Source organism: Lepeophtheirus salmonis, chromosome 2 (genome assembly GCF_016086655.4).
Source record: "Lepeophtheirus salmonis chromosome 2, UVic_Lsal_1.4, whole genome shotgun sequence".
NCBI lineage: Eukaryota > Metazoa > Arthropoda > Copepoda > Siphonostomatoida > Caligidae > Lepeophtheirus > Lepeophtheirus salmonis.
This window is the reverse complement of record NC_052132.2, coordinates 8438953-8505116: the sequence shown is the minus strand read 5'-3', so window position 1 is coordinate 8505116 and position 66164 is coordinate 8438953. Positions and strand designations below refer to the sequence as shown.

At 32.6% G+C, this 66164-nt stretch overlaps 4 protein-coding genes across 5 annotated transcripts; 1 reads left to right on the top strand and 3 right to left on the bottom strand.

Moving 5' to 3' along the window:
* Positions 1-7060: 7060 nt before the first annotated feature.
* Positions 7061-20812, bottom strand: LOC121132509 (uncharacterized). Of its 2 annotated transcripts, none has more exons than XM_040727927.2 (5): positions 20596-20812; positions 15833-16406; positions 14388-14700; positions 7504-7941; positions 7061-7446 (listed from the first exon to the last, which is right to left on the bottom strand). In XM_040727927.2, the coding sequence occupies exons 2-5, from the start codon at positions 16365-16367 to the stop codon at positions 7227-7229; spliced, it is 1506 nt and encodes a 501-aa protein (XP_040583861.1). In that variant the 5' UTR covers positions 16368-16406; positions 20596-20812; the 3' UTR covers positions 7061-7226. The 2 variants fall into 2 exon arrangements, with proteins under 2 accessions (XP_040583861.1, XP_040583862.1); XM_040727928.2 differs by having other exon boundaries at positions 14388-14691; positions 20596-20805.
* Positions 20813-30946: 10134 nt separating this feature from the next.
* On the top strand, positions 30947-36254 carry Bre1 (E3 ubiquitin-protein ligase Bre1). The gene is made up of 6 exons (XM_040727929.2): positions 30947-32170; positions 32234-32575; positions 32662-32961; positions 33023-33265; positions 33327-34646; positions 36101-36254. The coding sequence occupies exons 1-5, from the start codon at positions 31121-31123 to the stop codon at positions 34617-34619; spliced, it is 3228 nt and encodes a 1075-aa protein (XP_040583863.1). The 5' UTR covers positions 30947-31120; the 3' UTR covers positions 34620-34646; positions 36101-36254.
* A 2834-nt stretch (positions 36255-39088) lies between these two features.
* Nedd4 (E3 ubiquitin-protein ligase Nedd4) lies at positions 39089-42512 on the bottom strand. The gene has a single exon (XM_040727930.2). The coding sequence runs from the start codon at positions 42121-42123 to the stop codon at positions 39667-39669; it is 2457 nt and encodes an 818-aa protein (XP_040583864.1). The 5' UTR covers positions 42124-42512; the 3' UTR covers positions 39089-39666.
* A 10120-nt stretch (positions 42513-52632) lies between these two features.
* Positions 52633-56719, bottom strand: LOC121132513 (uncharacterized). Its single transcript, XM_040727931.2, has 3 exons — positions 56250-56719; positions 55578-56186; positions 52633-55518 (listed from the first exon to the last, which is right to left on the bottom strand). Exons 1-3 carry the CDS (start codon positions 56386-56388, stop codon positions 52979-52981), a joined length of 3288 nt encoding a protein of 1095 aa, XP_040583865.1. The 5' UTR covers positions 56389-56719; the 3' UTR covers positions 52633-52978.
* Positions 56720-66164: the final 9445 nt, after the last annotated feature.

The following is a 66164-nucleotide window of genomic DNA, read 5'->3' as shown; positions in this document are numbered from 1 at the left end:
AGAAGATCAACGCGAGTAGATCCGATGAATTAGCAGCCTCCTTTTGTAGTTCGTTAAACATCTGAAATTCAGGTCAACCACTGATGATAAAGTATTATGAACTATTAAAAACAAACGACTGAACATCGTTTTTTTAATGAGAACTTGATTAATTGTAAATAATATATAAAAACTAGCTAACACGTCCGACCCTAACATGGAGCGAGGACTATACAACAGATTGATCATTGAGTATATCCGTAGACAAAACAACTATTCCCTTTCCTCAAAAGTTCCCCAAAATTTGAAGTTATTTTCCGACATACTTATCAATGTGAGTAGGAATTATGGTTTTATTTGAACGTGCGGAGTAGAGAATAAATAGGACTTTTGAAATGATTAGTTCGATTTTGCTGAATATTTCATAGGAAGGGGATTACATCACCAATCAGTCATTCTTGGAGATCTAGAAAGTGTTAGATCGCTCAAAAAATCATGAGCGCGCTCCAGCTCTCGCTCAATGAAAAATAAGCGGCGCTCATTTTTTCCCTCGCATTTGAACTTGATAACTCTTTATGTAGCAAATACATATTTTTCTGAATTGGTCACGCAACCTATTCAAAGTGTGCGCTCTTTTCTTTACTTACATTCAGTACAAAGAAGTGAAGTGAAGAAAATATTATTCAGTTTATTTGGTCCTCAATTAATTATAATTATAACTCACTAATCAGAATTGGAGACTCGGACACGGGTTGTAGTTAACTCTTATTAAATTAGGACTTCGAACTCCAGGAGGACTCGATTTGGACTAGAAATAAGAAATTTCAAATTTAACTCGGACTCAATATGAAAGAATCGTAACTCAACTAGAATTCGTCGTCAGATCGACAAGGTTCAGATTTTAACAAGACTCCAGGCTTGAAACTCACTAACTCACGTACCCCAAAAACTCACGACTTCACTTAGAGTCGTATTATACTGGACTTTACTTTTGAGACTTCACTCGAGCTTATCTCTCAATAATTCAAATTCTACTAGTGATCGTAAAAATTTCTTGTTAAGAGGTTTGTTTACGATATACTCCTAACATTTAATTTCTATTTGATATGTATCGAAATAATTCTACAAAAGAATTATTCTTATCAGATACAATTGTTAATATAGAACGGAATTCCGTTTGCTCTTGAATTCGAATTATATATATATTTGAAGATAAGTCATTTGACTGACTGAAAGAGAAAAATAATACCTTTGTTTCATCATCGTTCATAATTGGATACAAAATTTTACAGTGAAGACACAAGATAAATAAATTATATTAGAAGGTGAAACTAATTCACGTCTATTATTTATATTTTATCAAATTTCTTTTAGATGGTTGAGCGTTATCAACTTGTGCAAATAAAAAAATGGTAGTAGTTTATAACATTCATGATATTTTATGACTATATATATATATATATCCTCATATGTAAAAGACGAATCCTTTACATTTTAACATCTCTATCAGTGTCGTTAATATCAATATTGGACAGCACTTGATTCACTATTTGTACAAATGCATAAGCATCTTTTTAAATGCAATACTACATTATCAAAGATTAGAAGATGGTCAAATGACAGTATAAAAAAAAAAAAATATCACAAAATAAACTAAGGATATACCAATAACAGACGATACCTCCTAAACTCAAAAAATGATAATATAGACTTATCCTATACCGGTAGTTGCATAAATACGCGGAATAATTTTTAAACGCTTATATCTTGAGGTTCCGTGACCGAAAATAAAAAATTCCAGCACAAGTAACTCAGTAAATCTTTTGGCTTTGTTTTTGTTTTTTTTTACTCGCATCAGACAAAGTCGTTTACGATGAATGACGAGGCCAAACGTCATATGGTTGCCACTCTCCTCCACGCCGGTAGGTCTGTCAAGGAGATAATCAAGGACACTGGACTATCCAGGACTACTGTGTTCAAGGTCCAGAAGCTTTTCAAAGAGGTAAAAGACCAGCCCATACCTCTGGAATGACTCAGGATTGGCTCGCTGTTGCGTCTTGACAAGGGAGAGACACAAGCTTATTTATAAGGTGGAGAGATCCAGGATGACCAAGAGACCGTGGAGGAATAATGTAACACTAGATCATGTGTCTTCTAACTATACTCTAATATATTTACAAAAGACGATACTATTTATGTAAAACACAGTACTTATAATACATAGACGAAGAAGATAAAAACATGTAAGGAGATATTAAATACATCACTCGCTGTCAACATGCCATTTTGGAACAAAAACATTTGACCTCAATCATCCCCTTGACTACAGTGTGTGGTGGGAAATTGAGAAGAAGGCCTGTGCTACCCGCCACCCGAATTTTGACTCATTGAAGGCCAGCGTCAATGAGCAATGGGCAGCCATGGAAGACCATTACATCATCAATGTGTGCAAGGCCTTCCGCGGGTGCTTGGAGAGTGTTATAGCAGCTGATGGCGGTTATATTCAGTAATTATATTAAATTTTATACCCGAATAAATTCTCTATTATATAATTCTCAAAAAAAAACGTCATACGAATTTTATTACACATTTAATTATTTGGCACAAATAGTTCGCGAATTTATGCAACTACCGGTATATATTCTATTATAATGTTATACTAATGAATTTATTAGGTGTAACTCTGGATAGATACAATAAATATTATTATGGAATAATCATTTTTATAGTAATTTAATTAATGAGTTTCGATGTAACTGATACTACAAGTATCATACCTGGCGCCTAATTTCTTGAAATTGCTCTTTATTTATTTATTAATCATTATTTGTCTACGAAAAAACTTATCCATAAAAACCATCCTCAGTAAGTTTGTAAACTTAATTATAATATTAATCTAATATTGTTTGCTTGATTTTAAGCGAATAGTATCAGCATATTTTAAAAATATTAACTAAGAATTTTACGACAATAAATTAATATTCAATTAATTCGAATAAAATTGTAGTTTATGAACAGTGAATGGATCATGACGATAATTAATTTTAAGAATAGAATAGGCATACATTTACCATTTAGTAATTTATTTATAAATTACTTAATACAAATGTCCTCTCAGACGTTTCCCTACAATATCTTTAATAGTTCCTACTGCAATACTACTACGACTTTGCTTGTTTCAAAGTGATTGACATTTCCCAAACGTTTTGTAAAATAATCCTTTAAACATAGGATCCTTGAAAGTTGCATCTATATCTTTCTGTGCAATCAACTTCATACAGTGAGCAGCACATCTGAAATGATTTGGTAGGCGAAATTCTAAATCTTTTATAAAGCCAGGTGTTAATTTAAAAATTGAAAATCTTCATCCAGAAAATCATATTCTTCTTCTTTTTCATCATATTGGATTCCATAATTTTCAAGCCACTTAATGAAATTTCTTGCATTGTCGGTAATGATTCCTCCATCACACTTATTTTTCAAGCCATAGTCAAAAATAATGGTTTTCAAGGATTCTGCAATTTTATCGTGAGAGTAGTTTTCAAGGATTCTGCAATTTTATCGTGAGAGTAGCTACCTTTTATTCTAGAGCATACTAATACTGCGTTTTGTAAAATAATCCTTTAAACATAGGATCCTTGAAAAGTTGCATCTACCTTTTATTCTGAGCCACAAGCTTGAAAAGAAAAATCCGGTTTTATCAAATGGCAAGTTACACCAATATAGCCACGCTTTACAACTGACAAACAGAACCATTTAATATTTGTCAAAGTTTGTTTCATTTTTTCCTTCATGTTAATAAATTGATGATCAATATTTTTCATTAGTGCTTCATAAGAAAGGACCTTTCAGCCTGTACAAATTTCTTGAATAAGTCTCTTGAAATGTGACTACTTACATTTAATGATAAATTCTGTTATTAACGAATTTAAATAGTTTTGAGAAATGTGAGCTCCAGAACTTGAAACTTTAGTTTAAAAAAAAATTGGATTTAGGCTTGAGATTGTGAATATACTTTCAACTTTTTCTTCCCTTTATCAGATTGAATGATTTTTCCTCATTTTTCAAGGACCATTTTTGTACCATGACGATACTCTAAATGACGTCGTAAATTGAATTTCGATCTTTCAGTCGCAATTACCTCTTTCCCACATTTTCCAAATTCACAACGAAACTTAAAACTTTTTTTTCAACACGTAAAAAAGAAAAAAATGGTTCCAAGTTCCAATCACATTTCAAATATTATTTTTCTGCATCCATTTTCGATAGACTTTATCACGATTTTTTCCAAAAGCAAATTATGGGTAGCTATCTGACCAAAGTCAGTTTTCTTTTAGTTTTCCTGTAATTATTTATAATTAATACCAAAATTTAACTATATAGATGAGTGTACTTTAAGAAGTGCAACAAAATAATTATTCTTTTTCGCTAAGGGTGTGTTATTAATGTTAAAATCGATTAGACCCTCGTTTAATTTTGTTCTAGATTGATCTGTTCCATTAATGAAGTACTTTGTAACAGGGAATAATAATTATCCATAATATATATTATTGCGTTTTTTCCTATACGGCTTTAGTCTAATTTGAATATTATATTTTTTTTTTAAGTGATGGAGAATGCATTCATTACATACTCATATTAATGTATAGAGTGTGTAGTTGATTTTCTTCTCTTCCCAATGGCTAAGGATGTATTAGGATTTTCATGGAAAAAACGTCTAAAAACCATGAGGGATAAGACTTATATGAATTATAATTTAATCTAATATCAGTTTTGTAAAATATTTTCTAACCTTAAAACGATAATAAATCAATTGAATCATTATCTATTATTCAGAAGAACGTATGTATAAATCAAAAAGGAACATCAGTGCTTGATCAGATTTAACGGCAACTCTGCCAAATACTTGAATTACTATTAAAAACAATTATTAAATTGATAAAATTAACATAACCACAAGCAAATCAGATAATATTAAGTACTAATGGGCAGTGGTTTCCCAACTGTGTATCTTGAGGCAAGTTCAAGTGTACCCTACGATTTATGACAACCATACAATAATTTGCAAAAGCTTATAATAATCAATGTGATTGGTTTAATTAAAATAGGTATGTCAAGAAAGGTTTATCCGACTTTTGGTGTGCATTCGACACAAAAAGTTTGGGAACCACTGTCTTAGGGGCCATGTAATTACGAGGTATCCTTTCAATTTCCTCCAGTTATGCCTGATAACTAGTTTGAGATTAAACATAGGGTTCTCAAGTTTTTTAACTAAGGCTTGCGTTAGATTTTGAGATCGTATGTCAATTTACGACATAAAAATATTAGAAAATCGTATTTCAGTTGGGAAAATTCGTTTTACAAAAAAGAAAGGTTTATCTTCCAAAATAATTTCCTCAACGAAGGAGATGGCGGGGTCTCTGTTATCTCATAAGATGCAGAAAACTGAAAAAGCTATACAAATTTATATTAATGAACGAAATTACAACGATATTTACGCTCTTTTAAAATAGCGAGCGCGCTCCTACTTTCGCTCGTTATTCAAATCAATGAGTGCACTCCCACTCCCTCTCAATATTTTTTTGCGGTGCACAAAAGAGCGCCGCTTACTAATACTTTGGAGATCTATGCTTGAAACGAAGCCTGCAAGAGCCTCATAGTCATGCATACCACGTGGCTTACTTTCAGACATTCGTAAAATAAATGAAAAGAGGTTCCTCCTCCAAGGCACAAAAGGAGTAATTTGTCATCTCCTTCACGTTCAAGGATTTATTGGTGAATAATGAATAAATCCCCATAATGTACCCGAAACATATCTCCTTTTGAAAAGGGGTTTCCAAAGAGTTTGATTGAGCCCTCGACAACATTTTCATTACCAAAAGATCCAAGACTTTGACGCCTCCTCTTGACTGAGTTTGTTGTAATTTCGTTTATAAGGCTTCTGTTCATTAAAAAAAATCTCCAAAGCAATATAGAAGGCAGTTGGAGGTCAAAAGATGTAATGATTTTTATTTATTTTTTTTCATCCCGATGTAAATGCTCTTAAAAATAAAGACTTGTTGTTGATATGAGTTTGCAAAGTTCTATAAACTCCATCTCCAACATTTTTTAAAGAACTGTAAATGTTTAAAATCTTTTCCGTTCCCTCTTTATCATCCAATCCGGCACAGTGCGTTTTGAAAATATGACATAACTTGGGGCTAAATTTGGAAGAAGTCATCCTAAAGTTAGCTCGAAATACAGCTCTTCGAACTGCTGGTTGTAGGCTTAGGTTAAAAGTTGTTTGTGTTCGTTTGTCAATGGGGATCTTTAACTTATTCAGTACTTTAGCCACTAGGTATGCAATGTATTTGTTAGGGTCATCGCCCTTTAGTCCCGCCATGAGGTGATAATCGTTCACAATATTGTCTTCTTCTCTACAAAAGGCATTTATTCTACTCTCACACTTTTCTTTCCTCTTCTACTTCGTAGCAGGACTTCCACCTTTACGAATACAGGAAGATCTTCATCCTCAAATCTTCTCCCCATAAATAAGTCCCCTCCAATATATCCAATATCCACGTCCTTCAATTCAGAAGAGGAGAGTAAATTTTCCGAACCAAATAAAAGCAACTTAAAATCAGGTGTATCTATAAAATCCATGGAATATCTTCTTTTAAAATTCTGACAAGCATTTTTCCGAAAATTTATAAAATAATATGATCCAGTGAGTTCAGACCAAAGCTGTTTCTAAAGGTTAAATGATTTTTTTGGGAAACATAATTCTTCTAATATACTGGAACCCTTTTCCGACTCTTCAAATTACCTTCCCGTCACTCGTCAAGTAATAAATAAGTCTGATTGTACCTGATCTGATGAAACGTTAAGCTGTTGATTTTCAGTTACTCTTTTTTTTAACATACCCATTCTACACTGGATTTACACCTTTGGCTATAGGAGATGAAAAAGCACTCTTCAGACTGCCGACAAAACTCGCATGCTAAAAAATGCTTCGGATTTACAACTTACCTGTATATTCTTTTAAATTATAACTTTTGTTCAAATAACAAACTCAAGAGTAAAATATTAAATGCATAATATATTAGCATATTCATATAATTTATTTATTGTTCTAGTATAAGGGTCTTATTGATATTTATTATAAAAGTTGTTATTTTTGAGTAAACATACATATATATCATATAAATTATAATACACACTTATATTTATAGCAATGTATGTAATTTGAGAGGCGTGTTGCCACGACCTCATTCGAATTTGGTCGAGGAAGAATTTTTGGAAGAAGAGGAATAGTTTGTTAAAGTAGACGGAGATATGGATGAGGAGGATGGAGCTACTTTAGGATAAGAACGGAAGTAATAGTAGTGAGCTGAATTTTCATCCAAATCGTCAATATAAAACTTTTTGGAGCACCGGCTGTTGAAACTCTTTTCTGTTGAGCCCACATACCAAACATTCTTAGCGAATCTTATGAAATAAAGATATTTGCATCAAATACATGAGCATGTCTTATTATAGTCTTACCTTGCATGCTTGGAGCGTAGTCGTCTTATCTTATTCGGAGTTTGAGGAAGAACAACGTTGGAGTCAAGTCTGAGCGAAGAGGGATCCATTTTTGTTGTGAGGACTCCTAAAGGTTGAGACCAATCTGGTTCAGGACTGCAACTCCGAGTCCTTCTACTACAAGGACGCCGAACCCTTGACTCACGTCGACGATATGATGAGACGGATTTACCTTCCTCGTTTGAGGAAATATCATCAAGAGAACGACTTCGACGGGGTGTGACACTCTGACTTGGATGGTCCACACTAAGTTGGCGACGGAGAAGAGATATCCTTTGCTGCTGTTGAAGCTGAGCCTCCTGTTGTCGTTGAAAGCTATCTCTACTTTGGCGTCGGCGGGCCTCATCGGAAGCTGAGGTTCTTCGACTACTTTGAGGACGTTGTTGTATTTTGGTTGCGCTATGAATTAAATGGAGCAAATATATAAAAGTGTTATAAAAAAAGGTTAGTAATTAAGTCTGCGGTTAGGCATTTCATGATTTATTTTTGTTTCGTACAACCAAGCAAACATTATATATAAAAGTTACAACTTAAGAAGACGACAATAAAGAAATAATTACTCTCTGCTTTCTATTTAAAGGAATAGACTTATCAAAAACATTACAAAAAAAACCGCACAAGCAACATTCATATACGAGTACTCTAACTACAAAATGAAAACCTCACGATAATTAATAGAGACGCTCAAGGGCAAACATCGGGTAAACGCTAAATAATAGTGTTGAGACTTGGTCCAAGATCGAATTTTATTTTTGATTATGTCATATGTAATTTTTATAAATTGATTTTGATCGATTTCGCGGTCCACGCCGTATACCAAAATTGAATCAATTTCGAAGTGTATACTAATTTCTGGCCCAATTAATAGACCGATTGTTTAAGGTCTGAATCTAAGGACCCATTTTTTCCCCACTATCCTCATTTATGAGCTGTACAAATATGATTTATCCAACATTTTTAACTTCATATGACTTTATTGTAGGTCAGGGATTCTCAACAGGTGGCCCGCAGTGCAAGTCCACCCCTGTAAAAGTTATTTAATAACAATAACAAAATACAATAAATGCATTTGATGTTCGTATGATTAACCCAAACTCTCTTTAATTGGATTGCTGACATCCACTACCCAATAATCTCAATTGCCAACAATTGTTTCTAAGGGTGTTTGGTAATATTTTTTTTTTTTTTTTTTTTTTCAGCACTTACCTTTACATCAACCAACATTACTTCCACGCTAAATTATTCACTAGTAAAATTGATCCAACAATCTATTTCAGTATTCCCTTGTTTGATCCTGTATTTGTATTTAGATATAGGTATGTTTTCTTTGAGATGAATGTGTTGAAAAAGTAAGTATCTTAATAACTCTATCATAAGCACTAAGATCAGATAATGAAAACTGCAACAATCAATCTGGATACAAACTTTAAAAAGATAGATTGGAATTCACAAGTATATTGCAGTTACTAGAGTTATAAAATGTAAAATAAATATATTTCCACGTCAATGACTTTTATCATGTGTATATTATTTACTGTACAATTAAAATTAAAGCCAATGCTTCATTAGTGTGGCATTCGAGATGATCTCTTTATCACGATTTTCACTAATACCCCAAAACTGTTGAGAACCCATGTTCTAGGCCAATGTTCAAATTTGGAAACGAAGCCAGCCTCATCAACATAATTGTTCTAGACCCTATTTTAAATGAAGCAGATTTTTTTTTTTTTGTAAAACAGATCCGGACCCACTTTTCTTTAATGATCAGTCCAGACCGAACTTCTTCAAAGAAGCGAATTAATTCCGTTCCCTAAAAGTCACAACGGTCTATCAACGACATTCTGGTTGTATGGTACATTATTTCCATATCCAAATCTTCGGTATCTTGATTGTCTAAAAATCATCAATATATCTTGTTTGATTATTTGTGTGCCGACCATAATTTTCATTTTTTTATCTTATTCTATCGCTTGACCATGAATATCTATTGAGTCCAGAACTATTGGATCTTCTTCTTTCCCTAGCAGGCCAAGTGTTATTATTTACTCATCTCTATAAAGCAAATTTTGCATTAGTTAAGAGTCTCTTTTTTTTTTTTTTTTTTTTTGTTACAATTTTCCGATGAGCAATTTTGGAGAACAGATAATTAGCTGTCGATTGTTCTAGTCGCCACCATGAGTACATAGTACGAGTTGAGTATTGAAATAGCAGCACTCCTCCGCACGGGATCATCCCAGAAGGCCATCAGGGAGTAGACTGGGGCCTCGAGGAAGACGATTTACTATGTCATCCAAGCATGGATACATTGTAAATCTATCTCAGTCCTCTTCTAGAATTGTGTGCCATAGTGTCGACTAGTACGATGTCTTTCTGAGCAATCGACAGCTATGTATTTTATAACATTCCTTATAGGAAAATTGTTCAAATATGACTCTTAACCTCTCAAAATTTTAATAATAGAGATGAGTAAATAATATTGGTTTGCCGGATATTTCTGTATGATACATGATAATTATTGCTCTTTTGGAAGTAATCCCGAATTTATACGATTTTTTAAGAAATGGTTTCCTTCTTTTCACGAGTTATATTGGTCGTTCAACTGCAGAAAAATTTACAAAGAGCTTCCAATGTATCTGGTTAAATGGTCATACTTTCAAATCTATCAAGTTTTCTTTGATGTCTTTTATAGGTCCCTCAGAATCTAAATTAATTTTTCCAGAGTCTATTGACATTTTTATAATGCTATGTACTTATTAACATTGAACTTCAAATAATTATTAGGTTTTTAGAAAAGATTTACAATGCAATATTTGTTTATTCTAAATTTCAATGCTACTTCTGTATGAATCAAAGCTAGATGTGTCTTTTTCAAACATCCAGAGGTGGGCAGAAGTATTTATACTAGTTATGTTTTAAATGTACATTTTTATGTCGTGTTTTTTCTGTTTTAATGATTGTTGTTGTTTCTAAGTAGCCGGTTAATGGTGGCCACATCGAGTAAAAAAATGTCCAGAAATAGCTGCTCCAAATTATTATTGTGAGAAAACTATGCTCAATGAAGAAATATATAAAATTATGGAACTTTAAAGTGTTGTGTAAATACTTTTGCCCACCTCTGTAGGCGGTGAATCAAACCTGGTTTCTTTTCTTTGAAATTTCTTTCTTTGTTCGTTTTCAAACACTTTTACTATTTTATTTTGATTCTTCCGATTTTCATCGATTACCCATTTAAAGAAATTCATCATAGTTTCACGATTCTCTGCTTTTCGATCTTATGTCCTCATCATAATATCACTCATCATTTTTATAAAAGAACCACAAAGACTTTATTCAGCTATTTTGTCTGTCCTCAACCTTCTGGCATCCAACATTTGAATCCCCTATGGTATCACTTTTATTCGATCTGGTCATTTTCCCGTGAGATTTGCTTGAATATATCGATAATATATTCCGATATTTAGGTTAGCTTTGTTTCTTGACTCCAAAATACGCTCTGCTACAATGTAAATCCTGATTTGAGATAGGCACCTTTATTTATATATAAACATATTCATAACAAAGACAACAAGCACCCTAGCACCCTCTTGAGGAGTCAATTGTCAATATCGAATAATATAATAATTAACAATCCCAACACTATTAAATACATTTATAACTTACAAGCGGCATTAACCGACATTGCCGTAGTTATTAGACGTTGTTAAACAGACAAACGTTACCTAAAAATATAGAAGATAACTATCCAAGAAATCCTCAGTGTTACTTACCGTTTGTCATGCACACACACACACACTTAATTATTTAATACAAGAATGAAGGAATAATAATAACAGCTTGAGAACAAAAAAAAAGTTATATGACCCACTAATGAGCCAGGGAGTACTTTAGTCACTAAAGGGCTATCCGGCTGAGCCTTAGCTACACACGCTCCATGCTATTTATAGTGATGTAAATCGTTTTTATTATTTTTTAACTCGTGAGTTGTGCACTTCCTTGTCTACTATATTCAAAACCTGAATTAACACTCGTGTGGGCAATTTTCAGGGTAACCATGTTGATTTTTGATTTATTTTTTAGATGCCCAAAATCCACAATATTTTCTTTACTTGCTATATTCAAAATCCCTGCGAGATTTCATTAATATGACTACATTGTAATTTCTTAGATCAACAATATAATATGATATACATCAGGGAGTACTACACACTGTACCCTGTATTTACGCACGATGCTACATGATATATACCTCCGAGATTTCATTGATATAATTGTATAATGTTATTTCTTAAGATCAAAAATAACTATTTATCATTCAGACATTCATACAGACAAACTTTGCTTTATTAATATAAAAACACAGTTATAAAGGCTATATCTATCCATGTTTACTTTTGCGTATTCTTATTAAATTATGTGATCAAAAAGAGAAAGCAATAAAATAAGTGGATCCCAAACAAAAATTAATTTTCATTAGCAATAAATATCTATATTTATATCTACACACACATATTGTAATAGATATATCTATTGTATAACTAAATATAGGACTATTAATGCAACACGAATTACTTTAATTATAGCCTTTCATTCATTCAAATCCATTACTTGATTAGATTCCAACAAAAATAAAATAAAATTAATTTCAAAAAGAAATCCATTACAGACCGGGGCTGAAAAGTCCCGGTCTTCAGAATGTAAGCACGTTTTTTTCATTCCAAATTGTTTTTTTTTTAAATATTATTATTCGCTTCGTGGAGTGGAGTACCCATAACACTTTTCAAGCATTTGCTTAGCTGGAACGGCATTATTTCCCATAAAGAAGCAGTGTAAATCTAAAATATAAAACTGTTTTAGATCCATTGTTTCAAAATTTTGACAGCTATCTTTTGAAGGTTTATTCACATTGAAAATGAGGGGAATTAAAAAAAAATCTGTGAGTGAAGCTCCGAACTTTTCAGCCCATGTGTTATTCATATGGGGATAAGAGTTATTGATATTAGATGAGGAAGGGATTTCTGTGTTGTGTTTTCAAAGAGTCAAAAAGGGAACACGATTTCAAATTTGGATAAATACTGAATTTTACATGCCAATAGTCAATGCAAAAATCGTCGAAATAAGGGCAGAGGAGGGGTGGTTTTAAGAGGTCTTAACCCCATTCAGAAAAAAAACCCTCAGACTTGGAACCAACTTATCATGTGCAAGTCACATGGGACAAGTATTTCTTGGCGCTAGGTACTTTCGCCTCAATCCATTTTAGCTAAGGACATTTTGCCTTAAATCCATTTGTTCTCGAGGATATTTCGCCTCAATATATATAAATAAATGAGGTATATAGGTCTCTATTACTTATTTTTGGCGGAAATTGAATCAAAACATGTCATATTTATTACAATAAAAACATTAAATGATTGTTTTCCGGGGGGAAAAAATGATAAAATTGTGTCCCAAAATTTCAATGCATACATAATATCGAAGTCTTACTACGTAAATAAAATTAGTCTTAAACACGACAACGATTGGAATAGAAGACGTGTAAGTTACTTCTCCGCTATCAATTAATTATAATTAAACATGATGGATTATTCATTTTAGAAATTATCCATACAAGCATAATATGAGGAAAATAGTACTACACATAAAAATATTTTGATTAATAAATTCAAGGAGAACATCAATTTTAAAGAAAAATAATTAAGATCAATGTATAAATCTCATATAATAGGTTGATGTTGTATTTTTCGCTTTAATTCAATGCTTTATAAGAAGTGTTGCAATCATCCAATTTAAGCCAATTATGCATTGTTGTGTTTGATAACTTGTTGGCAAAGAGAATCCAACTTCATAATGCCCGTCTGCTAGAATCACTTGTCCTTATTGGCAAAAAACTAGAGCAACCAATTTTCACAGTCTTATATTGAGGCTAAATTTTTACCCTGGATGCATAAAAACTTCCCATCCGAGCTATCAGAGCTTCTGGGGCATCATCAAAGATGTGTACAGCCTGGTGTTGTTTTGTCAATGTTTTGTTGTCTCATATTTGCCAATACTGGCGGCTTCTGTTCGATCGCCAGCTTCAAACAATCGAGTTGTTGACAGTAGAAGGCAAAATTGAGCGAGAAAAAAAAATAGCTCCAACCACTGTTGTACAGCATAATCCAAAAGGGTATCGGCTCCATATACATCAAAAATTTTCTTGGTTGCTTTTGACAAGTTTGTCCCTTTCTGGTAGTAATAATGTAAAATATGGCGAATTTCTTCTTTTGAGACCCCCACACTCAATGCACAATAATTCATGACTGAACCGACCAAGCGCAATACTTTCTAAAAAGCGTTTGTAGTATATACTCACACCTTTATAATATTAGAGTGTATGATCTGATGGACCAAGTTATACTTTGTAAAAAAAAAAAATGGGCAGGAAATAATATATTACTTTTCCCCCAATCTAATATTTATACACATACATTAAGACAAAATATCCTTGAGACAAAATGGCTTTAAGACAAAAAGTACGGAGGCAAAATATTTTATGGTAAAAGTACCGGATACCGTATTGTTTCAATAGTAAATATAATATTTTAATTACTTTTTTTTCAATAAAGGCTTTACTTTTGAAAAATTACCTTTTTATAAAAAAAGAAAAAGGTATTATTATCGACTGAAGTCAAGTAAGTCAAATATTCCCCCCCACCTTCCTCCAAAAAAAAGAAGACATTTAACTTGATTAAATATCACTTTAAGCCCAAAAGTTCAACTATTATACAATACAAATGTATACATTGCCCTCTAATGTTTTAGCTCCTCCGACACTCTTTCTCTAGGCCTAAAGATCCCTTAATTCTTACCTTAATTCCTCCGACTCTAAGGAAGAAGAGGAGGATGGGGTTTGAAGTGGCTTGGATGAAGGACCATCCTCAAGATTTTCTCGCCAATGAACGGACTTTTTTCTTTTTTTCTTTATGAAGTCCTGGTTGGATGGAATATGTGACGTAGAACCGTCATAGGAGGCAGGATAATAATCATGATAGAAGCTTTCCTCTGAGCCAGAATTGTCCTCAGATAAACTTATTTTCGGTATAATGGCAGCTTTAGGTAAAGTACTGGTGTTGAGAGTCAGGGATGAGGAATTTGATGAGGACTCAAAGTCAACTGAGGAAACTACACATCAATTTCGTAATATTTCTTTGTTTATTGATTAAATACAAAATTTTGTAAACAAATTTATGAGAGAGGGGGTATGTATCTCGAAGTTGGATACAGCTTAAGCGGAAAGTTGAAATTTAATTAATTATTACAACCTTTAAATAATTAGGAAAGAAGTTGCTAAGTGAAGCAAATATACAGGTTGGGTTATTTACCAAAATTAATTTAGCAATTCACAAATCTTTTGCTCTTACATGATGGAGTCCATAGTGAAGTCAATCACTCAAACCAACCACCTTGAGCTTCAACCACAACCTCCATCTTGACACAAGCCTTGATGATGAACTCCTTGTCCATATTAGCCACTGCCTCGAGAGTGGAACTCCGTAAGGTGTCAACAGTATTATGGGCACGTTTATTGGACTCTCTCTCTCCAAGACGACACACATAGTAGTCCAAGGGGTTTCGATCCGTGGGGCTAGGAGGCCACATTTTCTCCTCCCAAAACATGTCCAAATTGTCTTAGCACTAATTTTGGAGTATCTTGGAATCATGATTCTTCCTTGCAGGTGTTCCCCACTAGATGAAAGCCTGGGCAAAACCGTAAACAGTTGATTTGGGCAGTTTCGTAAACTCAAGAAACGTCATTTTTTATTCAATTCCTTCAAGAAGTAAAATTAAATAAAAAAAGCTAAAGTACACGCCTGACTATTCCATGTGTCTAGAATTCCATGCAATAGAGTAGGAGAAGAGGAAAATCGACTTTTTTGAGTTATTCCAACTTTGGAGGATTGTGAAAGAAGATGGAAGGACTCATTAGGCATAGGAGTTGTGAGTTCATCTCTCACGGAGTATGCTTTAATGTGCTAATCTTCTGAACAACTCGAAAGTGTCCACTCCAAACTTATAACTTACGTTGCTTCAATTATTGAAGTTTTTTCCTCATTACTCTAAGGTTGCGATCATTTAATTTCGAATTTCCGCTTACGCAAATTTATTAACAATATTTATGTTCGTTTACGATTTTCATAAAAACAATAATTCCAAAATAAAGAAAACAAACTTAATTCAGGGAAGGGAAGTGATTATAAAAAGATAGAGCAAATAGAAATTGATATGAAGTCTCGTATTATATGTAAAGACATGCCTGAAGATATGTGTAAATCATTGTGAACACTATTAGGGGTAGAGTTGTTGTCTCCGCTATTGGCACCAGAATTATTGTTTTCATCATGAGTCAATTCTTTCAGACGAGGAGATCCATCATGGTCCCTGTTTTCATTACTGATAGCAGTGTCAGGGCTCGACATAGTAGTACTGATACTGTTTGAGCGTTGCTCTTCATTTGAAGCCTTGGGATTTCTTTTGTAGCGAATGGCAAGATAGAGGAGCACTCCTTCGTCTTCATCATCTACCTTATCCTGGAGCTTAAACCCCTTCTTAAGAGTTTGATTTTTATTCCATGCAAGAACAACGGCCTGATCGTTGCGAATAGCAGTTTGTCCCACGGAGACATCCACTCTATCCTTATCCACAGCCCCAAGAATGTCCACAATTTGGCTTTGAAGAGACTCCAGATTGTTTTCCCATTGCTTCTCAAGTTTTCGTCCTCCCACAACGTTCAGAGCTGAGGCTTGAGAACTCTTCTCCTTGTAGGGCTCCTTCGGGACCGTTGAAGTCATTCCGTTCTTGACACTTTCGTTTAATAGTTTTTGTTATATCTATAAATACAAACAGAGCGTTATCAATGGAGGAAATGATGGGACTTAGTTGATAGACTATGAATATTGAATCTCTTTTACTACAAAGGTGATGTATGTAGAATAAATAGTTGGCATTCAATAAATCATAGGTTACATAATTATCATTAAAGTGTCTATCACCTTCATTCAAGGTATGAAATTGCTCCATCATTCAAATACAATTTGTTTATAGTCCTATATAATTGCCAGTCCTTAGTATCTATTCACATATTTTTAAATGTCTGTAGCTTTTCCCCCTGCAAATACTCTCATTATATTATGTACAGAATTAGATATCTTTTATAATCACATTAAAAACAGATTGATTCAGATACGTATGTAGAGATTCATCAATAAATCAATACTATTTGCAATTTCAACTAAGGCCTCAAACATGTTTTCACTTCCAATCTCTATCAAAATCATGTCTCGCAAGCCAATTGATAAAAATTTGATACTTGGAGCACGAGAATTTATAAAAGAAAAAAACTGCAAATCATTCCAAAGCAAAAACCTTGCCAAATTCAATGTGTCTATATAATAAAAATGATTCAACGTCATTATTCGGTTAGAATGTGTGAGGGATTGAGTTATAAGACTTTAAAAAAGCTGTAACGAGGGAAGAAGGAAATAAACAAGGCAATTGCAATAACTAATCCGATGTCGATCCTTAATTCTACTCTGACCCTTACAAGGACTTGCAATTAAAATTCTGCAACAAATCCTAAGAATTACTCTTTGTCTTTTATGAGCACACGAAAATATTCAATCCAGTTTCGCATGTATCAATGATACCTGAGTGAAAACGATGTTCACTCCTCAGGAATTTCATAATAAAAATTGCAACTTAAGAAAAATAAATTCACTCTTCAAGTTGCCAACTCCAAAGAAACCTTCAAGTTAAAAAATGCGACAAATTAGCTTCAAAGGTTCAGGGGAGTCCGCAAGGGTGGACTGGAGGGTATATAACGCCTCCACCCCCCAAAAAATAAAGAATTTTTCCTTTTTTCTAGAAAATTTAATATTTGATTTTTTTTATTAATATTTGAAACCTTATTTCTGAAATTTTTTATTTACAGCTGAGGATTTATGGAATTTTAATCTTAAAAAATTAATTTTTTGAGTTAGCTATACATTTTTGAGTTTTTTTTTCCAAAAATGTAGTATATGAAATTTAATTTCATATATTTTTCTTGAAAAAAAATTAATTTTTCTAAATTTTTTGAAAAAAATTTAATTTTAATTTTGTTTTTCAAAAAATTCCAAAACCAATCCCCCCCAAAAAAAAAAAAAAAAAAAAATTATATATATATCAAGATTAATAGAAATACAAGGTATATCATAAAGCGCGTACTACTGATGTTTGACTTCCACCACGCTTTTAATATTGACGTCATAGTAGATGAGTGGTTGTGTGCCTTGTCAAAGTCTGTTTCTCTTCCCCAGAAGTCGGTTCAATATATCAAATTGAAAATTCCACCAATAGTGACGTCATAGACTATAAGTGGTTGCGTGTTTTGTCAAAATCTCCCAATTTGGCCCGGCAGTCGGTACAATACATCAGTTTGAAAATTCTAGCAGGCCCTATTACATGATGGTCTAACCTTATATTTCTATTAACCTTCTATATTTATAGATAAATAATCTTGTTGAGCCCCTGTGGTTATAAGTGCAGTTACTTGTTGGACTCGGAGTAAAATTGAGGATTTATATCAAAGTAATTGCCGTCCATAATCTTACTCATTAGTGGGATTTATTTTTTTTATCTCATAGCTGCAGTTAATCTAATGAAACGTTATGAAGGCTCAACTGCTCTTCTCTTAAAACACTATTTAATTTGTCAGGGACTCTAGTTAAGTGTACTACTTTCCCATTATTAGGATCCTTTTATATAGGTCAAAAACGAGGATAAGTAGAGAAGGTGTATTCATGACAACCAAGTTTCTAGGTGTTATTCCATTAACCATTTTTAACGTATATAAATATATTATTAAAATCACATAAATCATTTTTATTAAGGGTATATAAATAAATACTTTAGATTGAGACATGCAGTCTCTCTTCACTTTCCTTGTTAACCCTACTTCAACTTTGTTCTTAAAAAAATGTTCCTAGTAAGGGATTTAATCATGGGTCGATCTATTTTCAGAGGCGTCCTTAGGGGGTGGGTTGGAGGGGTTATAGCCCTCCCTTCAATTAAGGAATTTTGAAACTAGAAAATTTAATGTTTGAAATTTTAAAACTAAAAGTTTAATTTAATTTTTCAAATTTTTTTTCCAAAAAATTTAATTTTCTCTGAATAGCAATGAATTTTTGAAATTTTTCCCCTAAAATTTTTATAATTGAAATTTAATTTTTGAATATTTTTTCGTGAAAAGCTGAAGATTAATGAAATTTTTTGACAAAAAGTTTTAGTTTTTTTTTGGCGGGAATAGCTATGAATTATTGAATTTTTTTATTTAAAATTTTATTTATTTTTTTTTTTTTCAAAAAATTAAATTATTTTTGAACAGCTCTGGATTTTGGAAATTTATTTCCAAAAATTTAATTTTTTGTGATTAGCTATGGGTTTTTGAATTTTTTTTTCAAAAAAATTAAATTTTTCAAATTATTTACCTAAAAATTTAATTCCTAATACAAACCCCATCCCCCCCTCAAAAAAAAAAAAAAAAGGTTGATTCTTGCCTAAAAATACTCAATATTTGTGTAAGATTGACTTCTTTACATTAGGGTCGTTATTACATATATATTGAGGGTTGGTGGCCAAATTGTCGTAACTCAAAAATTACAAGTATAAGTTATAAAAGTCTAATATTTAAAAGCAGATCAATTAAGACTGTTGAAATGAACTCATCAGATTCATTTTTTTATAGAAATTGGAAAATACCATTATTTATGAAGATAAATTGAGTTTCCATGCTTAATTCTGTAAAGTAAAATATTTGACTAACGACTATTCGGCCCTCAGCTTACGATATTATCAATTGAGTTTGTATAGATTTGTAACAATAAAAAAATATTTGGCCAATAGTCAATTTCAAACTTCAACAGAACAATGAATTAATGATTTATTTGAGCTAATGAATAATATATATTTATAATTTAAGAAAAATGTTACTTAAATGGAAATGTTGGCTCACTATAACGTGTCTTAAAAATACAAAACATCATAAATGATTCATTTAAATTATCCTACCGTGTTCAAAGAACATTTAAGCTCATTCCTTAGAACTGAAAGTGGGAGTTTATCATAAAGATAAAATACATATATTACGCTGAGTAAAAGTAAAGGAATTTTTTTTAGGCCAAAAGTTGGTTGACCATAATAATGAAAAATTTAGTAACTTATAAATCAATCACTCCAAAAATTGGAGGGAATCATCATATACTTTTACAAAAACACAAGAGTTTCATGAGGATTGTTCTCAAAATTGAGTGTGGATTATACTTCTATTCTTTGGGGAGTTATCGTCAATTTCTATAGAGGAATTATTCTTATGGACACTTTTTTTTAGTCTTGCAAATTTCACTCACAATAAAAGAGATTTTATTCGTAAATAGGCATATCAGCGCCAATATAAGTCTCTTAAATCAAATAAAAGTCCTTCACAATATTTAAAATCCCTGTGTATATTAATTTATCCTAGAAATTTGAATACAGAGGCTAAAATTGACACAGACAAGTTTTTGAAATATTGGGATTTATTTATGAAGTAAACAAATGAATTGGCATTTTCTCGTGTTCTGGATTTTTTTTTTCAGGATTGTTTTTATATTGAAAGACCACAAACTATTTACTACCAATGATTTTAGAAAAATATGTATCACTTTTTTTTATAAATTAACTCACACAAATGGATTGTATCCAGCACTTTGATAAAAATATGTTGAATAGAACGAAACTATTTTTGAGTCAATATCAAATAGAGTTTATTTCTGAAATATTTTTCTTCCATTTCTTATATAAAACATATGTTCAAATGAGTAAATATGTAAATAACAAGAGTCAAAAGGTGTTGTGCTATATGAATATGTAGTGCTTAAATATTTATGGCGAGGTTGTGTTGAGTGCTGTATTCAAAAAGTGCTCAATGATAAAATATTTAAAATGCTTAATGATCGTAATGTGAAAACGAACGGAAGGAAAAGGGTTTGAAACGCAACTAACCTTGGCTAAGTTAAATCCCCATTGCAATTTTTCTGTTGTTAAAGTATAACAAAAACTGCCTACATTGTTACATTTATAAAATAACAATTTCTAATATTTAAAAAAAATGTCACAGGAACGATAAATATTATGATTATACAGGTTTGTCATGTTGACTCAATGTAAAACTCACAAGGACAAAACAGTTCTTTCTGATTTCCTTCTATTTTCAAAAAGTAAGGTAAGAGTTTAAAAAAAAAAAAAAATGTGGAGGTACATGAAAGGCCCTCCCCCACCTCTTGTGTGCACATATGGTATAATGAGAGCGCTGTTTGTTCCTCTTAGTATTCATAGTATGTTGTAGTAATAATCGTGAGTATGTAAGTAGATCGTCAGGCTTTCTTCCTCTTTACACAGTCCTCACCGTCATTTCCCTCCAAATAACACTTGTTTCTTGAATGGTCAATGGGTGGATTTCAAACGTCATAGATAATTATCTCAATTTTTAATTTGTTAAGAAACTTGTTTTAATAAAAATCCATTATGTTTCAGGGGCGGCCACAGAGAGTGGGCTGGATAATTAAATTGTTTCTTCTTAATAGATAACTGAATCAATTTTGCACAAAATTATAAACCGTTCATTTTGGGCTCCCTACTCTGTAGATGGCTTTTGTAATGTGTATTTCGCGTTGTATAAATTCAATTATTTTACGCTAGATGACGCTTAAACAATAAGATTTCGTACCAAAACACTTATTGGACAGTATTATGATTGTTTGGTTCGTTCCAGTAATTTTTATGTCAAAGATGTAGCACGCTCTTGAAGGCAAATTGTCGACAATGTTAAAAAACAATGGAAATCTTCGAAGTACTGTATCGATTGCCAAGGTGATAAACAAAAAAATCCATTAAAAATAATGGACTTTTATTTACTACACCTTAAATTTCAAATATTATTCCATTAAAACTTGAATGAGATATTGACTTATATTTCATTTGAATTCAATGTACTGTGTACATTAGGGCTCTTCGTTTTTCAACGTTTTTCGAATTTCGATTATGGCTAGTGTGGAAAAGTTTTGATATGGTATGAAAACTAAATATACAAAATTTCATTATCCTGTAATGTCATCCAAAGCATTAGTAAGGGCCGCTCTTAAGAGCGCCGCTCAAAATTCTTGAGCAGGAGCGCGCTCATTGTTTGAATAACGAGCGAGAGCGTGCTCGCCATTTTAGAAGAGCGAAAAAATCGCTCGAATTTTCCCTCATTTATATAAATTTGTATTACTTTTTCAGTTTTCTGCATCTTATGAGATAACATCGAAAAATTTGAGAGTTGAAGAATAATTTTAAAGATTACAAGAAAAGACGGTTAAAGTTATGTGTCTGTATCTGTGGCTCTCTGCTGTCTTCGGTTGACGAGTTTGCCTCTCAAGTAACTGGTCACTCTATGAAGACTCAAACATCCGTTCCCTCATAGACACTGCCATCTCCTTCGTGTGTGGAAATTACGTTGGAAGATAAATTTTTCTTTTTTGTAAAACGAATTTTCCCAACTGAAATACGATTTTGTAAATTGACATAAGATCTCAAAATCTCTCGCAAGCCTAAGTTAAAAAAACTTGGGAACCCTACATATATATTTTTTTTTACCATTATCTATTAGATAAAACAGGTTTAAAAGGGAAAAAATTGAATTGGTTTTTTTGTAACATACATACATAAAGAGTTGTCAAGTTCAAATACGAGATAAAAATGAACGCCGCTCATTTTTCATTGAGCTGGACCGGGAGCACGCTCAATGCCTTACAAAACGAGCGAGAGCACACTCATAAAATGAGTTACTTAGTGGGAGCAGGAGCACGCTCAGGATTTCTTGATGGGACTAACGCTCTGGTGTCATCTTTTGGTACCACAACTTGATCAAAATCAGGGAAAAACTCTTTAGTCAATATTAGTGATGGGACAATTAATCGGAATTGGAGAATCGGGTGGTTTTTCTGGAATCAGAATTGGCATCAGGAAAATAATGTCTAATTTGCGAATCCAATTCTTATTTATAACTGGTATTTAACTATTTATTTATTTTTTAGTTATGACCCCCCCCCATCCCCCAATGTTGTAGTTTTTGTTTCTCACTAGAAAAGCAACCGAGGATTATTGAAAAAAATTTCCCAAACAATTTTATTCTTTCTGGACATCTATGTATTTGAAAAAAAAGTTCTAAAAAAAATTATTTTTTTGTGAAAAGCAGTGGATTTTTGAAACCTTTTTTCCAAAAATTTAAAAAATTGTTAATTTTTTTTTTGAACAATTTTGTTAATTTTTTTTGAACAATTGTTAATTTTAGAATTTTTTTGTGAACAACTTCTTATTTTTGAAATATTTTCCCAAAAAATTTATTTTTTGAAATATTTTTTTTCCAAAAATTTAAATTTGAAACTTGGTTTTGAAATTTTTTTTTTTAAAACCAAGTTAATATTTGACCCTGATAATAATTTTTTAAATTATTTAAGATTTTCATAGAAGATAAGAACTTTTCTGGAATCGCATTTTTTTATCGTCCCATCACTAGTCAAAAGTAAGAGTAATTTTTAGTTAAAAATTAAATAGTCATTTTTTTAACCTATAAAAAGTGTTTAAAAAATAAATGCATTTTCCAATGTAACAAAAAAAGAAAAAAAAAAGTTGGAAAAATTTGAAGATCCCTGTATAGCAGGCCTCATTTTTTCCCTTTCAGAAGGGAAATATCAAACAGTTTTTAAGTTATCCTCTCTTTTTCTTCTATAGTGTAGCTTTAGAAAAAAACTGTACATATATTTTTTATAGGTTAGAATAATGTTTATCATAATTAATAAATGCAAATTAACGATTAATGTAATAATTTAATCTTCATAGACGAAAAAACAACTCTTTTAAAAATTTGATAACTTTTTTGTTTTTACAAGACAATAAAAATATTGGTAGGTTTGTGTTCCTCTTTACAATTCCAATAAATGTTATTTACATCTTTATTTTTTTTTTTTTTGAAAAATTAGTACAAATAGTTTTTTCCAACTTTCTTCACGAATTTCGATTTTGGAATTTTTTAAACTAAATAAAAAATGGACTGTTCATCTAGACAATTTTTTTTAATGCATATATCATGTTATTTGAAGTTAAACACACAATTATTTTTTTTCGCAAATTCATAATGATACTACTAAGGTTAGAAGCATAGTTGGAGTCGTTGGAGTCGCATATTTTAGCTTGGAGTTGAGGTCGAATCGAGTCTGAGTCGTAGAATTTCACATAGTTGGAATCAGCGCCGGAATCAGAGTTGTAGAATTGTACATAGTTGGATTTGGAGCTGCATAATTCAAATTAGTTGGAGTTGTAAGGGCTAAAGAATGCTTCAAAAAGAACAGAATCTATCTAATATTTTAGTATTTTATGAAGTCACATACACTTTTTAAACATATTAGGACGATAGATTATCCTGAAAATCTGTTTATTCTAAATTATTTATTTTCCCTCCCATTTAAATATTATGTATCTCATAAGTCATAGTTTACTGACTCGCATCTCCTCAATATAATGAGCCTAATAAATAAAAACTGATAAGTAAACGAATTCTGAAAGTTAAATTCATAATTCTCGTTTTCTCTAAGTAAGGAATAATATATTTAATTTGATTATAGTACTTATTATTATTATGGCTTTAAGAGAGAAATCGTCAGTTTTCAATCATTTTAATGTCAGTTTAAAAAAACTATATTTGCGATTGTAAAGTCAAGAGCAACAACGGTGGTGTTGAAGATTATGATTGTGACCAAAAGATAAGCGGATATACGGTGGTTAAATCAAATGCACCTTCAAGAGTTTCAAATTTAAAAAGGCATCTTAACAGATTACATATGAACATCTACAAACTATTACAGAAGGAAGATTCTCAAAGATTTAAGCTTGAATCTTTGATAATCTTCCTTCTCTACTCAGATCAATACTGGGTACACTAAGACCAAAGCATCATCTTTGGGAAGTAATCAACTAGAAATTATTTCCTTTATGAAGACATCTAATATAAGTATCAAAATGACGAAAGAAAAGCTTTTATTTATCCATTATAGAAATGTTTGTGAAAAATTATATCCCTCACAGATTTTTTTCATGGCAAGCCTTTCAAGATTTAAATGGTGAGCTAGCACTCTAGTCAATCTATAAAAAATATGATAAGTTATGAATTGAAGAAACAGCAAATTTTGGGAGTCGTAACTGATAATGCAAGTAATATGATCAGCACTGTCAACAAATTAAATGAGGAAAGTATTATTCAGAATACATTTGAGGATATTGATACATCCGGCTGTGATTTAGGTATTCTGGACTCTGAATTTGATTGGAGGAAGAAGAAAATCAAGAAGCGATTGAAAGTTCTCATGAATTTTATTTTGTCATAAATAACACTAAAATTAGTACAGAAATATGTCATAGGCGCTGCACTTTTCATACACTTCAGTTAGCCATTTGTGACAGATTAAATGGACCTGGTGTAGCTTATATAATTGGAAAAATAAAGAGTATAGTTGCGTGGGGATCGCACTCCCAAAAATTGATATTATTATTTAAAGAAGAGCCAAGAAGGGTGCAATAATAGATCAGGCAACAAGATGGAAAAGCACTTATTTAATGATCAATTGCATCAGCGAATTAAAATCTCTATTGCTTGATGTGGTAAACCCGGATTTGAGACTGTCTGAATCTGATTGGGATTAAGTTGAATGTCTTATAGAAATACTGTAACAACCATTTATATTAGCCAAGAAGTTAGAAGATACAAATCTGACAGCAAGCTTATTTGTAAAGGAATGGAAAAAGTTAATATATCAATTAAATTGAAGTCCAGAAGGTATGGCAACAACTATCGTGGAGTCTATGATACAAAGAGAAACCAACCTGTTTAATAACAATTTTTATTGGACGCAGTTTATGCAGACCATATGCATAAAGTTTGTCTTAATGAAATTCAATTAAAAAAAGCCAAGAGTTTCATTTACAATGTAGCCTTTAGAATCAGTGAGTTTGTCGAAAATTTTGAAACGGATGGAGAATTAGAAGAAGATGAAAGAAGAAAAAACATCTCCAGAAATTTCAAAAGTGTATGAAAACTTTTTAGACAATGAAGAACCAGTATAGAAAAAAGACAACAAATAAATGAGGAAACAAACGGTATGAATTTTAAACTTAAGAAAAATTTATATGCGGCCCTTTCGGAAATCGAAATTTTTGACAGAAGGTCTAAATTAACTGTTTGTGATGCCACACCGTGCTACCTAAGACTTATTCAAACAACTGCAATCATTGTTTTGGGTTTGCCTTCAACCCAAGTCACTGTAGAGCTCCTTTTTTTTAGAATTATTAAATTGATCTTCGTGGAAAAATAAAAGAAGATATCATTGATTCAATTCTTTTTTTGAGAATCAATATATAATAATTTTTATACAATAATATAAACTGTTTTGTATATAATTTAGATATATATATAATAAAGAAAGTGTGTGCAAATATATAAATATCAAAGCTATATAATTTTGAATCAAAGATAACCTCACAATTAATCAAATTAAATTAACACAGCATTTAATATATCTCTTGAGTCATGAGGATAAAATATAATCTTCCTTAAAAAAGAAAAAAAGTGACTTACATTTGCATAAATTCAAATAAATAGATAGATAAAAATCCTCTGACTCCACAATTTACAAGAGCCAATAATGAGAGTTGTTTTTTTAAGGGAGGGGGTCTATGATGAGAATTTGTGGATTACCCTACTTAACTGAATTGATACAGTGCGAAGAATCCAGGAGAATTATAATTATCAGGATCTCTTTCGACAACAACTTAACAATTGTTAGTATATGTAGTATTTAGAAGTCTTTTCTGAATACTTTTTTAATTTTCTCAATTAATTTGACAAAATTAACAATGTGATTTCCCTCTCCATCCTTGGTCTAAGGATGGCTGTACATTGTTATTTCACAGATCTACTAGCCAATAAGGTCTAAGATAAGCAAACGAACAAAAATGAGGCTTAAACATACAAAAAAAAATAATGTTCTTTTATTTATAGGTATGCCCAATTTTTATTTTAAGCATTATTTTAACGAAAATTGAATAATAAAATTTTAAAAAATTGCACATAGTCATACTGAAGGACTTCTTTTTAAACAATATTTTTAGTATATCCGTCTCCCATTAAGATAGTAAACTACTTTTACTATCAACTCTTTAGAATCCAACGTAAAACTGAACATGATTTTTTTTTTAATACGACGCGCTGAGTTTTAGTTACTCACGCTTGTTGATACATTTTTATTTCTTAGATCAAGTAGTAACATTCAAAAATCGGGTATTAGCAAACATATAGACAAACTTTGCTTTATTAGTATACTTGCATTGCACATGACATTGCATGAGTAAAAAGCGTTTACACGCAGACAAACGTTACTATAATACTATAGAAAATACCTCCCTAAGAAATATTTAGTGTTACTTCTTGTTTCTCATAAACACATTCACACGTAGCTAATCAATACGTAGATGTTCTTTCCTCAAGAATGAAAGAATAATAATAATTGCTTGAGATTTTGTTTTAAATATGATGTGATGAGCCAGGGATCACTTTAGTCTCTAAAACACTCGCTGACTGTGATTTACCTGCACAGGCTTGTTACTAAACACCATCCTCAGTCCCATTCAATATTTTAATTTTATATATGTACTCTATTTTTTTTTAAATACTTTTCTTGTTAAAAATGAGTTCTCATCCGAGACACACAAAAAAATATACAGACAAACTTTTCATTAATATAGATATTTGCGAATAACGTAACTGTGGAAAAAGTAAAGTAAATTCTTTATTTCTTTTTTGGTTGCAACTTACACCATTTCCTTATCTAAAATTTAGAACAAGAGCGGACGAGGTGTTAAATTTTTGAATTGAAACATACCCCTCTAATAATGTATTGTCAACTACTTTATTGTGTTAAGTAATCATTGCAAAGGAGTTCATTTGCATCTCATAGCCTTTCCTTTAAAAAAGAACAATATACAAACTATTACATGGTAATTAGTCAATTACATCCTTCTTTCCTGGTGTGAAACTATTATCTCTTTAATTATAGGGATATTCACAGATTAATAGGAAACAATTGGTACTAAGCAGAACATCATTCAGAGCACAAATTTGATGCAAAAGCAGATAGATCTACGAGGGTGGACTGAAAAGTTTGTAACCTAAACAAAGATACATGACATTTTTTGAGAATTTCTATTTTATTTTTCAATATAGTCGCTTTTGTGTCTCTACGCACATCTCCCAGCAAATATCCCATATCTGTAATCCGTTCAAATAGTACTCAGGATTTTTCTCTACAGAATAATAATTCACGATACACATTTTGTTTTTGCCTCAATTAATCCTAGTTGGATTGACTTAGAACAGTCAAATTTTAAAATAACAAGTCTTTATATGTATGCTATTGTTTGAATCTATTTAAAGGTTACACTTTCAATAAATAAAAATTAATGAGAGCTTGACAGTCGATTTTGTACCTTTCCACAAAAATACTCACATTAACTCATTCAAACGAGTGTTACATAGCAACTGTACCTCCAAAATGGGTGAAATTTTGGTAAATAACTGCCAACAGATGCTAGATAGATGTAACTAGCTTTTATTTACGAATACTGCCATCTTCACGTTCAGGAAGGCAACATTTAAGACAACCCTTGTACATCTGACATTTTTATTTTACATATGAACTGTTCTCTTGATGTTTTGGGTATACCTTTATAGTTGATTTCAGGTTATAATGGGTATAGATAAAACTGATGAATTTTTTTCAAAAATCAGCCAAATTTAGAAACATAATTTTGCAAAAAAAAAAAAGTAATGGCACTTCTAAAATTTATTTGTTTGCTGAAACATTAATAATTAGTGAGGTAACGCCGTGAGGTATGTTTAATATTTTTTTCTTGCTGACGGAGGGAACATTTTTCTCTAAATTTCTAGATTGAAATAATATTATGCAAATTATGATTTTAATTAGAAGAAATTGTTGGAGCTATTTATTGCGGAAAAACTATACTTTTGATTGTTTTGGTCAATTGATTTTTTCTTTAGTCTGCTGTCGCAGTGTTAAAGAAAGTATCATCCATCCCGAGACTACATGAATTAGTGATGGGACGATTAATCGGAATTGGATAATCAGGGTCTTTTTCTGGAATCGACAGCGGAAAAATAATGTTTAATTTGCGATTCCTATTATCATTTATAAATGATAATAGGAAGAATTTTAAAATCTTAACTCGTCATACAACAATCACAATAATGAAATAGCATTTGCATGTTCAAAATAAAGCCGAGGGAATCAGACAATAAGATAAAAAAATAAAATTACAGAGAACTCATAAATATGGAATTCAATTTTTTATTTATTTATCCAATCAATACTAAATCAATTATATTTTAACTATTGTTATCCATATAACAACTTATAATTAGCTCGTATGACAAACATTTCGTAATTATCTGTGTAGGTATCCCAGATCTTCAAAAGAGTAATAACTAATATTCCAATAAGGTGACAAGCAATTTAACTGTTTAGAAAAGGATTCCGACTCTATAAGTTTGGGAATTGCAACGACATTAAGATATTCCAATAGATGTCTACAGAAGTTAAGAAGTCACTTAAATAAATATATATTTTTTAACACACAATCACCAAATAACTATTTATATGTAATAGCAGAATAGAACATATGCCTTGCATACCAAAATATCGAGAAAAGAGAGTCACATTATCCTTAAGAGTATAGAATCATCCTCTACTTGTTTTCCATTGACAAAAGAAACTCAGAATTAATAAAGAAATCAGTGGTGAGCTTTAAGTGCCCAGGTAATATCATTATTCATACAAACCGTACATCACAAATTCTACTTAATCAATGGAATTGGCTTTGCTAGCAATGTGACAGAGATGAGTGGTTTCTACATTATATACATCAGACACTCAAGGACTCATCAATAAAATAGTTTTCTAAAGAGAAGGAGACAAAGTGGAGTTAATTCAAGGGGAATTTACTCAAGAATTTCAATGAATGAGGTGTGGATGGAGGATGAGAACTCTCTCCGTTACTCACTGGGTCTTTCAGTAGATTATTCGGTCTTTTTATAGAACTTATTAGTTCTTATAGAATTAAACGATGATTTCATAGTATATCCGGAACAATGAATTATTTTATGTATTCTTGAGCATAGAAACAATGCTTAAGGAGGTCAGAGCTCACTGTTACAGATATTGATGTTAAGGGGATATCTGCACAATGAACAATCATTCTATTAAAGGAGATTAGATCCGGTGAGTGAGGCACAATGAGGCGATAACCCTTGTACAGAACATGTCTGAAGTTGAAGAGAGGTCCAAAAGGGGTACGGATTGGATATCTAAATGGAAAAATATGAATCCTAGCTAGGGAAAGAAATAAGTGGATGCAGATCCATATTTCCAAATGCTTCGTACGAAAGATCCATCCAAATCATTACGAATTAATGTCTTTCTAAGAAGTTACTTTTATTGTATCACGCAATCTCTCACCCAAAAATAAATATTAAAAAAAAGGGCCAAAATCACCTGGTCGTTGGCTAAATAAGTCAATCACACAATCTGCTATTTATCTCTTATAGTTGAGAAATCCATGTATATTCCCAGACTATCACTGTCATACTATTTCTTCATCATTTTTAAAATGAATTACATATATGTATATATTTCGCAATATTAAAATCTAAATTGTATTTTAATTGATATTGTATTATGATATTGCTAAGTAATATTTTATTAAAAGAATAATATTTGTGTATGAATTGTTAGGAAATAATAATATGGTCAATATATATATTATACAAACGACGAGGGATCAAGAAGAAATTGTATTCCTGTTCTTTTGAAACGGAGTCTAAGTATGGAATAACTGCTTACTTCGTTTATACATAAAAAAGAATCAATAATGAAAAGCCATGACGTACTAAGTGAGACGAGACAATCGACAACCAACAACAGAATCAAATTAGACAAAATCTAATTGGGATTTCTGTGTTATACCTCCACCTGTTCAAAGGTTTCGTGAATCAAAAGTGAATCTTTTCTTCACATTGTCCCAGAACAGTCTTTATAATATTATATTAATGATTTCTTTCTCTCTGATGAGCGAGATGAGTAGGGTAGAAAAGGTTTGGAGAGTGAAATGGACTTGTTTATAGAAAGAGTGCCCGTACATAGGGGTCTCTTTTCCCTTTGGTGTGCCTCTCTCTGTGCGTTGCTTTGTGCCTCAGCTGTGTGTATGTGAGTGTGAGAGAAAGAGAATAACTACGAATTGCTAAGTGCTGCTGAGTGGTGGCGAGTTGTGGTGAGTGCTGCGGCGTATGGAGGGAGGAGAAGAGGGATAGTGATAGAAGTAAGTACTAAGGAAGTAAGAAGCTGAAAGAAGAGTAGATCTTTCTGGGATGTTTAAACGAGGCGCCGCCGCTCCCTTGGAGCCGACGACGGGTGAGAAAAAGCGGCGAATAGTATTCGAGCCCCTACAGCTGGGTCCCATCAGTAATTTGGAGGAGCTGGACATCAAAACCCTTCAATTCCAAAACCACAAGTTGGGTCTCCGCCTCACGCAAAGGATCAAGATCGAAGAGGAGCTTCGGCAGCGGATTGATCAATTGGAGAAGCGGCAAACTCGGGATGATGCTGTGATCAATGTGATCAACCGCTATTGGAATCAACTGAACGAGGACATCCGTGTCCTCTTGGAGCGGTTTGACGCGGAGACGGGAGACGAGGGCGAGAAGAAGAACGAGGACATTTCCACGACGAGCTTCCTCTCTCAACTCTCCACTTGGCACAAGGAAGAGTTGGATGCCAATCTCGCCAATAGGGTCCAAGTCTCGCAAAGAGCCGTGGCTAAAATCATTCAGGCCTTTGATCATCTCATACAAAGGAACGATCGCATCTCTCGGGCCATTCGGGGGGAAGAGTTCTTAGATCCGGAATTGGACGAAGCCTCAGAGTCCAACAACAAAGACGGGGAATCCTCTTCTGATGAAGCACCCAAAAAGAAATCCTCCTCTAAGAAAGAAGATAAGAAGTCCTCGTCCTCACTGCCTCCCAAAGTAGAAGACTCGCATACAAAATCTCTGCCAGCCTCCAATGCAGAACCTAAAAAAGATGGGGATGATGATAAGAAAAAGTCAGAATCTGATAAGGAAAATAAGAAATCGGAGCCGAAGGAAAAGAAAAAAATGCCAATACCACCTTTGGACATTCAAGTTGTTGAATTAAATCAAAACCTTCAAGAAGAAAACAAGCGATTACATTATCTAAATACTCAACTTCACGAAAAAAATCATTTCCTTTCTTTGAAGCAAGCGGAAATCCAAGAGCTCATAGATGCTAAGGAAGTCAAATCGGAGGAGTTATTAAATAAAGTGGATGATCTGGAATATGAATTTGGTAAATGTCGTATGAGAAATGAAAAACTTGAGGCTGGTCTAATGGAAACGCAAGTAAGTTGGATTGAGTTTACTTATCACCCTCAATCAAAAAATAATCTTTTTTTTATTAACCAGGAAAAACTGAAGATATACGTTGATAAAGATGGTGGTGGCAAGTTAGATCAGAAAGTTGTTCTCTCAAATGTGGAAAGAAAGACGATAGAACAAATTCGACATGATTTGGAGGAGCAAAGAGAATTGGCGACAAATCGATTGGTAGAGTTAGAAAAAACCTCAAGTTCCTGCAAAAATCTCTTAAAAGAAGTAGAGTGTCTTAAGATGGAGCTGTCTACATTGCCAGAGCATGTTGTTGTTGAAACTACAGAGCATAAATGTTTACAATCTCAATTTTCGGTACTTTATAATGAAGCCATGCAATTAAAAACGCAAGTCGAAGAGAGTCGCAACCAATTGCAAGTAAGATTTATTTATACTACTATTCTTAGTCACTTTAGTAAGTACCTATCTTTGCACGTGTTGACCCAATCTAAACCCAATTACAGAACTGTAAAAATGCTCACATGAGACAAATTGAGCAAATGGAGTCCGAAGAGCTTTTAGCTCAGAAGAAATTGAGAACGGAAGTTATTCAGCTTGAAGACATGTTAGCTCAAGTTCGTAAAGAATATGAGATGTTACGCATTGAGTTTGAACAAAATCTTGCTGCGAATGAACAGACTGGGCCAATTAATAAAGAAATGAGAAATTTGATCACTTCACTTCAAACTCATAATGTTCAATTAAAAGGTGATGTGGCGCGTTATCGGAGGAAATGTAAAGAATCTAATTTTGAAATAACTAAGGTACGCGTATACGCTACAGGGACGTCATGATTTTGTATTAATTAAAATGATGCTATTGTAGTTACGCAAAGAATTGGAGGATATGAAGACAGCAGAAATTAAAGCACTTCAAGCCAAAAAATTAGAAATGCAAGCCAAAGAAGAAATAAAACAGGAACCTGATCATGCAAGTGGAGGAGAAGGTTCATCTTTAACTCCTGGAGATTCATCCTGCAACGCTGGTAGTATGCCTACACAGCCTATGGAAACAAATATCGTCATTGGGGACTCGAGTAGTGATGATTCACAAAATGGTCTGATCAAAGTATGCATCCCTGTTATTGTATTTTAAATTTGAATAAATAATTTGCCTTTCACATTTTTAGCCAAAATTGGAAGCCATTAATATAGATGATAATGGCGGGAGTGATTCAACAGCTATTAAAGAAGATACAACTCCTAATCACGATGAGGGGAGTCCTGATAGTGATGGAACAGCGACAGTTAAAAATGAAAAGCCATCTGTGAATCAGATTAAACGCGAACCCGGAATAAATCCCTCAAATAAAGAGACACTCATAAAACTTGAAGAAATGGTCAAACTAAGGGGTAAAGATGCAGAGATCATGAAGGATTTAAAGACACAGCTTAAGAATGCTCAAAAGGATGTAAAGGAGATGAAACTTTTGCTTGATATGTATAAGGCCTGTACTAAGGAACAAAGAGACAAGGCCCAAGTAATGGCTGCAGAGAAGAAAATGCGAGCTGAATTGGAAGATCTCAGAGGACAGCTAAAGAAAGTGACTGACATCAAGAAAGAGGAGAAGAAGAGGTGTGTAGATGAGGATGTTGCTAGGCGAATCAAGCAACTGGAAGACCAGGTTCTTCAATTACAAAAGCAGGTAGCTAACCATAAACAAGAAGAAGAAGCTTTGTTGTCGGAAATGGAGGTGACTGGTCAAGCTTTTGAGGATATGCAAGAACAGAACTCTCGTTTAATTCAACAACTTCGTGAAAAAGATGACGCAAATTTCAAGCTTATGTCAGAGAGGATTAAGGCTAATCAAATTCAACGCTTGGCCAGAGAGGAAAGAGATATGTTAACCCAACAAGTTAACACACTCACTACGCAAGTTGAAGCTCAAAATCAAGTAGTACGTAAGTTAGAAGAAAAAGAACGTCTTTTACAGAATAATTTGGTCGCAGTAGAAAAGGAATTAGTTATGAGGCAGCAAGCTATGGAGATGCATAAAAGAAAAGCAATTGAGTCTGCTCAATCGGCTGCTGACTTAAAACTTCATTTAGAAAAATATCATTCTCAAATTAAAGAAGTACAACAGACTGTTGCTGAAAAAACATCAGCTCTAGAAGCGGAAGCATTTAAGACGAAGCGTCTACACGAAGAGTTAGGTCTTGTGAAAAGAAAACTCGAGAGACTACGTAAAATAGAAATGGCCTCAGATATGGACGAAATTCTGAAGGAGGAAATCCGCGAATACAAAGAGACTCTTACATGTCCTAGTTGTAAAGTCAAACGAAAAGATGCCGTTCTGACAAAATGTTTTCACTGCTTTTGCTACGATTGTCTACGTACTCGCTACGAAACGAGGCAAAGAAAATGTCCCAAATGCAACGCAGCCTTTGGAGCTTCGGATTATCATCGCCTATACTTGGCATAAGTTTCTTTCCTTTTATTTTTACCTATGGTATATAGTTACCTATTATTAACTGATGAATGTTTTTAGTTTTATTTTCAAGTTTTACTATTTAAACTTTATATGTCTGATTATTTCCTATTCAAATCTCGCGGAGTAACCCCCTAGAACAAGTGTTCATTTTTTAAGTATCTCAAATCAATTATTATATAGGGCGCTAGGTAGTTTTGCCTTAAGTCATTTTGCCCCCAAGGATATTTGCCCATAATATATAAATACATGAGGTGTATAAGTCGTTTTTCTTTATTTTTGGTTAAAATCGATGTTCCCTTTGAATTTTTAAATCAAAATATGTAATGTGTATTAGTATAAAACGTATTAAACGGTTGTTTTCTTTTGAAGTAATAATCACTTCTCCGTTATTAAATATAATTAGACATGATGTACTATTTATACTAGAAAATATTCATGGATTTACGAACAAGCATAATGTGAAGCTAGAATTTATTTCTATCCCCATTCCAACAAAAAAAACTTCTAATACGTTTTACAGTAATAAACATTACATTTTTTGATAAACAAATTCAAACGGAACATCCATTTCAACCAAAAATAACGACATATAAATCTCATTTATTTATATATTAAGGGAAATATCTATGAGACAAAATGGCCTTAGGACGAAATGGTTTAAGGCAAAAGTACCGAACACCATTATATAGCTATCCATTTGGTTATTTTTTAGTAGTTAAAGCTGATTGTTCTGCAAGCACTAGTCAACAGAACATTTTTCCTCTTGGATTGAAATGGTGTGTTCCTGATCCATTGTTTTTATCTCAAAATACGTTGAAATTACCTTTATGATACAAAATTTATGGTTTTTGTCTTATACAGAGAGCAACATTTCATTTACTATCAATAAATAAACATAAATATTTTTCCAATTGACAAATCTTAAAATAACTTTTTAAATTTAGATTTTTGAAGGTGCCTTTTTTTATAAAAATATTATTAAGCCTTCACTTTATGACAAACTATTATTTTTATCATTGTGATCAAAAATGAGGAATTTATTAAACTTAAAAAAAATCGATTTTTTAGTCATTTTTTCCTTATTCAGAAAAAAGATTCTGAAGTAATTAAAATATTTTTTGAATCTGTCAACGTGTATATTTTATTTTAAGCTTTCAAGGGGAAAAATAATACTAAATCATGTAGATGTAAAAAAAAAAGAAATATATTTTTTAAGCACTATGTAGACCACAAAAGCAGGCATTTGGGATTATAAAGTTCATATAAAACCACTCAGGAACACACCGTCTCAATCTAAGGACAAAAAATAAGAGTTGATAGGAGTATTTCGATCATCTTTGAACAGATACAATAAAATCCCCCGTTTGGTTCCTTCCTTTTTAGTAATTTTAATAACCCGAGTATAAGTTGTTCTCATACATCAGTTAATAAATGGTATCAAACATTAATCTATACATTGCTTGAACTCAAAGGCATTTGACATAATTTTTATGTTCCTTTAATGTGTGCGTCTTTATGCATATTCCTTTTGGAATTACCTTTTTTCATATTTAACTGTTATAATTGTGATTCTGCAAGGGATATTTACTTAGCGATCTCTTTTTAAATATAATTAATATTTAGATAGTTCTGTTTATTATTACGAGCGTGTCCATGTGAAAAAAAAATTCATCCTAGTTATCTTCTTTCTCATCATTTATAAATTAGCGTGTCCATGTGACGTCAGCTTTATTGACGCCGGCCATTTTGGGAGACAACACAACCAAGTTTTATAACATTAAAAGCCATTTTTTATTAAATAAATGAGTATCAAAATGAGACCAAAAAGTAAAAGGACTCATCCTTTACATTCTATCACAAATCTATCCCTATAATGGCAAATTTTGTTATATGTCAGACCCTAATATATATTCAAAAAAATGTTATGATATCGTAATACAACTTTATTGCCGTGGTGTTTATCATTAACTAACTATAGCAATGGAGAAACTAAGATATTTTTATCTAATTACTCTACTTTTCTCATCCTTAATGAATAATAACTTTAAAAAAATGTACAAATCTAGCAATTTCAGTCCATATTACTTTGATTTCATTCTAATATCAGTGTTGTATCATTATTCATTGGTATAAAGTAGTATTCAATGAAGGTGTTAAGTCTTTTTCTATTTTTAAAGCCATTTGATGAAATTTCATCAAGATTGATTGGAAATGTGTTCATTTTGTGTAGTACAAATATCAAGTATTGAATCCTTAAAGATGGCGACGTTGCCTTAGATTGTGATGTAAGTTATTACGTCAGTTGAAAACGGTCCATACAAAATCCAACAAAAAGTCATAAAACAGAAATGATATTTATTTCCTAATTGGTATTTGTCATGGTTGAATCAAATGGTTTCGATACTATTCGATAAATAGTTTATATCAACATTTTCTAAGTCAATTTACTTCAGTTGAAAATCGAAGGTTGAAAGCCTTAACACTAGATGATGGACGGCTAAGTGTAACGACGTAGAGGTCTTTTTGATAGAAAATTAGACCCTTTATAACTTCTAAATCAAGCAAGTTATGAAATACTTGCATTGACCAACGTCTGGAACTCCCTTAAAGGTACATAGCCTAGCCATTATGTCTATGTCATCAAATCTAGACTATGTTTTATTATTATACATTACTGAGTCAGATAACTTTTTAATATTGGCAATTTGTAAGTTTGGGTGAAAAGTACATATGACTTATATATTTTTAGAAGGTAAGGCTTGATAAACTGTGAGAGACGTGTTTTTATTTACCTTTCCGTCTTTCTAGGTAGAACTGTGCATATATATTTAATTAATGAGTATATTGATTTCACAACTTAACCATATCATTTTCAGCAGTCAAGAAGTTTCAATAAATAACAATCAATTTTGTTGCTTATATTTAAAAATCAAAAGTGTAAATGGGTCCAAATGTATTTTTAGTGACTTCAATTCGATAATTTAACTACTTATATTTATTTACATTCTACAATACATAGAGAAAGACGCAATAAATCATTATGCCTAAAGTAAAGTAAATAATTATCATTTATGAATGATAGGCATACAAAGAATAAGCAATTTTTCAATCTCCCGCCTAATTATAGAATCAACAGTTAATTTATTACTAGTACTAATACATTAGTGTAGATAATGTGTGGCTATTTATTCATTCACATGCATCCAAGTCAAAATTTTCCACGAGCTAACTCTTTAAATTATCCATTCCATATACTGTTAAGGAAGAAGTCACCAACAACCCTTAATCAGTTTGAAAAAAGGTCATAATATACAGGCGATAATTCATTTTTAAATAATTTATCATATTTACACAGCGTTGTCACTGACGTCATAAGTTACATAAAAATTGAATAAGACGCCATCGTGGGGGCTCAAAGTTGATATTTGCACTTCAAAAAAAGAACGTATTTCAAATAAATCTTGATGATACTTCATCAAATGTTTTTATGAATTAAGAAAGGCTTAACATTTGGATTAAATATCACTTGATGCTAATGATATTTGAATATATTATAAAATTAAAAATATGTATTTCTACAAAATAGCTAAATTTGCTCAATCTCTTAATCATTATTAATTAAGGATTAGAAAAGTAGAATATCCTTGAACGCCACATATTTTAAAATGCAATTCCGTGGGAACCTTACACTTACAAGTTGATTAAATGTATACATTTTATGTATGCTCGTTAAAGAGCAATTAGTCTCTGAATTCTTAAATTTTTTCCAAAAATTTGCTCTCCTGCATAATTTGCACTAATGAAATAAATCAATATTTTTAAAAAATTCCTCCTATTTTCCCCTGAAATTTTCTCTTTCTTACAAATAAATTTAGTATAATAAAAAATTCAAAATGGGTAATATTTTTTTTTTTTTTTACTATAAATTTATCTGCGATGCATAGGCTCTGGTGCCACGAGTTCCCGACCCCTGCTCTAGAGGGATACACATTTAAGACAATAAAGTTAATGTCCTTTTATTTGTTAGTCTTATTTTAACATCCAAAAGTCGACCATTTCCATAATATTCAATGAAAAAATGGTTTTTACTGAAAATCCCTAGCTAATGTCCAGATTTGCGCAATTATTCTTTGTATTGTTCAATTGGGGACGAAAAAAGTAGGATAATTATTAGAGAAGAGTATCTTATTAATTCCATTGCAATAGATAATTTTCCGACATCAAGAATGCTGACGTCACATAAAAACGTTCTATTAATAATCTCTAGAACGCCATAGAATGCATTTTATCAAATGAAATATTGAACCCTTGATCATACTTATTGGGAAGACTACAGTGATTATGATTTATAGAATATAATTCAATAATAATAATAATAATGAACAATTTTAGACTACGAAATTATATTAGATCAGTCAAACAATATCACCAGGAGGAGTCAACCGAGAAATAAGAAAATATTAATGTATAACAAAATATATTTGATAATAACAGAAATTAGACAGATTTACACTCACACCGAAATGGGCAATTGAAAAGCTGAAAATTGAAAAAGCACCATTACAAAAACACAGAAAAAATAAACTAAAAATGATCACTTTTCCAAACCGGATTATCGTAGTAGTTATGTATAATATAATCTATTGAATTAAAATATAAAAAAAATAGAAAATAAAGCCATTTATGTATATATATATATATATATATTATGTAGAATATGTAGTTCAAAAAAGTACTAAAAACAGAAAAAAAACAAAATCACAGGCTTTAAAAAAAGTATACGTATCTATAGAGTAATATAATTTATGAATTGACAAATATGAATACCAAAATATGTATTTGCTTCAATCCCAAAATGACTCTAGGATGGGATGATGATACTCTCTTCAAATAAATTAAAGTTTTTGAAAATGTTCTCTATTCAAATTAGGATTTGAACAATGTCTTGGAATGTTTGTTTTGTTGGGGATAAATATATGCATCTAATTAAATTAGATTTTAGAAACAAGGAGAAGGTAAAACAAATTCTTGATATGAGTTAATCCACTCCAGCAAATCCTTCAGATCCTTCAATAGCTTTAATTAGTCTATCTCTAAGTTGCTGATAGCTCTCGTATGGAGGAAGGTCAAGACGGTTGAAACAGGTATGAGCTCTAGGATAACTTGAGGGATTCCCCCACCTTTCTATAGTAAATAGTTGTGGACCATTACTACCATATAACTCCTTGAATCCGTTCATTGGAACTCTCGAAGTCCCTGTGACGAACTGAAGCAGTCTTGATCTCATTTCATTATTAAATGAGAGGACGACTCTCCAGTACCACTGGATGACTATATGGTTCGGATGATAGTCTCCCTTATATACAGTATTTTGTTTCCAGTCCTTCACGTCAATAGAACCTATTCCACACATCAGAAGCTCTAATTCTCCTTCGTCAAAAATTTTGATAAAACTTAATGGAACTAATTCATTAAATCCAGCTAAGAAATTGTCCATTTGTTTCTGGATACGAGACACAAACCTCCATTGAATCACTTGATGAATGTATTCATCTTTATTTTCATTAGTCACAGGTATATTTTTTCCACCAGGTTTTAATTCACGGGTGACAGTCGTTCCAAAGTTTTCTTCATCAACTTGGAACGTTAATTCTAGCTCCTGTGGATCATTTTCTCGGATCCACATTAGAGAATTGAAATACTCTGTATCCACAGATTCCATATCACTTAATTCCATTCCCTTTCCAAGCATCATTTTGTAGAATGGGCGAATAAAAAACCCATCAAGAAGCTTTCCATGGTACACAGCCATTCCAGCTACTCTTCCAATAAACTTGAAATAGGATAGATGGTCCTCATTACACACTCCCGAGTAAGGATTGATTTGAAGTGTGTAATTATCGGTCGCGGAGTATTCAAAGAGTCCATAGTAGGGATTAAACATTTCTTTAGAAAGTAAATAAAACCACTCACGTGCAACTCCACCGTAGTCTAAGCCGATTTCACCATCGAACTCAATCCAGAGTTTAGTCTTAAGAACATCAACTTTATGAGAGGGGAATTGCATAAAAATCTTTTGAAAAGAATCTTCAAGAATGTAACGGCGACGGATTTTAATTTCAAATTTATTAGGGACGTTACTAGGCTTCTTCAATTGAGATTTTAAAAATTCATATTTTCTTTTATAGTCCCGATTATAAGGGACGGCAGGACCAGCAATGGTCGGATTTGAAATACGAGGATCTTCCCACTGAGTAGTACGAGTATTATGGTCAATGAAGAAAATCCTACCATCTGTGTGAACTCTTTCTTCCCACCCTTCCGGTAAGGGGCCTAAGTCATCTTCGTGGCGACGATTTGGCACATTGGCCTGACTCGGAAGGGCTGAAGGACGTCCCGATCTCGGATCTACCCATGTTGTTTCTTTATCTGCATGATTGATATAAAACACCCTTCCATTAGGAGCTACTTGCATTGTCCAACCTGAAGGTAAGCCTTCAGTATTAAAGCGATCTAATGATATAGGGGGATTATCTGAGGCTCGTGATCCTCTACGACTATCCTCAGCGGAAATGTGTACGCGATGCATCACAGGCATTTCTGCAGAGGATGTTCGGCCTTGTCCTGAATCCGGATGATGCCATTGAGTCGTACGAGCCACATGATTGACAAAATAAGTTCTACCATTTGCATCTTGACGTTCTTCCCAGCCAGCAGGAAGAGCTGAGGGGCCTACAGCACCTTCCGGTGGATTGTTTCCATTTTCATCCTCCTCATCATTTGTAGGTGGTGGAGGTGGAGGAGGAGGAGGCGGCGGAGGATGACTCCTCTCAGACAATTCCACGCCCTCTCCTTCTTCTGGGGGCCCTTCCTGGGAAGGAGGGTTAGGAACGATTTCCCAATCTTCTGGTGAGGACCCTGAAGGGGTGTCACTGGATCCTTCCACTTCAGTGAAAGAGACGGGCTCTTCACTTTCCGCACCAGCCCCAGCAGCCGACTCTTCAGAAGAGTCTTCTCCCGGAGAGCCGGATATGAAGGCGTGGTATAATTGCAAATGGCCCTTTACTTTGGATCGAGATGTTCTTGGACGTAGTAGGTAGTATTTGTGGGCAGGAGGGAGGTCCTGCCCCGTTTCTCGAGGGATTCCAGTCAAGCCCAGTTCCACCTTCCCCAGGAAGTCGTCGCGAGTCAAGCGATTCTCGTCAAAGACCTCTAACACCAATTTGTGTTCTCCAGGCTTCACACGGAATATAAATTCTTCATCCCATTTGGGATTGAGCGTTCTTTTACGGGTCTTGGTCAAAACAGAGTCCACGATTCCGTCTTGATGCACACTCATCAGATCGATGCGCAGATACGGATCACTCGCCCCAAAGATATCTTTCTTGGCCAATTGATGCCCAGCTATCACTTTTAAGCGGAGGAGTCGCGTCCGTTCCCAACTCCCAGGGGGAGGAACGTAGCCCAGGATCCGTCGACCCTCTCCGGACGACATTCTCGCGTATTACGGGCACCACCTCCAAATGACAAATTCAAGCACAGTTCCAAGTAGTAGCACGGAATGGAGTAACGGAGTAGTTGTGATGACACTGCAAGGAAGCCCTTCCTCAGTCCTCACCACCAAGTCAACGCTGAATCCTTAGAAATCCACATCTTTGTCACAACTCGATGTATGTACATAAAAACGAAGAACACTTCAATAACAACAACTACAACTACAAGAATAACAATAAAAACAACATCCACTTCTCAAATCCCTCAAAATACTCCTAACTGGGGAGCGAGAGCTAGACCAGGAGAAGAAAGAGAAGGAAAGAAAAGAGAGGGAGAGAGAGAGAGAGAAATCAAAAGGACGAGAAGCAGCAGGAGCGACAACCAAGTAGGTAGTCCAAGAAAGAAGAAGCAGTTACTTCAGGAAGCAACTAGAAGTAGAGCTAGTGCAGTCAGCTGGGAAGGAACACGCTCCTTTTTGTGCTTGACGGGAGTGCAACAGAATTTTATCTTATTTATTTTAGAGCATCTTCACTTGACTTGTTGATGACGGCCATTTTGAGGGCATGATCAACCAAGTTTTATAAGTCATAAAAACTCTTTTCTCATTAATATTAAGGAACTATTGGACCTCAAAATCGGACCTACAAATAAAAGTACTTAAACCTTATATTCTTATAAAAAATCTATACCTCTATTGCCTAGTTTTATTATATATCTATCTGTCCATAAAATGTATTACAAATATGTTATTACACCGTTATATCCATATTGTAGATAAAAATTGCCTATTGTAATGGACAGAATAAGATACTTTTCTCTAATTCTCTCACTTTTTTTTGTCCCTATTCGATCGATAAAAAAATAATCGTGGAAATTTATAAGGGTATTCAGTAGATATGACTTTGATTTAATTCAAATATCTCTACTTATCATTGGTATCAAGTAATGTTCAACCCAGGTGTTGAGCTATTTTTATTCGTAAAATATTGGATGAAGTTCCATCAAGATTTAAAAGAATTTTGTACATTCCATCTTGTACAATTATCAACTTTGTACTACTCAAGATGGCGTCTACATTCTAATATGATGTCAGTGAAAACGCTTTATAGGGTAAATACTCTAAATTGAAACTTTAGCAGCTCCTATCTTACCCATTTCATTGAACTTTATAATTTGTTCGTGTAAAGTTTAAGCATTAAGCAATAATAATTTTAATGACATGGAATATGTTATATATATTTTTAATTTAGTCCAATTTTATTAATGAACCACAAATTATGTCTATGGAATTCTCTAGAAACCTGGAATAATCACGAATATTTTTTATTCCTACATGAGGGGAGTAGAAAAGGAAAAATAGAGTCAACGTCATTTTTTTACTCAATTCCTTTAAGAGGGGAAATGAAGAAAAACAAGCTATGATGCATGAGGGATTATTCCATGTGCCTTGAATTATATGAGTTTGTTCTGTCGATCCTTATTATTGGGTCCGGTCCTTGGAATTTTTCATAAAAATGTCGATGGTTTATTAAGCCAAATAAGATATATGAGTTATGTATTAAAATCATTGTACATATCTCAAAAAAATATCCCTATTTTCATTATAATACAATATAATAAAACATTGTATATTTTTACTTAGTTATCAAACTTATTTTATTATATAACGGAATATTAAAAAGATATGACAAACCGACAAGATGGGACCAGACTTGATTGCAGTCTTAATGAAGGACCTACACAACACTGTCTATATATAATTTAGCCCCCTAGATTAGGGGTTCTCAACCAGTGTACCACGTAGGAAATATTACTAGGTTTTTTATTATTATTTAGCAAAGTGAACAGGTAAAACTTAAAAGGAGGTAAGATTATTGTGGGAGGCTGAAACATTTGTCTTGTATTGGGTATAACCATATCCAATGTGTATCCAAGCCAATTTCTACAAATGAGTGAGAGCAAATCCATTTTCTATCAAACCAGCATAGTTTCAAAAATCATTATGCAATAATAACGATCTGCTCATCACCATTTTCAATCAAATTATATAAAAATTCTTCAGTATTTAAAATTAAAAGTTAAAATTTTGTGGAAATCAATTTGAAAAAATTAAATTCCAAAAACCCACAGCTATTCACAAAAATTTATAAAATCCTCATCTTTTCTAAAAAAAAAGTTTTGAAAACAAATAAGAAATAATTAAATTTGTTATATAATTTTTTTTGGAAACAAATAAGAAATAATTAAATTTGTTATATAATTTTTTTTGGAAACAAATAAGAAATAATTAAATTTCTTATATAATTTTTTTTGAAAAAAATTAAATCTAATATTAAATTTTTAGGAGATAAATTTAAAAAATCTATAGCTATAGAGAGAAATTTTTTTTTGGAAAAAACATGTAAAAATTAAATTAAATTTCAAATATAAATTTTTTTGGTAAAAAGCAAAAAATCCTTAATTTGGGGGAGGAGCCCCTGCGGTCGAAAGGCAAGATAAATTTTATTTACTGTTTTAAAAGAGAGGGATATTGTCTGGCAGGCAGAATGAAGCAAAGTCTACTTGTGAACTGAAGCTTCAGGCTGCTGTTTCCTGATTGTTACATCAGTTCATCTATGATTATATGCTCCCAATACTTCAAGCTCCATGTCTCAGCCTCCTTCAATAGGCTTTGGGTTTGAAGCAGCAGCTGGCCATCTTACCTCCTTTAGGTTTTATCTGTTCACTTTACTAAATAATAAAGGCTGAGAACCCTTGATCTCAGGTTAAAGTCTATAATGTACATAATATATGTGTTTCATTACGAAATTGAGTTAAATCAAAAATATATAATACATATTCCATGTCATTAGCATGATAATTGCTGAAACTTTCTATTAAAAAAAATTAATAATTTTTCGAAATGGGTAGGATATGAGCTGTTAGAGTTTCAATTTATGTTATCAATCAGAGAAAATTATTTTGCACTAGAGTCAAAATAAGCGCACGCCAAAAGGAGATAGCGTTCAAGTACTGAGTGACTCTGAGGTTGCTGTCCTTATTTATTCCTCTTCTAGATTTATGTATAATTATTATTATTTTATAACTATTTCTCCTCATTCTCTTCTTTTTTCTCCTTCGTCAGCTTGTTCCTCTGCTCTATTCTCTCTTTTTGGACTTTTTTTCTCCCCTCAGCAGGAGCAAACGAGAGCAGCAAGTCCTCGTCCTTACTTACTTCTCTTTAATTATTATTAATATTATCCAACTTATTATAATTCAAAGCGCAATATCTTATGCCTTAGGCTTAGAGTTACTCTTATTCTACATTTAGACATAAATAGACTCTTCTTCTCTTACAGATCCAAAGGTCACGGGATACCCCCGTATTGATTGTTTCGTATACATGAACATGTCCATCCATACTAATAGTAAGTGTACAATTCAAAGGAAGGTTTAAGCTAATACCTTGAACTAAGCGTCCTTCAAACGGTGAAACGGGAGAGTGTGTGTAGGATTGCGCGGGAAAGGCCAAGTATTTGCTCTTCCGAATAAAAAGAGTAAATCTACGATTATTTTATTGGAGGTAAATACTTCACTGCTTGTGTAGTTATTCATCATTCAATGTATAGCTATTATATCTCTTATCCTCCAAGTTTGAAAAATCCATGACATTATATCAACAAGTTATCTGATCGAATCAGTGTGTTTTTAATGTAGCAGAAGATTGAGTGAGCTCATACTTATTTTTGAATCAAGTTACATTAAGTATTTCATCCTTTGTGTATTTTGTAAGTTTGTCGACTGATAAAGATTTTTTATGGGATTGAGGTCTGGAGACTAGCTGGGCCACTCCACGACCTTAATGCACTTCTTATAGAGTCACCCATTGGTTACTATGGTCGGATCTTTGGATCATTCCTGTGCTAGAAGACCCAGTGTTGGATCGGTCTAAAAAAGTTAAAAAGACTGCAGGCCTATCATTCCGGGCCTAATGAAAATTGGCAGTCCTTATCCTAGCCTTTTATGGGAACTACAACAGCTGAAATCACGTAATTGTTAACTACGTCATTTCAATTGTTGAAGTTTCATCATAACCTGTTTTAAAGAGACGAGATACCTAAAGTTTAAAGTAGGAGGTGTGTGGCTAGAACTTATTATTATACCTTCTAGCTGTCATGTATCATTTCCTACGCTTCTATATTTTTTTAGTGTTGGATCGGTCCTAGCACTGATTTCCTAATCAGTCTTTCTTTCCTCCCTTTTCAGTTTTTTTTTTTTTTAATAGATAAGTACTTTTTTACCATTCAACGATCCTAAGAACCGATACATCGCTTTTGAGTCCTAAGGTCAAAGCTATCTTTTTATTTTCTTCAATCCTAGCTAGGATTGAAGAAAATAACAACTAAAAAAATTAATGAGTGATAGCTAAAACGTATTATAATATGTTCTTGTAACAAACATACTACTTTTAACTTATCTTTTCATTGAGATAAAATTTATAAACATTTTATCTCTATGTCTCCTTGAAAGAGGTTAGGAATTAGGATGAAACTTCAGTGACTCAAATGACGTAATTACAGCAGCTGCAGTTTCCATAAAAGACAGTTAAGAACCGGTCCTAGGGCTGATAAATTATTGTTAGGACCGGACTGATATGTATGTAGTCTTTTTAGACTGATCCAATACTAATATTAAATGATAAAATCCAGTGTAGAATTGGCATGTAAAAAAAACACGAAAATAAACATGGTAACCCTGACAATTTGAAGAATGAGAGAAAGAATAATGCTAATTACGTTTTATTAGATCAGCTGTAACAAGAAGAGGAAGGAAAAAAGGATATATCAAAGGACGTTTGCTAGAATTAATCCGATTTTGATCCCAAATTCTACTCTGAATTTAACATGGACTTAAAATTATAACTCTGCAACAAATCCTCAGGGTTACGCCTCCGTCTTTTATGGCATACACAAATGTTCAATCAGGTTTTGAATATAATTGAATCTATGTAGGAAAGGATGTTCACTACTCAGGAATTAAATAATAAAGAATACTGCTAAGGAAAAGAAAATTCCTTTTTTATATTACCAATTACAAATTAACAGGCCAACTAAAAAACACACCGGATTTACATTATTGCTAGTATTCTTCAATCCTAGCTTGGAATGAAAAAAATAAAAAGTTATCTTAGACCGTAGGACTGAATGATCGACTTATCAGTCTTTAGGACCGTTGAATGGTAAAAAAGATCGGATCAAAAAAAAAAAAAAAAAAAAAAAAGACTTAAGGGGGATTAGAAAATCAGTTCCAGGACTGATCCAACAAATTCAAAATTGTCCACTCAATTCCCTTCGATGCAGTGAACTCTTTAAATTCATTAATACTTAAAATATATCCTGCCACTATGGAAAAAAAACCGAAAATGAACCTGGTAAGCCTGACAATTTGAAGAATGTTTGGTAGGAGAGATGCTTAGTAATCATGACGTTACATTAGATCAGCTGCAAGCAACCGTGAGAAAACGGAAATAAAAACTCGGCTTATAGAAAAAACATAGGTTGGAATTACTCTGATGCCCTTCCTCAATTATACTCCGAGTCCAACAAAGACTTACTCTTATAACTCACCGGCAAACCCTTATTGCTAATCTCTATTTTTTCTAGTTATTAGACTATATTTTAATTTTCTCTTCTTAATAATTAAATAATAATTATAAAAGTTTTGAAAAATAAAAAGTCCTTGCTCAGACTGTCAACTAAAAACAGCCACTCCTGCTTTCTAGGACATATTATGTACACCTCTATCTATGATCTTAATGTGGTTGTTATTGAGGAACTCCTTTGTTGCCATAGGACTATGTTTTGGGTCATTGTCGAGCTGGAATACCAACTACACTACCCAGATTCATTGCTCTACTAGGTGCGTCCACAGGATTATATTTGTGTGGAGGGAGGGAGAGGGGGCTTGGTTTTGGAATTTTTTCTAAAAAATTTTTGAAATCTATTTTGACGTTAAATTTTTTCATCGGAACAAAAAAACAGTACCTCCAGCCCCTTCTACCCCCCTGCTGACGCCTCAAATCCAATTTGTCACCCAAAATTTATCGGTGTTTACATCATCCCTTCGATGCGGCGAAGTCGTCCTTTCCCCATAGCAGAAAATCACCCCCAACCCACAAAAAAGAAACACAAAACCAACAACAACATATTTTTTCCCTTCCCATGCTAGACTGAGGGATGGTGTTCTCGGAGTTATACATATATATAGTTATATAGTAGAGGCCTCACATTCCCGCTTTACCTTACAAACAAACGTCTAACTTAGTCCCAGAGTTCGAGCAATTGATATTTTGTTCCTCCCGGCGCGGATTCTAAGGAGGGCTCCGTGCCTTTTCCAAATATTTGGGACAAAAAATTTGTCAATCGATTTCTTTTTTTTCAAATTAGTGCAAGGTTGAACAACCTATCCGACAAAAAAAAATAAAAAAATCAACTGCTTGAGTGACTGCGTTCGCACAAGAGAGCTCGACAAAGTGGCGGTATAGATAGCTTGGGCTATACTGCATATACTTTTGTATTATGCATTTTTAAAACAATTTACAACATAGATAGTTGTTTTTAATGAAAAAAAAACCTTTAAAATTTATAAACAGAACCCTATGAGAAGAATTACATCACGAGATTTCAGCGACCCCTTGTGTCAGATATCAAGAGATGATAAGAGAGGCGCATTTCTAAAGACTTAAACTTCGATTCTGTGTCCCAAATTTTGACATCCTTCAACTTCTTTTTTAATTCCTTTATTTCTGCTTCATAGACTCCAAGTTGGATTTGTATGTTGGTATTTATTTCCTTTGGATGTTTTATCTGTGGAGAAATATATGTAATACAACATATAATTATTATTTTCTAACGATAAAGTAACTAATGCAAAAAAAAAAAAAAATATCATTATAAGAAGTTTCATCTTCTACTGTTGATGAAATTAGATTCATGCCCACTAAGTCAATTTCTCTATTTTCGGAAGTAGGAGGTTCCAAATAAGGAGTAAAGTATGTATGATCCTGAAATTGTGGAATATTTTTTTATCTGAAATTCTAAATAAAAAAGTTGCTTGAGATTTCCTGAATTATTAAATTTTCTTAGTATCAGTATTGTTCTCCCCAATAAAAATGGGTTTGTTGGAGTTTTTTGTGTGCCTTATAACTTTAGGTTTTAGATGTTTCAACAATGTTAGAATGGCTTGAGAGTTGGAATTCTTTATTTCTTCAAAATGTCTAGAGCACAATCGATAATTATATTATGGCTTCCAAAGATTTCATTTCATTTTTAAGACCCATTGCCTTCCAAGGAATTTGTCCTTTGGAAAGGAAGAAAGTGTCATCCTCTCAGCTCAAGAACGATTCCTGTAATCCACGGTGCACGACAAGAGGGCATACTTGGGGTATTTTAACAAAATATATCGCCCTTTTAGAGTTCTTCACCTAAAATATAGTATTCAATTTTAAATATTTTGGGCCATGACTTAAACACATGAGGAGTCAGCTATCGTCAAAGCGGATAGCCCGGTGACGTAACTCTACTTATGGGACTCTGATTTGAAAAGGAAAAATGGTTTTTGCGTGTGCTCTTTTTTTTCATTATTTAATCGGTCCTAGTGGTGTTAACTTCTCCCTCTGAAGTATGCGCTATTGCCTATCTTTGATGTCACTTATTTAAATTGCATAATAAAATAGATATATTTGAATTAAAATATATTTCACCTCATTAATGCTTTTTAAATCTTCTTTATAGAAGTAATTAATCTTGTTCCCCCAAAATCATTTTACAGACAGTTGATATTAACAAGGTTCTTAATTCAGGTGTACCATATGTCCCACTCTCATCTTCTCCCCGCTTTCTTTTTTTTCATGTCAAACTATTCAACTTTAAGCATAATATATGCACCGCCGGTATGTAAAAAGAAACAGAAAATGGTATTGGTCATCCTGACAATTTGAAGAATGTTTGGGAGGAGAGCAGCTTAGCTGTCATGGTGTTTTATTAGATCAGCTGCAAGCAGCCCTGAGAGGACGGAAATAAACACTGATTACAGAGGCCTGAAACAAAAAGGACTAACAACAATTGTTCATGTAGTAAAAGCGAATAGTGAAGATGAAAATCCAGTGTAGAATGGGCATGTTAAAAATAAGAAACCGAAAAGTAACATGATAATTCTGAAAATTCGAAGAATGTTTTGAGGAGAGAAATAATAATACTCATTTCGTTTAAATAGATTTGCTTCAATCCGCTGCAACAAGGGAGGAAGGAGAAAATGATATAAACAAAGACATTTGCTAAAATACTCCGATGTTGATCCCCAATTCTACTCGGAGTCCAGCAAGGACTTGCAATCATAACTCCGCAACAAATCCTAAGGGTTACGCTCTGTCAGTATTATTTTTATTACTACTATATATACGTATATTGAACTATTGCAATTAGAAACAGATTCTGAGGAATACAATCTTGATCATTCTTTTCCAGTTACCTGAGGCCACTTCCAACATTTATGTCTTCATAAAATTTCAATGAATGATCTTTTACAACTCCAACTTGAGAGAAAAACCTCTCAAATTTTGCATTGCTGATTGAAAGAGAGATACCACTGGTCATCAAATGTTTTCCCTTGGGTCGATATGTTGTGTTTTTGACGGCTTATACCTCGAGAAACATTAAAAGGAGTTTTATAAGACGAAATTTCTGCTTTTATGGCCTACGGAGAGCAACATTTCATATACGATAAATACACCCTGATACCTACTTAAATATAAAAAATATTTTATAACAACCAATCTTAAATGACTTTTACAATATTAGTTTTTTAAAAGTGCTCTTTTTTCATTATGTAGCTGTATGTCTTAACTTTATGACAAATTATAATATTTGTCCTTCTAATCAAAAATGAAGAATTAATTAGACTTTCAAAGAAAGGGTCATTTTTTGTAGTTCTTTTATCCTATTCAGAATAAGATAGATAAATAAATACACTATTTTTTGAACCTACAAACTATATTTTTGCATTTTTCTTTTGTTATGATTTTTCAAGGAGAAAAATAACGCTTAATCATGTAAATTCTGAAAAAATATATATACTTTAAATTTTTTGACTTATAAGTCATTTCCCTAATTCTTGGAGTAAAATCAATAAGGACAATACACTCTCAATCCAAGAGTAAAAAAAAGTAGAAATGTTGTTGACTAATGCAATCTTTAATATCTCTTTGGGCACACATTTGCGGGGAAAATGTTTCAAAGTATATTGGAGATTGTTCACCTCGATCCAGAATCTGATATTCAAGGCTTAATTCATACTCTCTGCTTCAATATTGTATCATGCAGCTGTATGTCAAAATCATTATTTTCTTTTAGAAATTGGTTACCTTCAGAGAAATATCATGATTTCCTAGTAGTTACTTAGAATGGTTAGTTTTTGAGAAACATCTAAAAATTTAATATGGAATATAAAAGGCGCAAAACCAAAATTTTAAGCGCAAATGCATCTTTAAAAGCGCAAGATTTACGTATTTGGCACAATTATGGAAGCACTGACCATAGCTAAGTTGTTCTGAAGTTTTGATTAAACTTATTTTGTGTTTGAGTTGAATACTGAGTGGTCCATTAAAATCTGAACAAATTGAATTTTAAAATTCAATAATATATAGTTTATTAATTGACAATAGAATTTAAACAAAATTAATATTATAAATAGATGTGTCCCAGTGCTGGCTGACAATTACTTTGTGGGCCTCAGTGTTTGGTGATGGACAATGCAGGCCTTCTCCTTGACATTCACACAAAAGGAGTAGTCAAGAAGGGTTGGCATCAGGGACCAAAAGTGTCAAAACAGCTCAAAAGACTCATTTAAAAGAGTCTTGCAATGGAGGATATGGGTTTCTTTCATTGCTGGTGTCAAAAGTGGCCTCTCCAACCTCACAAGGCTAAGCCTCTTTCCACCCACTTTTTTGGTAGCTTTCTAGATAGTCTGGTATGAAACCCTGATATCTCTTGCATGGGTCCTCATGGACTTGAGGGGATTGGTTTTCTTTATCTCCTCTGGACCCAGTTTTGGCCTTTTTGACAGAACCCTTCTTCCTTTACAACCTTTCGGACTTGCTGACGTCGTTGACGGTGGTCTTGGAGACACCCAACTGCTTGGAGTGCGGAAATGGACATTAATCGATCAGGTTAAAGTGTCATTTTCTCGACTTGTACGTAAGCTAGAGGGCTCAAATTTATTTTCTATTGTAACTATTTGTTTATGATTTTATGTATCGAATTAATTTAAATCACTAAACCTTGATTAATAATTGAATTAGTAAGTGTTTAGATTTCAATGTACACCCCAGTAAATCAATTAACTACAAAATTTAAACATCTAACACAAAATATTGAAAAAGTAGATGTGTATGTACATTAATTGTTAATTTTTTTTCCTCAAGAGATTACAAATTGTACATTTACATAGTAATGAGCTGAAATGTTAAGAGTAGTGGAATTATTCAATTATTTTATTACTATGAAGTTCAGTAAATAGACAAGTACATTGATTAATCAATATAATATATTTGTTAGTTTATAACTTTACTTTTAATGTTTCCCAATCCAGATAATATACTGAATCCTTAACTACTGTACATACAAATTGTTGTACAAATTTTTTTTTTTTGTTAAATATTCAATTTTTAAAAGATAAATAAACAGAGAAATTAAATATTTTTTTATCATTAATGTTATCCATAAAAAACATTTTTAAGGACTAATCCTGTATGTATGATAATCAAACAAAAGATTAAACAGAATGCTTAAATAAATTATATATATTATATAAAAAAGAAGTTAAATATCTTGTGAAAAGATTCTAGAGTTCGGCGACAAAGATCCAGGAAGAATATTATTAGTTAAGGGACTATGAATACGTTTATCTAAACGAGGCTTAGGTGCTAAAGGTCGAGTAATGGGGGCCTCATTCTCCTTATCATCTAATATGGACATTGATCGCCTAGCGTGGATATTCCTTTGACTTAATGAATTACTGTCCATAATGTTCTTAGGCTGTAAAGAAGAACAATTCCAAGATCCTCGAGATCTTGTAGATGAAAAATTTTCATATTTTTCATCTGGTCTCAGAGTAGCTGAAGATTCATATTGTAAATCTTCAATGCTAACTTCATATCTTTCACGAATAATTGAAAATTTTCTCCTACAGGGAGCTCGATTTTGAACATGTCGACTAAATGGAGGTGGTGTGGGAGTACTATTGTCTTCGTATTTGACTGAGGGTGATAAAGGAATTTCGTTATTTTCTTGGTGGTTCTTCTCTGGAGTTTTTTCACCATCTTTATTATGTCTTTTGTTAGGTGTATTAAGGATTGTATGAGTGGAATTGCCAGCCAGATCTAAAATGTTCTTCCTACTTCCAACATATGTTGATATAGGAATTTTCTTATCTCTATGTGGATCAGGAGCAACACTGTCCTGCCTCGGAGGTATTTTAGGCCTTGGTTCAGAGGAATAAAGTGATTGATTCCTGATTTCTTCAATTGTTTGAACCAAACTGGAACCTCCTGCTTCAATATTATGAGTGAAACGCCCATCCGAATAAATAGATGGATGGTAGGTTGAGGAAGATGCGTACGTTTTATTAAGAAGATCAGACAAAACTGTCATTATGGACTTGTTACTTATATCTCCAGGCTCCGATTCCTCCAAAATTGGTTCCAATATCCTCATCGGAGCTAATAAATATAGATCAGATCTATCTTGGGGATCATCCATAGGTACGGTTTCATGCTTAGCAATTACATCCTTTAAGTTTTCCATGCTCATGACTCTCTCGGTTACTATTTTCTCTCCGTCATGGTGGATTAGAGTTATAGGAACTGGGACTCTAAGCTCATAGTCATCATCTTCTTCTTTATTTGGCTCAAATACTTCAATTGGTTCATACGTATCAGATTCTGGTGAAGTTGAATTCAAATTTTTAACTAATTTATCTTGAAGCTTTTTACTGAGAGGATAAACATCATAATAGTGCATGCTTTCATAGTCTGTAGAGGAACTGGTACTATATTGCTTTCTTTCTGTGGAACCAGAGTCATCGTGTTGAAAACTAGCCATGTCTGAATAAGTTTTCCAGTGACTAACACCGATGCCTCCTCTATTTATATTGACTAATGCCATATTTTCATAATCATGAGGACCAGAAAAAAGGTCATCATCATCATATTGAGATCTTGTTTTTGAGGACATGGATTTTGGAGGTAATTTAGGAGGAGCATCATGTTTTTTGAGGCGTGGTATTGGAGGAACGATAATAGTAAAATCCCTCTTCTTTCGTTGAACCACTTTTTGAGTAGGAGAAATTTGAGCATATCCAGAGGTAATGTCTTTTACAACTGGAGATCTCTTAAGTAATGTTTCAGAGTTTATATTTGCTGCTTTATTGGCTCTCGCAATAAGTGTATTTTTTCTATTAATCACAGTAATTAGAGAGTCATTGGATATAGTTGAATCCTGGCTAGAATTTATAATTACTGGCGAATTAACTGACATATATGTATCATTGTCATTTAAAGGAGCACTATCAGGACGAACAGACATATATGAAGCATCAGTATTTTCATTGTTATCTTCTAACACAGTAGATGCTGCCATAGGTGTTGACTTTTCAATTGACATATACGTTTCGTTATTGGGAGTAAATGAGCAGTTAGTTTCACCACCAATAGTTTCGTTCAATACGTTTCGGGATATGGTTTGGCTAGAGTCCGTTCCATAGGCAGAATCAGGCTTATCTTGAGGAGACTCTATAGCAGGTTCATCTTCGGAATTTTTTTGAGGAGAGAGTCTTCTTTTTGGAGGACATGGATTTTTGAATGATCGAGAATGTTGTACCTTAGGCCTTTCTGTTATTTTAGAATGTAAAGGAGATGGGTAGATGACTTTAGAAGGTGTTACATATTTACTGTCTTGGATAACAAAATCCGGACTTTGAGACATATCAGATTTTTCAAAGTCATAGCTCTCTCTTTCGACACACATCTTGATTCGGCCACCAGGATGAAAGTAACCATAATAAAGTAACATACTTGCTATACCTAATATAGTTCCGCAAATCACAATAACGAAGGATCCAATTCCAATCCATTCCATGTCCGTTATCCATAAAAATATTCCAACAAATATCAGGTTTTCAATAATTATTATTGTATAAAATATGGATGCACGATAGCGAGATCGGCCTTCTTTCAAATTAAAGAAACAAAAGCAATAAATCACTCCAACAATAGCATTATAAAACCGTTCTTCCCACACAGTTGGGCAAAAATCCGTGTCTTGACATATGACCCAAGTTGTCATGCACAACCAATGAATAACTGAAATTTTAACATTTATGAATTTTGGAATATAAAAAAAACCAATGTTTAGTCCTTACAAATAATCAACAATGCCCATTGGTGAAGAGCTACAACCAAAAGCGTAAGAGCTACGATCCTAGATGAAAGCATGCATGCCCTCCAGATTGTCTGAAGAATCATTCCTGTCCACGTCATTTTGTTTTTATGGGATTGTATCATCCTCATTGAAGAACTATATGAAGCTATTCCACTACCAAGTGAAATAAGAGATCCTAAAACAGATAAAGCTGTCCATGTGGCTAGTCCAATTTCCCATTGGGATTGTTTAATAACTACATAAAGATGAAAAACTAGTTGTGGAGCAGACTCCATGAAGGAGTCAAAAAGACGCAACATGGACACATCACTTTGTTTATGGTAATATAACTGATAGTCCAACGGATTCCCAGTCTTTTTAGCTTTCAGTCCTAACTTAAGAGATTCGAAATATCGATGTATAATCCCAATTAATCCAAGATGAACTATGACTTCTCTCTTTGATAGACTTTCCTCAGGATCTAGATCCATTTGGAGCCATCGAATAGAGAATATTTGTATACAAATGGCAGGGATAAGAATGAGAAGGATTGTTACGAGAGAGTAAATGAGCTCTCCCTTCTGGAAATAGGAAAGAGCCACCATTGTATCTGAAAATATAACAATTGAATCTCATGTCTGTCAAATATTCAATTATAAAAGAAATCCCTTACCGAGAGAAATATCCACGAGATAAGTAAGTATGGAACAAATTATGAGAGCAGCTCCATAGTATGTGAAGTTAAGATGTTCCTTTAGATGGGCTGTTTCGTTCATTCTTTCCGAATCCTCCTCCATAGTATCAGATGACATGTTTAAGTAATTAAATAATATAAATATGAAATTAAATCTTCCCGCTCAAGGTTTTCATCTTAGAAATTGAATTATTCCCACCAAGAAAGAAGACAAGAAAATAATACTGAATACACACTCCTTGAACGTTCAACGTTTTTTCCTTATTATTCCCTCCGTTTTTTCTTTTCGGGCACCCAAAAAGAATAATATTTACCTGCCTCTACCTAAAAGCAACGAATTCTTTTTCTTAAGCTCCCTTCTTGATGAGCTACACAATTCTTTTCAAAATATTTTCATAATTCTCAACGCCACATTTATTCCAATAATATTTCATTTTGTTCTTTTATGTACTTAATGTTCGTATGTACATACAAATTATGTTTAAATCATACGGATTATAATATTTATATTATCCTGACTACTTATAATCTTTGTTATGGATCGCTATACCTAAATACTAATTAAAATTTTGATATTGATGACAATTGCATATGATTTTCTATTGCTTTAGAAGTATAAGTTAATACAAATTTATTTTTGATGTCTATTGTTTTCAGATAAAAATGTCATTTGATAGAGAGTGATCATCGTCTAGCTTTACATATATTAAAGTAATAATTTTAGACTAAATGATAGTGTTGATTTCATTTCAATATCCGGTCTTTAAACAGTCTTGATATCTTATTTCATATTTGAAGGATTGATGAAAAAAATGTGATGATGGAAGAGGGAACAACTTTTTGTAGTGTTCTATATTTTTCAATGCTGTTATCATTATACTTTTATTCATGTAAAGAGAACATATAAGTATTTAGTAATCACTCGTACGTAAAAAATTGGACTTCTGAGGATTACTTGCAGATTTATAAATATAAGTCCGTCTTGGACTCGGTGTAGTATTGAGCATCGACATTGGAGTAATTTTTTCCTTTATTATTGCTAGGTACGGTTTGGGATTTGTGTTAAAATCCTTCTTCTCATAGCTCTACGTAGCTAGTGTTAGATTGATGAAAAAAACTAAGTTTTATCATAAATTATTTCAAAGTGACGAAAGTTACCTGAATTTTAAAATAGAAGGTGTGTGAATAGAACTTATTATTATACGTTCTAGCTATAATTAATTTATTTATATCTATTCTTCAATCCTAGATAGGAGTAAAGAAAATAAATAGACCGAAAGGTCAACCAATCAATACCTTTATTCTATCAAAGAACCTTTTCTTTAAAAAAAAAATTAAAAAAACGGCCCTAAATCATTTAGCACGTCGTTATCTTTATTGTATCGCACAACCTTTTCTGCAAATAGAAAAAAAGGTCCGAAATCATCTGGTAGTTAGCCAATTAAATCAATCATACCAACCGCTATTTATATCTTACTGACTATTACTCTCATTATTTCTTCACCATTTTTATGGAGCATAAGTATATAATAACTTACGTGACCGGTACTTTTGCCTTAAAGTCATTTCGCCTTAAAGCCATTTTGCCTTAAGGATATTTTGCCTTAATATATAAACAGATAAGGGTTATACTTTGTTATTGTTTATTTTAGTTGAAATTGATATTCTTTTATACTTTTTAATCAAAATATGTATGTAATGTTCATTAATACAAAAAACATTAAATAGTTGTTTTCTGTTGGAATAATTATGGGATGGTGCCCCAAAATTACTATACATACTATCAAAAAACCCACTATGTAATAAGTTCGAACCGGAAACAAAACATGTAATAATATTAAAATAATAGGAAAAATAAACAAATTGATTTTTATTTTTTCAAATTAGAGCGTTTATTATATTCAATATTGTATCGGAAAGTAAACTATGAATAGTGTATAATTATATATATATATACACTTAAAATTCATTGAAGCAACCTATGAGTCACTTGTAATGGTTCTCATAAAATGGTTTGACATCCATTGGAAGTATAAATTCCCATTCTTATACATACAACTTCGAGGTATTTGAGTCCCATAAGTGACTACATAATGCAAACTATTTTGTACTCTTTGGATAAGTAATAAAGTTCATGAAGAGATGAATACCATCGGATTCATCTTTATTTTCCAATTCTAGGTTGCTCTTAATATACTGAGTTGTACAGTTTTCTTCACTTACGTTTCTCATTTCGTCATCCTCTCCTATGACCCAACCTTTGAGGGCCTCTCCGAATCCTTTCAGTGGTTTGCCTCACCAAAGCCAACCGCTTCTTCTTCTGACACATCATGGGTCATAACGAAGTGGAAATCCCGGATCTTGCCTCATATTGTGCATGTTCGTCTATCCACGAATCCTTCTTTCCCAATAATCCATTATGTCTAATGATGATTAATAAGTTAATAACGGAGAAGAGACTAGCACTTCTTCCATTTAAAAATTTATCGTCAGCTTTGATTATTTTACTTATTATTTTGATAATATTACATGTTTTGTTTTTGGTTCGAACTCATTTGATTGTGAGATTTTGATAGTATGCATTGCAATTTTGGGGTAGACTCCCATTATTATTCTAACAGAAAACAACCATTTAATGCTTTTTATAGTAATAAACATTACGTATTTTGATATAAATTCAAAGGAAACATAAATTTAAACAATAATGACGTATAAACCTCATTTAATTATATATTAAGGTGAAATATCATTAAGGGGCAAAATGGCTTTAAGGCAAAAGTACTTGGTGCCAATAACTTATAAATTTGTGTATTTATGAAAAAGAATAAAATATGACCTATAAGGGGATAAAATGGAATCGACAGCTGACAACAAAATACATAAGGTATTTCTGTGTTAGCGAGGTAACGCCGTGTTAGTAATTCGCCAAATAATTCATACCAACTGCTGTTTATCTCTTAACTAATACCCAAGGTGACTATATATAAAGATGAGGCAACAAGGATTTTCTAAGGCAGTCTGATTGGCATTAGCTGACTCAGGGCGTAGTGACGTCACTATTGCGGCAGTTCAGATAATTTCATTGAAGTGAAGTGCATTAATTTGGATTTGTTAAATATGTTAAACAAAAATGGCATCATCTCGAGGTTCAAAGCGTGCTTATGCCATGTACTGCTGTCCCAATCCACGGGATGCACAGTATTTTCCATTTTCTCAGAAAAAATTGGTGCTCAAAATCTTGTAGATAAACAATACCAAATTTATGCTTACCCTGACTGTCATCATTTGCTCAAATTATTTCAGAATCATTTATTAGATCATGAATACATCTTCAATGATTTGAATGGTAATTCTGCAATTTTGACTAAAGAGGACTTCAAATTTACAAATTAATATTTATTATTCATGTATGTAGGTAAAAAAATACGTATGCTATAGTTTTTACTTATTGCAATTCTTTTTTTCAACACTCTTATATTATGTAAGAAAATGGCAAATTCCATAATATACATAAAGCATATTCTACAAAGCTTTACATACGGATAGTTCATTATTTTAATATGCAAATTAATGTTAGTCTTTTAAAATAATTACTTTTGAAATTGATTTTACTATTCTATTCTATATAGTCACCCTGACTAACACCAAACTATCATTGTATTCGATACTGAATTATACTATTTTTTAGTAATATTTTATAAAAAGCGTAGCTATATATTTTCATTTGTATATAACAGCTAAAATTTCTTCATAGAAATAAAAAATGGCCAATATATATTATATATATGACAAGTAGTGTTGGATCGGTATAAACAAACTAAAAAGGCTCCAGTCATATCAGTCCAGTCCTAATAAAACCGGTCCTTATCGGTCTTTTGTAGAAACTACGACAGTTAAAATTACGTAGTACTACTAACTACGTCATTTGAGTCGCTGAAGTTACATCATAATTCCTAACCTCTTTCAAAGAGATAAGATGGATATAGGAGATGTGTGACTAGAACGTATACGTTCTTGCTATAATTAATTATTTTCTTAGTTTTTTATTCTCCAATTTTAGCTAGAAGTTAAGAAAATAAAAAGAATCCTAGGACCGTAGGACTGAAATATCCGTCCTTAGGACCGTTGAATGGTAAAAAAGATCGGAAAATAAAAAAAAAGGCAAAAAAGACTGATTAGAAAATCAGTCCTACCTTAACGACGAGGGATCAACAAGAAATTGTATTCATGTCCTTTTTGGAACGGATCATATATTATAAATTATAACTGTGTTTATTTATCAAAAAGGATATATTGTGAAATGATCATGATGTATCAAGTGAGAGGAGGGAATCAACTACTGAATTACCAAATAGATGGTTTATTTTTGTGTTATCGAGGTAAAACGCCGTGATAAAAAAAAGACTGAAAGAAGCAAGAAAAAAGATAGATTCGTGGATCAGTCCTAGGACAGATACAACAATAATTGTAGCTACTCCTCTTAAACATTATTCAAATTATCTGACTAACCACGTTAATTTACGGGTTCTCTTCTTTTGGTATGTCGAGAGATCATATTATTTTCATCTATGATTTCATTCATATCTATTTTTATAATATATATTACATACCTATTAAAGATACGCGGTTTAGTCTTTTTTTTATCCCTCGGATTCCTCATCCTTTAAATTCTGTAGGCCCGCCCGACCTGCAACATATTATCTACTTTGAATAATATAGAAAATTTGATTAAAACACATAGTACTCAACTATTTCTTGCTCTTCATACATAGTAATTGAATTCTAGAAGTTTATTTAACGAAATTTCCGATTAATCCTTTCACTCACAATGAAATTACCTCATAAATTCTTTTTTTTTTTTAGTATGACGTAACGTTTCTCCCTCACAATTTATACAAAACTTGTCACATCCAGAAATGGCAGAACGCCCCATCCTCAATACGACGAGATTTCGCTTACACAAAAATACTCATCGTATTTTTGTTGTCAGCTGTCAATCCCTTCGTTTCCCTTGCTAGGTAACTATATGTAAGGTGCGTCGATCAGAATAATATTTGTTTTTGTTAACTGCCCATTTTGATGACGCCACAGAGGAGCCAATTGATGGGGAAATTCGATAAAATAAATTATATAAACATTTATTATTTAGTATTTTATTATCTTATCAGACAATTCTATTAGTGTAAATTTTTAACCTCTGACGATTATGCTACTAAAATTATTTAAAAAAAAAAGAAAAGAAAAAGTTGTTTCAACGAAAAATAGGTCAAAAGATTAATATACAAATATAGTGGATATCAGATGGATTTGTAGAGCACAAATACGCCTAGTACCTATAGAAGACATAATTCTTGGAATAATATGAGTTTACATTGTAACATTGAACTTGGCTCCGTTGTGACGTCATTAAATAGTTGTCAGTTTCTTATCGACACACCTTATATATAGTTACTTTGCTCCCTTGATACGTCATGCCATTTCATAATTTATCTGTTTGATAATATGTTCTTGTTATATATGTTACCTACAAGTTCCAATTTTGTACAAGCTCTAACTTGTATAAGCAAGTTGTACAAGTTGCAAAAAAAATAAATGAGATGACCCCTTTTAAATGAAGGATTTACCATACTTATGATGAGGATAATTAAATAGTTAAATGTTTCATCCATAATCGATGTAGTTTTTTTTATAATTTTTGGCTATTGACACTATAAAGTTCAAACGCCCACTGGTATATTACTCATAAATTCATAATGATCATGCAATTTTGGCAGATGAAAAATAATTGATATTTTCCATCGATAGTTTTTAATTAAAAGGATAAATGTTTTAATTAAATAATGAATTTTAAGACGAAGAAACTGCAACTTGTACAATATACTTATACAAGATACAACTTGTATAAGTATATTGTACAAGTTGAAATAGATTCCTCTTAAACTCCATTATTTAATTAAAACATTGATCATTCTATTTACCAACTATGCAATGATACTATCATTGCATTTTGATCTATTAAAATTACGTGGTCATTACGCATGTAGGAGTAATATAGTTTTGGGGTCATTCCATGTCAAATCGACGAGGGCATGTCACCCGACCCTCTCAGATATGGATGATTTTTGGCACAGAAGCTCAAATGCATGAGTTGACTAAGTGTGCCAAATTTCAGCACATAATTGTAAAGTGTTCATGAGATATAGATACTCGTCCAAGTCCCTTTTTGTTCATGTCTTTTTACGGGATGCTACTGTTTCTTGTATATTTTTTGATCCAATAGAGATTACCTCTTAAAATTTGGTATTTGACTATTTTAAAGTGTGAGGATTCCAAAAATGAAGTCAAAAATATAATATTTAAATGTCTGATGACCTCAATTTTGATTTTCATTTATAAAAAAAAAATGAAAAATTGAAATATACTGGCAGGTAATTGATCAAGAATATAAAAAAATTGCCCAAGTCTTAAGATAATGAAACTTTGGCAATGTGTTTTACATATGTAGTATAATTGTGCTAAAAATCAGCTCGACTTTTTTATCATAGTCCTCAGGGTGGGATTTTAAAGTTTTGATACTTTTGTAAGGAAATTTGGTTAATTTTACGTACGTTTTTATAAGCTTGATATAATTTTAAAATATTTTGTTCGTCATTTTTTGAGATTTTTGTAGTGTCGTCCTGTTGCTCGTATTGGTGCTCTTATCGTACATATAACATGGGTATTGGGAACCCAACAAACATCAATTCTAGGAGACTAATGATAAGAAGGAATAATAAGAATGGAGAAACTTGATTTTTACGTCTTTATTTTCATAGTCTTCATCCGTAACCACACCAATCCAAATTCTATTGTCATAAGTGCAAGCATCAAATTGGGATATTTTGACTGACACAACTGGAGGGGGACAAGTGAAATCAAACTCAATAATAGTACTCAGATTCTTTTGAAACTCTCTTGACAGAGATAGGTTGAAAATAGTGGAAGCTCCTTGTACCTGGAATGGTCTTTGCATTCTTATACCTCTTCTTCATTTTTTCTTGCACTTGAACAACATCCCTCTAATCCAGATAAACAAACGTGATACCTGTTATCTCCTCTCTGCAGAAGTTGAAAAAACTAATTGGTTCAAGTATTTGATCTTGTAATGGTCACTTCAGACTAGCTCTTGCTGCCAGTCTTTTCATAGTTACACCAACTCTATCACAAGGTGACTTACTGTGACTTGTGGCAAAGAATGACCAGGAACATCTAACACTAAAGTCATCAAAATGGTGGGAAAGGTTCAAAAAATGTTTACAGTTCTTATACTGACCTGCACACCCATCAGAATAGTAATGGACATACTCAAGGTTTTTAAGTAGAAAATACTTTGTAAAATTTACAGTCTCTCTCATCACTTCGTGGACCATATGTACATCATGGGCTGGGTCATCGCAAATTATACACATTGAAGCACTTTTGAGTTCTCCTTCTTTCATGTAGTAAACTACAATTGGATGTAAAGTACATTGTGACTTGTTCCAAGCATTCCCTGAATTTCGTCCTGTACAAGGAATGTGTAATTCTCTGCAAAAGCACCTAAAACAATGACCTCATCAATGTTAAGGTTTTCTTTCAAATTTCTGAGGTGGTCTGCTTCACACCGCGCGACATAAAAGTGTATTTCAATAAATTCTTTTACAGTCTCTATTCTGGTAATTAAATCAGCCCAATCAGTTGAGGTCCAGTGTTTGAAATTTATGTTGATTTCCTCCTCTTCATCATCACCAATAGTTTGGTTTCTAAAAAAAATCGCAATGGATTGACACCTGGGGAGTTTTGACATCGATGCATCTCTACTGCAAACTATCATTTCTGTAAACTCACAAACACTCTGCTCTATCTTTGCAGTGTTAACTAACAAATTCGTATTTTGATGGTACGTACACACACAAGCAGAATGAGACCCAGATGAACCAACCAAGAGGCACCATTTTGGACGGAGACTACAAAATTTGGAGAAACCAACAGATATATCAGGATACTTAGTGCAGAATTCAGCATAAAGTTCCTTCAAGCTACAAAGAATCAATCTTGTTTACTCATATACATTCTTTGGGATACTGACTTTATCATTTTTGCCTGGCATAATCCTACTGTACTCATCGTTGCAATAGCAATTTTCGCTATTGCCATTGTTGTTACTGTGAGCTGCTTTCCTTTCTTGTCATTTGAAAATGCCAAAATACCTTTTTCCTTCAACAATTTTCCTGACTTACGGACCATGTGGTTAGTTACATTCGGAAATGTCTTTATAACCTTTTCAGCAGACCACGAAAGGGGTACCAGTGTCAATAATTGAATTTTCTTTCTTTTATTTGATGTATTCAGTTTTTTTATGATTAAACCAATCAATACATCAAAATTTTTAGCTTTTTCCTTCAATTTTAAGTTATTATCACAGGTCTCTACATCAGTAGTAATATCCTGTTGGCACTAGGAGGACTTCAGATAATGAGTTTGCAAGTCCATCTTCTTTTTCAGTAAGCTTATTTTTCGCCTGTTCTAATTTCCTCTTCCCTTTATTGACTCAGGAATGTTGTGGTACCTGATGAAGTTTTAGAGGAGAGAGTTCCAATTCTTTCAGTGTTTTATTCAATAGTTCTTTCTCAACATCCTCATGAGTAAAGTCACAATCTCTATGGCCATTTCGATCACTATCCATCAATGTTTCTGGATCATGTAAAGTGTATTGTTTACACAAGCTCCGGCAGTTTGGACATAATTTTTGACCAGGGATAGTTACAATCTTAGATTGCTGAAGTCTTTTTGACAGAGATAGTGTTAATCTCGCTCAAACACTCTGTGGTTTTTCTTTTCTTTTTCCTCTTGTTATGTTTTCCAAAAGCGACCAAATGACAAATAAATGATGTAAACAAGAAAGAAAAAGAAACATGCAATGTACACTATTTTTTTATTAAAATTAAATTCAATAAATAAATCTATACAAATACTCATTTTAAAAGTACTTCATATCTAAAGAATAATAAAAATAAGATATTATCTAAATTTTAAGCATCGTTAGCAAAAAAATGTATAAATTATAAGCTAAATATTTAATTTTTAAACTAGTTTAAATACTGAAGTGTTCAAATATCCATAAGTACTCAACACGTACGTAAAATTAACCAAATTTCCCTACAAAAGTATCAAAACTTTGAAATCCAACCCTGAGGGCCATGATAAAAAAGTCAAGCTGATTTTTAGCACAATGATACCCCTAGATATGTAAAACACATTGCCAAAGTTTTGTTATCGTAAGACTTGGGCAATTTTTTTTATTCTCGATCAAGTATTTGCTGCTATATTTCAATTTTTCCTTTTTTTTTAATATTAAAATCAAAATTGAGGTCATCAGACATTTAAATATTATACTTTTGACTTCATTTTTGAAATTCTCACACTTTAAAATAGTCAAATACCCAATTTCAAGATGTAATCTCTTTTGGATAAAAAAATATACAAGAAACAGTAGCGCCTGTAAAAAGACATGAAAGCACCGTTCAAAATTTTGGTCCAAAAAGGGACTTGGACGAGTATCTATATCTCATGAACACCTTAGAATTATGTCCTGAAATTTGGCAATGTCCAAAAATCATCCAAATCTGAGAGGTTCAGTTGACATTTTTTTTTTTTTTTGGTTGATTTGACATGGAATGACCCTTTGGGCACTTTAATTTTATACTGCGCCACAGAATACTTATATTTTAACAATTTGTATTAAAATAGTCAAAAATATCACTATTAATTTATAGATTATGGATGAAATATTCAATTATTAAATTTTTATTGGTTTTGGGGGCCTTGGTGTTTGGATGACTGACACTGGATGCCTTTTCCTCGACATGCGAGAGT

Coding starts and splice junctions, on each gene's coding strand:
- LOC121132509 (XM_040727927.2), bottom strand. CDS start 16,367: ATGACTTCAACGGTCCCGAAGGAGCCCTACAAGGAGAAGAGTTCTCAA. Junction 7,942..14,387: donor TTAGAGTCGGAGGAATTAAG/GTAAGAATTAAG, acceptor TTTAATTCATAG/CGCAACCAAAATACAACAAC. Junction 7,447..7,503: donor CTACGCTCCAAGCATGCAAG/GTAAGACTATAA, acceptor TTATTTCATAAG/ATTCGCTAAGAATGTTTGGT.
- Bre1 (XM_040727929.2), top strand. CDS start 31,121: ATGTTTAAACGAGGCGCCGCCGCTCCCTTGGAGCCGACGACGGGTGAG. Junction 32,171..32,233: donor CTGGTCTAATGGAAACGCAA/GTAAGTTGGATT, acceptor TTTATTAACCAG/GAAAAACTGAAGATATACGT. Junction 32,576..32,661: donor AGAGTCGCAACCAATTGCAA/GTAAGATTTATT, acceptor ACCCAATTACAG/AACTGTAAAAATGCTCACAT.
- Nedd4 (XM_040727930.2), bottom strand. CDS start 42,123: ATGTCGTCCGGAGAGGGTCGACGGATCCTGGGCTACGTTCCTCCCCCT.
- LOC121132513 (XM_040727931.2), bottom strand. CDS start 56,388: ATGTCATCTGATACTATGGAGGAGGATTCGGAAAGAATGAACGAAACA. Junction 56,187..56,249: donor TCTCGTGGATATTTCTCTCG/GTAAGGGATTTC, acceptor TTATATTTTCAG/ATACAATGGTGGCTCTTTCC. Junction 55,519..55,577: donor ATGGGCATTGTTGATTATTT/GTAAGGACTAAA, acceptor TTAAAATTTCAG/TTATTCATTGGTTGTGCATG.